The sequence below is a fragment of the Talpa occidentalis genome, unplaced genomic scaffold, assembly GCF_014898055.3.
Source record: "Talpa occidentalis isolate TD23 unplaced genomic scaffold, MPIMG_talOcc4v2.1 talOcc4.16, whole genome shotgun sequence".
Classification (NCBI taxonomy): Eukaryota; Metazoa; Chordata; class Mammalia; order Eulipotyphla; family Talpidae; genus Talpa; species Talpa occidentalis.
Window position 1 is genome coordinate 69,965,806 of NW_023601653.1, and position 69,703 is coordinate 70,035,508.

General features: G+C 49.8%; 2 protein-coding genes and 1 pseudogene across 2 annotated transcripts; 1 reads left to right on the forward strand and 2 right to left on the reverse strand.

The window, feature by feature from the left end:
• Positions 1-2,703: 2,703 nt before the first annotated feature.
• Positions 2,704-17,195, forward strand: TNFRSF1A (TNF receptor superfamily member 1A). Its single transcript, XM_037514502.2, has 10 exons — positions 2,704-3,061; positions 10,377-10,530; positions 10,772-10,900; positions 11,174-11,323; positions 11,564-11,642; positions 14,667-14,740; positions 14,867-14,980; positions 15,269-15,297; positions 15,803-16,061; positions 16,185-17,195. Exons 1-10 carry the CDS (start codon positions 3,023-3,025, stop codon positions 16,487-16,489), a joined length of 1,332 nt encoding a protein of 443 aa, XP_037370399.1. The 5' UTR covers positions 2,704-3,022; the 3' UTR covers positions 16,490-17,195.
• Positions 17,196-17,296: 101 nt separating this feature from the next.
• On the reverse strand, positions 17,297-31,775 carry PLEKHG6 (pleckstrin homology and RhoGEF domain containing G6). Its single transcript, XM_054696495.1, has 15 exons — positions 31,737-31,775; positions 30,394-30,581; positions 28,352-28,516; positions 27,917-28,012; positions 27,634-27,684; positions 27,110-27,259; positions 26,132-26,242; positions 25,842-25,991; positions 25,567-25,704; positions 25,160-25,279; positions 24,691-24,823; positions 24,461-24,576; positions 19,060-19,214; positions 17,680-18,369; positions 17,297-17,554 (listed from the first exon to the last, which is right to left on the reverse strand). Exons 2-15 carry the CDS (start codon positions 30,511-30,513, stop codon positions 17,545-17,547), a joined length of 2,205 nt encoding a protein of 734 aa, XP_054552470.1. The 5' UTR covers positions 30,514-30,581; positions 31,737-31,775; the 3' UTR covers positions 17,297-17,544.
• A 3,384-nt stretch (positions 31,776-35,159) lies between these two features.
• On the reverse strand, positions 35,160-35,253 carry LOC119248553 (U6 spliceosomal RNA; annotated as a pseudogene).
• Between the last annotated feature and the right edge of the window lie 34,450 nt (positions 35,254-69,703).

Below are 69,703 nucleotides of genomic sequence, written 5' to 3' on the forward strand. Positions count from 1 at the left end.
AAAAAAAATTGTTTAAAAAAAAATGCCTGGTCACATGAAAAATGGGACTTTGCTGTGGTTATCAATTATTAATACAAAGGATTACTTACGGAATGCTCAGTGTATGGCAAGCACTTGCTAAATACTCTGCATTTAATCATCAACGCATATGAGATGTGACTCTTCTTGCTTCTTTACATTGGAAACTGAGCAATCTGACTCTTGCTAATGATCTTGCTTCTTCATCAGCTCTGCTCTGGACCCCCAACTCTGCTCTGGCCCCCCTCATGCTGTACTCTGCCTCCCTGGGAGTTGGTGGGTGAGCTCCTTTCTCTGTGAGTCTGGCTTCAACCCTCAGGTTCTTTGGAAGCTGGAAGCTGGAGTGAAGTGAGAGGTGGGGACCATTCATGCTCCCTTCTCACCTACAGGTGCCTGTCTCATAGAGGAGAGGCCAGGAGGGGCCAGAAAGCATGGACTTCAGGGTGAGGGGTCAGCTGGAGGATCCGGGGGAGAAGTGCAGAGAAATGTAACATTCTAGGACCTTACTCTTCTCTGGTCTCCCCAAATTTCTAAGCAATCTTAGCAGCCAGAGGCTCTCAGGCTGGGAATAGGGAAGGTTATTGTGCCTGTGTCAAGGTCACTGTATGGGGTTCATTGGGGAGATATCCTGTACAAGTGGCAGTGATAAACATGCCCAAAAAATTCAGGGTGTGAGGTCTGACTCCACAGGACAGATAGGGGCCTCCATGGTGGTGCAAGGAGTTAAGTCTCAGCACTACGAAGCTTCGAAGCTTCGGTATCCACTGCAGCAAGAGTTTGATCCCCAGGCAGGGAGGAGACCCTCCTGTCTCGCCCACACTCCCCTCAGCAGTGTATTTCAGTCGATCCTCTCGTTCTGCTCCCCACTCTGTCTCTGGTGAATCCTCTCACCCCCGGCACCTCTGGCCTATACCCCAGTGCTTGTATGCATAAAATAAGTAAAATAAATCTTAAAAAACAAAAACAAGATAGATAGAAAAATGGAGTTCAAAATGGGCCCTTGGACTGAAGTTAGGAGCCCGGTGTCTTGCTGGTTCTGTCAGGAAAATGCTGTGTGTATGTATGGACCCCAGTTTTTCATCCGTAAAACAAGGCGGTTGCAGTAGATCAGCTGTGACAATTAAAGAGAATTTTGTTGAGTAAACGAGTTTATTAAAGAACCACAGTGAGGAGTCCGGGAATGCTCCAGAGGTCTCTGATTTCAGAGTCTCAGTGAAATTTGCTCAGTAAGGTTACAGTGAACTTTTCAGGAAAGATTAGGGTAGGGGCCCAGTTTATGTTTTCTGTCTGATGTTATTTATGAACTGAGGAGGACAGGCAGGGTAGCTAAAGCTACCCTATCTTTTTTTTTTTTTAAAAGAGGCATGTATTTTTATTTTATTTGTTTGTTTGTTTGTTTGTACATGCACTGGGTATAGTCAGAAGCACGGGAGGGTGAGAGAATTCACCAGAGCCAGAGTGGGGAGCAGAGCAGGCAGACTGATGAAGTACACTGCTGAGGGGAGCAGCGGGCGGCAGGAGAGGTCTGTGCGCCATGTGGGACCCTCCTTTGGTGGCCTGGAGCAGCCGGGGATCGAACTGGCACCGCAGAGGCCGCGGGCAGCTTCGCAACCCAGCGCTCAACCACTGCACCACCGGGGAGGCCTGCTACCCTATCTTTTTTAGAAAAAACATCTTCTGGGAACACTGGGGGATGTGTGAAGCCCTAAATCATGGAGTCGATATTCCTTCGACGTTCTTGATTTACTGGAGAGGTGGCATGCTTTCCCAGGGGCACCTTCTTCAAAGGGCCAGACCAGCTGTGCCTTGTCTTTCAAACTTTCCTGCCAATGGAGAATGACACTGGGGTTGTATTAACTTTGTTAGTTAACAGCTCTAGGGTCCATTGAGATTGACATACATTAGACTATTTGGGGAAGGGCTCTGGGAACACACTAGTAATATCTGATGGAGGAAGCTGTCATTTCCAAAGCGTTTTCACAGATGTGACCTCCATTATCCTCATGCCATCACTTTCCCCAGGCAGGTAGGCTGGGCACTGTTACTCTTACTTAATAGATGAGGAACTGAGGTTCTCTGAGGTCTGGGGCAAGGGAGGTTCAACTCTTGTGGGTACCCAGGCAGCAGCTGGAGGACCCAGCCAGGCAAAGACAGTGGTGGTGGCAAAGGTGATGTTATGGGGCTTCACCGACTCAGAGCAGGACACTAAGGTTAGGATTCACTCAGGTTTAGTTTGGAGGGATAATTGCCCAAGAAAATGGGAGGTTAGGGTGTCAGTTGGGAAGCATTACTAAGGAACATCTATCAGCTGTCAAGTACTTATTTGTCCCTGCTCAATAAATCCTACAGCACCCTTAGGAGGTGAGTTCTTTCCAATTGGGGAAGAGGCTTAGAGCGTTTCTCCAAGACCACCCAGCCAAAAAGTAGAGGACTCTGAACTGGGACTCAGTGACTCCCAAGCTGTGGGTCTTTCTATTGCTGTTCTTTTGGCAAAGGGGCAGGAGAAGGGGTAAGCTAAGCAGGAGGGGGGTGGTGGTGGTGCATTTTGGTTGGGAGTGTTCAGATTGGTGGGTTAGGGGCACAAGGCACTTGGATCTGGCACTCTGGTACCTGTGGCTGAGCCACTAAGAGTTAAAGAACTTTTGCCTCCCTGCCTCTTAACTCCTCCCACCTCCTCCCCCGGCTCTTCCTGTCTTGCTTGCAACACCCCAAGTGCTCTCTCCCTTCCCCTCCCACCTCCTCTCTCCTCCTCGGGTTAATTTTCTCCGAGTTCTCTGGACTCAGGCTCCAGTTCTGGCCTTCAGGGTTTGAGGTTCTGGGGACCAGGTGGTGATCTACCCCCTAGTCTCAACCCTCAATCCCCAACCTATGTCCTGGGATCCATTTGGACCCAACACATTCCAGGACTCCGGTGCCGTCTGGCCATAGGTCGCTGCTGCCTCGCCACTGCCGCCACCACCACCTGAGCCCTAATGGGGGAGTGAGAGGACAACGCTGGCCGGACATGGGCCTCCCTGCCGTGCCTGGCCTGCTGCTGCCACTGGTGAGAGGAGGGACAGAGGGGGAATGAGATGGTGGGTAAAGGACGCTGTGGGACTGGAGAGTGGGCCTAGCCATGGGAGGGCTGAGGCCTCTGCCGTCTCAGGCCTGCATGACCTAAGCCAGAAGTTGGCATTTTCCCATTCATTCACCCCAGAGTCAGGCGCCAGGGACAAGTTTGAGAGGCAGGGAGTAAAAGAAAGCCCCTGCCTGATGCTGAAGGAAGTTTGCTGGGCCTGGGGTGTCCAGGAATGTGGCGGCAGGTGATCGGACAGGGTGGGGTGGATTTGCTAGAGAAAGAAAAGGAGCAGGAGAAAGAAGGCTAGTCCACTCAGAGTCCAGATGATTCAGTGTCCAGATGTGCCTCTGGCCAGCTGGCTGGCTCCCGATGTGCTGGGCTGTGTGGATGTCTGGTGGACACCCTGCGATGTCTGAAGAAACCCTGCTAGAAGGCAGGGGTTGGATGTTGGTGAAGTGGGTAAACTGAGTCCTGGCAGGAGATGGGTCGGTGGACTAGGTTTGGGATACTGTGTGAGGGTATTGGGAGTGGAGTGGGAGCTTGGGTAAACGCAAGGCAACCAAGTGGACGTGTCCCTAGTGCACCCCTGCCCCCCAGGCCCATGTCTCTCACCTGTGGGCATTCTTTACCTCCTTCCTCTGGCTCAGCTTTCAGGCAGGTGACCTCTGTCGGACTGACCCTCTCTAGATGCCCCTGTGCCCCACCCCCACCCCTGACCTAAACAACAATCCCTTGTTTGCTTTTTCTTCATTTTGGGGAAGTCAGTAGAAAGTAGCTGTCGTCATTGGAAAATGTCCCTTTCTCTAACCTCAGGCACTCCAGTGTATCCTTGATCTCCCCCACATCCTGGAACTATTCCACAGACACCCTGTGCTCCTTGCTCCCACCCAGTTGGGGGTGTTCTTTTGAATCCCTGTCCTCTCACTGGCCCACCCAAAGCTTGTTCTACCTCTCCCAGTGGCTTATATCTTCTGCTTGGTGTCTGATTAATATTTTCTCTCCCAGTCATTCCTTTAGTTTTTTTCTGTCAGTCTCCCCAGAAATTTCCTCAGATTTCCCAGAATGTCCTTGTTGAAACCCTTCTTCTCTTTTCTTCCCTCTGCCTCTGCTCTGTTCCATGTTCCTAGACCTTAATTCCTCATCCCCACATGCAGGCATGCGCACACCTTCCATTGTCAACTCACTGCGCTGCTGCTGCTGTCTCCCACCTCCTGTCTCTCAGTCTTTGTCTTCTTTTCCCTTCTCTCAAGGTTGTCCTTCTCCCAGCCCCTTCCCTCACCACTGTTCAGCAACCCTGTTCTCTCTTTGGGGGGAGGAGGGGTGGCATAGCTTGCCTAGATTCAAATCCTGGCTCCCTCACATGCTAGCTGCCTGAACTTGAGCACGTTTCGTAACTTCTCCATAGATTACTTTCTTTGTCTTTAAAATGGACATAATAGTCACTACCCCTTAATGTTGTTTGGAAGATGAAATTGATATACATTAAGTATTTGATTTATTAAGTGCCAGCTCTGTGCTAGGCTGTTTTAGAGATTATTGTAGCAGTGAACAAAATCTCTGTGCTGTGGAGTTTGCATTCTAGTAGGGGAATAAGGTGCAGCAGATAGAAAGCTCTCTATAAATGTTGGCTTTTATGTTGTTGGAATTAGCAGCATTAACAGTAATTACTCAGTGACTACTTGGATTTGGAAAACAGGGTACAGGAGACTGCCTGGGGGCTGGGGCTGATCCAGTCCAGAAGGGGGTGTGACTACTAAGGGCCAGGAGCTCAGCCTATGTCTGGGTGGAGAAACAGGGGTCTGGAAGTTCTGGGTAAGGCTGTCAGGAGCTTTTCAGCTTCTCAGCATTCAAAGGGCAACACAGAGCATACTCTGTGTGTGTGTGTGTGTGTGTGTGTGTGTGTGTGTGTCTGTGTTGGGGGGATGGAGTTGAATACAGGACACCATGTGACAAAGCAAGCAGGATTTTGCTGCTCTTAAAGAGCTTACAGCTTAAAAGATATTAAAATAGATGTGGTATATATACACAATGGAATATTATTCAGCAATCAAAAAAGATAAACTCATACCATTCACAGCAATGTGGATGGAGCTAGAAGGAATTATGCTCAGTGAAATAAGCCAGAAGGAAAAAGAAAAATATCAGATGGTTTCACTTATAGCAGGAATATAGGGGAACCCAATAAGACATCAGTGTAAAAAAAAATAATTACAGCACAAAACACAACAAAGCAAAAACAGACAATTATAAATCAGAGACATCCTGCAGGGGAGGAGGAGGGAGAGGGATCAGAGGGAGGGAGGGAGGAGCACAGGGGACTGAGGTGATGGTGCAGGGGTGCCTTGGGGAAGGAAATTCTATGGGGACTCAATCTGAGGGGGTGGGGGGAAGCAAATATTGTCTAAAAAAATTTAGAAAATGGTAAATGTTAAAATAAAAAATAAATAAGTATGCGTTAAAAAAACAAAAGATCTTAAAATAAAAATGATTTCAGAACAATTTGGAGGAAAATACCCACAGAAGCATTGTGGTACCTGGAGCATGGATGGAGGCAGAGCCAGGGAAGGGTGTAAGCACTTGCAGTTGCCTTTTCTTGCCTAGCAGCTCTCTGCTCTAGATGATTCAGGTCATGCGCCCCCCCTCCCCCCAGTTCCTGTTCTCCGCCCAGGTCACTGAGTCTATCACTGACGGTCTCTGACCCAACTGACAGCTCTTGGAGCATGAGCTGTACGTTCATCTCTGCATCCTGGCATCCATGGGAGACCTGGCACATAGACTGTTTCTTAACTATCAAAAAAATAAAGGAACAGGGATTGGTTGGATGAGACTAGGGAGGAAAGACACCACAGGAAAGTGGATTTAGCGCTGAGATGTGAAGTCAGTTACCCCAGAAAGGGTGGCTAGATAGAAGGGAGGCAGGAGAGTCAGGAGACTGTTTTGAGGGAGACTAGAGCAATGGTGAAATGGGATTTTCAGTGGAGGTGGTGACAACAGGAAGACAAAGGCTTTAGAGTGGAAAGACCACTTCGAGGAGTTATGAGAAAGAGAAAACTGGAGGGAATGGGACAGTGGGAAAGGAAGGAAGGAAGAATCATGACTGTGATCCCAGATGGAGCAATGAATGCATTCATTCATTCAGAAACAGTTCCCTGAGGCCCACTGTGCCCAGTGGTATGTTGAGAACAGCAGTGAGGTACCTGTGCAAGAACTCATTCAGGGAAGCAACGAGGGAATGGAATTGATGTTCGAGGTCAGGCCCTGGAGAGGAAGGTTCCCACACATGAGGGTGCAAGTTGAAGCCTGAATGCAGATAAGAAAGTGTGTAGGATGCACTGGAGCAGGAAAGAGGCTGGTGGCTGGGCAATCCTTTGGGAGACTGTTACAGTAATGCATGTGTGAGGCAACCCAGGGACACGAAGAGGGCTGAGAGGTGACAGGAAGGCGTGGCCAAATGGATTGACAGATGGGATGGCAGCAGGCTTAGGGATGGGACAGGAGGAGAGAAAGGTTTGGGTATCGGTGCTGATATGTTGGTGTGACATTTGTCTAGACAGGGGATGGATGAGTTTAGTTTGGGGCACATTCAAGTTCCAGGAAACAGCAACTAACAGGCCGGAGAGAGTTTCTTAAACTCTTAACTGCCTCCAGAAGGCTTGCTTTGACACAATAGGAATCTCAAATGGAGACATTCCCCAGGAAGTGTGTGTGGGCGTGCATGTGCACATGGATGGGGAGAGGGAGGGACTGAGAAGAGTTTGAGAACTCTTCCTTTGAGATAAATATGATCCTACAGGGGGGAGGGGGCACCGACTCCCTCCTCTGTCTTTGGGAATCACTGGCTTCAACTGGAGTGGAAGACAGATTAGTCACTACACCAACCCATAAATCCATGTTTAATTTGCTCCTCCAGTTCTAGGTGCTGAGAGTTTACCCGGGAGGGTAAGACACTATCTCTGACCAAGATACTCTCTCTGATCTCTCACCTTCTAGAGTTTATGGTCTATTTGGGGAGATCGTATCTGCTTACCCCAGATAATTATGTTATGATAGGAACCCAAGGTAGATATAGTTAATTCATGTTATTAAAGTTCACAGGGGCCTGAGCCCCTAATGAGCTTGGGTGGGGGAAGCTACATTAGTAGAGGGCTGCAGGGGAGGGTGGTGGGGCCCTTCGAGGAGATGCTGACGTGGGCTCACCAAAGCTCTTGCCGTTCAGTGAACAGACACATCTTAGTTTAATGAACACGTTCTGTGGGGGAAAGGAACTGCTAAGTGGTCCCGTGAGGTCATTGGGTCAGAGTCAGACCGCAGGGGCTATCTTAGCTCCTGCTCCACTCCGCGCCCCAGCACAGGAAGTCACACTTTAAAGCCTCCCCAGGCGGAAGTTGTGGGGGAGTTGGAGGGATGCTGGGCCACCCCCTCAACTGTTTCTCTACTGCACCCCCTCCCTTCCTGCCCTTCCCTGCTTGCAGGCACTCATGCTGGGGCTTAGGTGCTTTGAGCTCACCCCCAATTCTGCTGCTAAGGACCCTGCTCACCAGGGCTCACTGGTGCCAACAAATGGTGCCCACTGATGAGAAGCTTGAGGCCTCTGGTTCTTAGGGGTCAGATGGGGCTGTCCTGGGGCACTGCTGGGGCCTAGAGCGGGGAAATAGTGCTGGCTGCATCACCTACCTTCTCACTTCCCCCCTCTGTCCTGGAAGTGGGTTTTCAGGGTTCTGAAGTTTTTCCTGTGCTGCCATTGGGCTTGAAGGAGGGGCTCTGGACACTCAGAACTGGCCTTATTTTCTCATGACTATGTGGGGACCCCAGGGAGGTCCCAAAACTGAACCCAGCTGGCCAGAACTGGCCAGGCTGTGGGAAAGCAGTGAATCCCGGGTGGGAAGGCAGCCTTGGTTTGTTTCCTTCTGGAACTGGGGAGTGTCACGGGGCCAGAGGGAGAACCTAGGGAACAGGGTTTATCTGCTGGCAACTGGTTGAACCTGGAGGAGGCGCCTGGAAGGGGCCTGGGCTGAAGGAAGGATGCTGAGGGCTGGGAAGGAGCTGAATGGCCCTCAGGGAGGGATGGGTAGTGATTTGATGGGAGGAAGCCAGGGGTCGACAGAGACTTCCTTTTGGGATTGAATGGATGAGGGAGCCATTTCCTGAAACATGTGGGCCAAATGGGACAGGGGTCCATTGCCTGGCTCTTTTGAGGAGGAGGGGGAGAAAAGGGGGGCTCTGAGTGGAGACCGAGAGAGACCAGCCCACAGGAGGAAGGGATAGATTGGGGTCTCAATCCCTGGCTGCTCCCTTCAGAATTTCTGCTGATTCATGACCCTTGAGGAGCTGGGGAAGCTGTTGGTTCCTTCTCCCCTCCCTACCTCTGGCCTGAGTCACTGGGCGGAGCTGCTGGGAAAAGATTTGCTTTTCCCGGATCTGACTTAACCCTCAATGTGCTGGAGGTAGGGACATGTGGCTGAAGAAAGCCTCTCTCCCACCCTCCTGGGAAGCTCAGCCCTCACAGGCCAGAGGTCTAGAAAAGCTCCTCTTCCCCCAGGCTGTCCCGGGACTGAAGCCCCCCAGTTCTTCCTATCTCTGTCTCTGCTGATTGGCTTTGCTCCCAAACCCGCTGGCTGGAATTCCAGTGCCAGTGACCTTACGTGCTAGGGGCTCTTCGGGGAAAGGAACCACATTTTCAGGATTGGGAAGTTGTTCTCATAACCACCCCAAACACTTGCTGTTGTCCTGAATGTCCTAGTCCATTCTCAGGGGAGATGGACTGTGCTGGAGAGGGTCAGAGAAGGAGGCTGCTTTCTGGGCTGGGGAGTGCCTCCCTGCGGGAGAGGGGCTGCTGCTGTGTTTCTGAGTGTGGCTCCTCCTGTTGTAGTTGGGGGCTGGCTGCTTCAGGGTCTCCCAGCCCTTGACCCAGGGTAGACCCGCCTACCTGCCTGTGTGGTCCAAAATGGAGAGCTGTTGAGGCAGAAGGGCTGTCCTTGGTCAGGGGTTTTTGTTATTCCACAAAGCATGTTTAACATGCTTTGAGAACATCCTCTTGTCTTTACAAAAAACGGCTCTTATAACAGCAAAAATTATCATGGCCCAGGAAAAGCCAGCAAGAAGCTGGAAGATCGAAGAGCAAAGTCTAGGGGGCCTCCCTGGTGGCCTAGGGGTTAAATCTCAGTCCTATCACCGCTGTGAGCTGTGGCCTGAGTTCAATCTTATCCAGGAGGTGACCCACAAATGGCTCAGCAGACCTCTCCTGTCTCACCTGCTGCTCCCCTTAGCAGTGTATTTCAATAAAATCTGCCTGTTCTCTTCCCCACTCTGTCTCTGGTGAATCCTCTTACACCCACCCTGCTCCTCTGGCCTACACCCAGTTCTTCCATGCAAAAAAAAAAAAAAAAAAAAAAAAAGGAAAAAAAGCAAAGTCTGGGCCCGAGCTCCACAAAGAGCTGGGCTTGCAAATCAGCTGCCATGGACTCGACCTGAGGCTGAATGACCAGACTGCCCAATGGGTAAAGGGCTGTAGGACTTTCTGACACACCTGATGGTCATTTGAGTCAGCCTCTCATTAGCTCTAGTTGCATGCAACTTACATTACAGGCCTCTGTCCACTCCTGGACCCCACTCCTCACATTCCATCCCTGACCCTGAAATTTCCCTTTTACTCTTCTCACATTTGCCCCCACCAAGCTGGGGTCTGTATGTGGATTTAGTGACGGGAAGAGATGCAACATGGAGTCCAGAGGTACACCCCAAGTGAGGTTTTGATACAATTGATGCAATTTATAAAGAAATTTTTTTCTTGCTTTTGCCTGCTGCTGAGAAATGGGCCCACAAAAACATCACTCCTCTCCACCCCAATTTGGTTGTTTCCAAAACCTTTTTATTGGTATCACACCATATAAGAAAGTGCATAGGTCTGAAAGCAGCACCCACATGCAGAAACACCACCCCAAGCTTTAGAGCTGCTTGTGGGAAGGAAGGAGGGCCATGATTGAGGTCACTGGCCAGTACCCGTCATCCAAAAACATTCCTTGGAAATCTGTCCTGCATCCAGTACTATTAGCTGTTGTGGGGATAAAAGGATAACATATAATCCGGGCCTGGGATCTACTAGCCTTGGGTTGGAAAGACAAAAATGGGCACATAGGACAATTGAGTCAATCAGAACAAACAATTAAGTTTAGAGAACATAGAGTGGGCGTGGCCTGGGAGAATGTTCCACCCAGGAAGGACTTGAGCTGGGGAGGTGAGACTTGCTTTCCTTTGCCTGTTTACCCTTCCTGATGGGTCTCCTCTGCCGATTCCTCCCCAGGTGCTCCTGGCTGTGTTGGAGGTCGTGTACCCCTCTGGTGTTACTGGACTGGTCACTCACCTCAGGGACCTGGAGAAGAGAGACAGCCTGTGTCCCCAGGGAAAATATGTCCACCCTGAGAACAATTCCATTTGCTGTACCTTTTGCCACAAAGGTGGGAGAAAGTAGTGGCAGTGAATCCCCTTGCTGTGGGGCCCTATTTTTTCCTTTGCTCTTTCAGAAATTCTAGAACCTGGGGCCCTTGGCCCCAGGGCTGCTAACGTTGTTTCCCCTCCTGGGCTTTTCTCTCTCCTTTAACCTCTTGGAGACTTCAGGGAGGTGGGGCTGCTCTGCCTGGCCTGGGGCTCTTTTCCTGAGCTCTGGGCTACAGCTTAACCCTGACACCCCAATCACAGGGACCTACCTGCGCAACCACTGTCGAGGCCCGGGGCTAGACACGGACTGTAAAGAGTGTGAAAAGGGCACCTATAGTGCTACAAAAAACTACCACCGATATTGCCACGGCTGCTCCAAGTGCCGGGAAGGTGAGTCTCAGCAGAGGGGAGGGCTTGAAACAGAATGTTCACGGTCTGGGGACATAGGTGGGTTGTTGGGAGGGGTGTGTGTGCCTGTCTCTGTGCAAGTGGAGCTTGTCAGCAGGTGCGTGAGTGAGTATGCATGGGGGTGAGCACGTGTTATAGAGGCACACACATACCATGGTTGGGGTGTCCACAAGGGAATGCAGGGGAAGAATAGAAGGGTGAATATGGAACTCCGGGGGGCAGTCAGCCTCACGCCTCATGTCCTCCCCTCACCAGAATTGCTCCAGGTGGAGATTTCCCCTTGCATGTTGGACCGGGACACTGTGTGTGGCTGCAGGAAGAACCAGTACCGGAAAAATTTGGGTGGCTCTCTTTTCCAGTGCGTGAACTGTAACCCCTGCCTCAATGGCACAGTGCATCGTCCCTGTAAGCATGGATCCTGTCCCCCTGCCCTGCCCCCTCCTTCCTTCCCAAGAAGGCCTGGTGCTTATCTCTGCCTTTCTGCCCCCAAAGACAGTTCTTCTTTAGCTTCCCACTCCCGAGGTCTGTGCGCCCCCTCGAACTCCCAAGGTCTATGGACCACCTCCACCTGCCCCTCTTCCTTGTGCTTTGCAGTCCTGGGGGTGCAGGATGGATTCTTGAGCTGTGCTGCATCTCTTCCCACAGGCCAGGAGCAAGAGGATACGTATTGCCACTGCCATGCTGGGTTCTTTTCAAGAGAGAATAAATGTGTCTCCTGTGTTCAGTGAGTATCTGTTAGCTCCTGGGCACTGGGTGGGGAGTGGCTGTGGGTAAGAGACACTAGCAGGGCAAGGGAGACACCCCAGGGTGCTCCGATTGATTGTTTGAAGGGGAGACACCTAGGTGAAGACACTAGACAGTCCCATCTCTCCCTCCTGGCTTGTTCCTAATATTTTTTCCTGTTTTTTTGAAAAGCATTTGTAGCTTTTAAATATGAACCTCTAGGCTTTAAGCTACCAGGACACACAGGACACAGTCCCTGTCCCTCTCTGCTCTCCCCCAGTCTTCTCAGCTCTTCCTTGAAGAATTTGGCCTTTACCAGCACAGACTGCTTTGTGAACTTTCTCTTCCCCAGGACTTTGGAGTAGCCTGATCGCACCATGTTAGTGATAGAAGCAGCTCTAGTCCTGTTTTTTGCAGCATTTATCAGAGTTTTCTCACTGATCAAGGTCCACAGTTTATCAAGTTGGGCAGATGCTCTGAATCCTCTTTAAGGGTGATGCTTCACCCTAACTTTCCCAGACTGACCCAGGTGACATCTGTCAAAGCTGATCCCGTGGTGACCAGGGCCTCCTGAGTGCTTATGATGCTGGCTGCTGTGGCTGTGGCTCACATGGGCCCAAAGTTTCTGGATGGCATAAAAGAGTTTGTTCCCAAATCTTAAGAAATCTTTGGGGATCTAACCCTAGGACTTGCAATTCTTTTTAGGCATTCAGGTTCATGGATCCCGGGGCATGCATTTTTACATCTGAAATAAGATAGCATCTTATAACAACTGATGCTGTGTCCTGGTTGAGCGGCAGCTTGGGGTGTGCGTAGCATAAAAACAATGTGCTTGATGGCATCTTGGGTTTGATACAATCTGGCATTTCCTCCCCAATTCCTTTGACCAGGCTCCTCACTCTTGGTTTCTTGCTTGCCAAGGAGAAACTCTGAGCCTTCTAAAGTTGAACTGACCTGGGTGTCCACCTCAGCCTTGCCAGGTACTGGCTGTGTGACCTCGGACAAAGTCTTCATTTCCTTACCTTTATAGTAAGGATAATGACACCCACTTGGCGAAGTTGTAAAAGCCACGAAAATTAACTACCAAGCATCTGGCGCAAAACTACTTTTTCCACTAAGTTTTATCTTTTCTCCCTGAAAGAACTTTCCCACCCATTCCATGTGATTCTCACCGTGAGCTCATGAGGTGGACAGAAGTGCTGCTTCTGCTTTCAGATTCCTGCTGAGAACTCACCTTGTCAAGTTCCGTTTAGGCTGTTCCCCCACCCCGTCCCCTTCCCCACCACTCATCACTCCCACTCTAGTGACAGATCCCAACATGGGAAGATTTTCTTGGGCTGCCCCTAGTCATGTGTATATCTAAGTTTTTCATGGGCATGTTTGACCACTTTTCAAGGTCACGTACTGTCACTAGCAGGGGTATCTCCAGAAAAAGCTATTGAGCCTTGGGCCTCCCCGGTGGCACAGCGGTTGAGCTCTGGGTTGCGAAGCTGCCCGCAGCCCCTGCAGAGCCGGTTCGATCCCCGGCTGCTCCCCGGCCACCGGAGGAGGGTCCCACATGGCGCGCAGACCTCCCCTGCCACCCGCTGCTCCCCTCAGCAGTGTCTTCGGTCCTTCTGCCTGCTCTGCTCCCCGCTCTGGCTCTGGTGAATTCTCTTACCCTCCCGCGCTTCTGACTGTACCCAGTGCTTGTATGTATGTATGTATAAATCAATCAATCAATCAATCACTAAATCGTAAAAAAAAAAAAACTTAAAAAAAATTTAAAAAAAAAGCTATTGAGCCTCTCCTTGCCACAGCGTTCTTTTTTTTTTTTTAAGATTTATTTATTTATGCATATAAGAACTGGGGTAGAGGTGTGAGAGGATTCACCAGAGACAGAGTGGGGAACAGAACAGGCAGATTGACTGAAATACACTGCTGAGGGGAGCAGCGGGAGAGTCAGGAGAGGTCTGCTGCGCCATGTGGGTTGCTCCCTGGCTGGTGAGGGATAGAACTTGTGCTGTAGAGGCTGCGGACAGCTTCATAGGTTGCATCTTAATCCCTTGCGCCACCAGGGAGGCCCCCATCGACAGGATTCTTAACAGTAAAACAATGGGGCCTCCCTGGTGGCGCAAGGGGTTAAGACGCAACCTATGAAGCTATTCGCAGCCACTGCAGCACGAGTTCGATCCCTCACCAGCCAGGGAGCTACCCACATGGCGCAGCAGACTTCTGACTCACCTGCTGCTCCCCTCAGCAGTGTATTTCAGTCATTTTGCCTGTTCTGTACTCCACTCTGTCCCTGTTGAATCCTCTCACACCTCTACCCCAGTTCTTGTATGCATAAATAAATCTTAAAAAAACAAGTAAACAGTGATTTAAAAAAACAAACAATTCAGGGGCCTCCGTGGTGACCTAAGGGTTAAGTCTCAGCACTATAACTGCTATGGCCTGAATTCGATCCCTGGCCAGGGAGCTAACACACATATCATGTAGCAGACTTCTCCTGTCTTCCCACTGTTCCCCTCAGCATTGTATTTCAGTAAATCTGCCTGTTTTGCTCCCTACTCTGTCTCTGCTGAATCCTCTCACCCTCTGCACTATGGCTTTCACCCCAGTTTTCTACACAAAAATAAATATTAAAAAAAGAAAAAAAGTATGCCTTAAAAAATATTCAATGGCTGCTACAATAGGAGCCCCGTTTTATTACTGGGGAGAATGGAAGCCTAAGGGTTAAATAAATGAGTTGCTTAGAGTTGCACTGTAACCAGTGAATGGACTAGAATTTACACCTTGACCCTGAGTGCTTTTAATGTTTAATACACAGTCTCTTCAAGATCAATTTCAGTTCTAACATTAAATATTTCTGTGATTAACTTGTGTTTCATCCCTTGGCATCAGTTCCTAATAATGGGTTTAATTTCCATTCTGTCAAGAGATAGCTAAAATATTTGTAAAGCAAAGAATTTCCAACAACCTGGGTCTTGTCTTCTTTTTCCTTGTTCCTTCTTTTTCACCCAGTGCTATCTCTTTTTTTTTTTAGCTGTAAGAATGCAGACTGTGAGAAGTCGTGTAAGCCCTTCTCAACAGAACCATCTCAGCACCCTAATGACCCAGGTGAGAAATAACCAGGTGCCCACACTCACCTGCCCTCCTAAACCTTGACCCTCAGCCCATTTTGCTACCCACCCCTCCTGTCTCCTGCTGCCCCTTCCTCTGACCACAATCTGCTTTGTCCTCCAGGCACTGCGGTACTGTTGCCCATGGTGATCTTTCTGGGCGTTTGCCTTTTGTCCCTCCTCTTTGTTGGCATAGGATGCCGCTACCAACGGTGGAAACCCAAGCTCTACTCCATTGGTGAGTGGGGCCTTTGCCAGGGAAGGGTGCTGGTGGGGGTATGGGAGGTTGAGTGGGTAAGATGGACAAGTGTGGAGAGAACCAAGGGGTGCCCCCTTAGCTTGCTGCCAAGCACTCTGTTGGCAGGAGTGGCCATGGTGACAGGTGGTACTGCACGGGTGGTTCTCTAGTCCCTGGGGAGATGTGGGCCCTGAAGCTTGTCACCGCAAGTCCCATCTGACAGCCCTAGTATGAGCCCAGGCGTAAGAGGGGAAGTGAGCTTATGACTCTTTGTTTCTTTTTTCTCAGTTTGTGGGAAATCGACACTTGTAAAAGAGGTAAGAGGAAAGTAGGCACCTACCCTCAATCTTCCCGGCCTTTCTATTATAATTCTGTAATTCCCAATTCATCTGGGATCACCCTTTTGCCCTGGGGTTCCCCTAATTCCCTCTAGCTCCAACTCCCATGTAGAATAACAAGGACTGGGCTGTTGGGCCTCCCCTGGTGGCGCAGGCAGTTGAGCACAGCGCTGTGAAGCTGTCCGCGCTCTCTGCAGCGCTGGTTCGATCCCGGCCAGCCGGCAGGGGTCCCACATGCTTCAGCAGACCTCTCCTGTTGCGTACCCGCTGCTCCCCTCAGCAGTGTATTTCGTCAGTCTGCCTGTTCTGTTCCCTGCTCTGTCTCTGGTGAATTCTCTCACCCACCTGCGCATCTGGCCTGTACCCGGGTTCCTGTATAAATAAATAAATAAACAAACAAACAAATAAATAAATCTTAAAAAAAAAAAAAAGGACTGGGCTGTTTTCTCCCTCCTGCATTCATGCTATGCCTCCTCTCTTGCAGGGCGAGCCTGAGGCCCTGGCCCCGGCGCCAGGCTTCATTTCCACCCCGGGCTTCAGTCCCATCCCCACCTTCAACCCCAGCCCCATCTTCAGCCCTGGCGACTGGCCCAACTTCAGGACTGGACCACCCCATACGGAGATGGCCCCACCCCACCTAGGGGCAGCCCCCTTTCCTCTCTCACCTGCAGTCCCTACCCTCAGCCACAACCCTGCTCCTCTTCCGAAGGGGATGGACAGTGTCCACCCGCAGCGCCCAGACGGTGAGTTTCTCCCAGGGGATGGGGATGGAGGGCGGGTGGGCCGGGATCCCCGAGGGCCCCTGTGCGGGGTAGCAGAGCCGGGCAGGGATCTCCAGGCTCACTGCCCGCTGCGCTGCTGCCCAGATCCGGCGACCCTGTATGCGGTGGTGGACGGCGTGCCCCCGTCGCGCTGGAGGGAGTTCGTGCGGCGGCTGGGGCTGAGCGAGCACGAGATCGAGCGGCTGGAGATGCAGAACGGGCGCTGCCTGCGCGAGGCGCAGTACAGCATGCTGGAGGCCTGGCGCCGGCGCACGCCCCGCCGCGAGGCCACGCTGGACCTGCTGGGCAGCGTGCTCCGCGACATGGACCTGCTAGGCTGCCTGGAGGACATTGAGGAGGCCCTGCGGGGCTCCGCCTTCCCGTCCACCAAGTCCTGCCTTCCCCGGTGAGGCCGCGCCTCGCCCCCTCCTGGGCGGAGCCTGCTCCCAGGACACTTGCTTTCTGCCTTGGGGCACCCTGGAAGGACCTGCAAGGTGCACTCTGGACCCCCTTTTTTGTGGAGAGGAAGGGTCTTGGAGGGGCATGCACCAGCTCGCAGCCACTTGGTACTACTCCCTCAGTGTACATAGCTTTTCAACTGCCTGAGCGCTGCTGGGGGGGGGGGTCACTGTGTGTGTGTGTGTGTGTGTGTGTGTGTGTGTGTGTGTGTGTGTGAGAGAGAGAGAGAGAGAGAGAGAGAGAGAGAGAGAGAGAGAGAGAGAGGAGGGAGAGGGAGAGAGAGGGGAGATGTACCCTTGAGCTCCCGAGAGACGCTGAATGTGCCAGGAGCCCAAGTGGGGTGCACGAGGGACTTCATGCCTCATTGCCCATATGGGCTTTGGAGAGCGCAGCCAGGCTGCTTAGGGGCCCTCTAAGCCTTTTTCACAGTACTCAAGCAATGTTTGTATCAGTTATATTACACTAATAGAAACTTGGCATGCCTTCGCCCCTGCGGGGACAAGCACAGCATCAGCTGACTTGTGGGGGGCAGGGGCAGGGGCAGAACAGCAGGGTGTCCAGCTGGGGTTGTGGACTTTTGTAAATACACTAAAACTCTGGATATTAAAGCTCTGCCTCTGGAGGGAGTGGCTTTTTGAGTGCTGGGTGTGGGGTCTGGGACCGAGAGTGAGCCCCTGAGAGATGGGGTGGGGCCAGATACACCCCCACCATGACGCCAGCTGACAGGAATAGCCTGTGCCTCGTGACAGCCCAGCCCCCGTGCTCCTCACACCATCTAGCACCGACCAAGCCGTCATTTCTATGCACAACTTTATGGGGGTGTCTGTTGTGTGGACGGCACATAAATGTACAGCTCTTGATCCCCTAAATCCTTGAGCAAGAAGCATGGGGGGCCTGGACCAGGCATCTTCGTGGGGAGTGTGGTCCTTGAGGTAGAGTCCAGGGGTGGGGGGGTGACCAGCACTCTCGGGGAGGAGTTTCTAATGCTCGACGTCCTTAGTGTTCCTCACGCCTCCCTGAAAATGAAGGAAGTTGGAGTTAGGTAAAGTCAGGGCGCTAAGGGCCCTTCCCCGCCGTCTGTGCCCTCCCCAAATTCTGGTGCCCCCTCCCCCCACGCGCTGGCCTTCCCGTCAGCACTCACGATGTGGTTAGGGTGCTGTCCAGCTGTATGACATGGTTCCCCCGCATCCTGAGCAGCTGGGCCTGGGTCAGCTTCTGAGGCTTGCAGTCCCTGGGCTCCGGGATGCCCTCGATCCTTTGGCAGGCCAGATCCTCCCGGATCTCTCGGAGCCTGTCCTCTCTGAGCCTGTCCTCGGCCCGAAGGTGGTGGAAGAAGAAGGACGGCTCTTCTTCCTCATCCCCTGACGACTCCCGGGGGCTTTCCCCAGCAGAGTCAGTGTGGGCTGGGGAGAGGGGGACCTGCCCCCGAAGTCGGGCCCTGTGCAAGCTTTCCACCACCACATTCTCGCCCCCCAGAGTTCTCTCTTCTTCCCCAGACCAGGCGGCGGGGGGGCCCCTGGGAAGAGTGCCGCCTTGTCGGATTCCTTCCTCTGGCAGTTCTGGGGCACTTCGTCGTTGGAGGGCTTGGGGGTCAGGAGGCTGGGGGCGCAAAGAAACATCTCGGAGGTCCAGGGTGGAACGGATGAGGCGAGGGTCCCGCCGAAGGGCTCGAGGGCGTGCACGGCTCAGGGGGGAGCGGAACCCCCTGGAGGAGTTTGAGACCAGCGTGCCGTAGCCGGAGTCTGAGGTATCCTCCTGGCCTGAGGGAGCCTCTTCCTCTGTGTCTTCCGTCACCACAAGTCGGGGGTTGACGGCGGAGAACTCAGAAGTCCTACAGGGAAGGATGGATGGGCAGTCAGAAGCTGAGGGGCAGTTAAAGTCCAGTTAAAGTCCAGGAAGTTTTCTGCCATCACACCACCGAGATGTGGCCCTTCCTCCAAACCGACTTCTCTGACACCGTTACTCTGCACTGGCTGTTTTTCTCAACTTGCTGACTGGGCTGGGAGCTCCCTGAGCGGCCTCGAAGGCATTTTAGCCAAGAACTGGGTCTAGGACCTGTATCAAGAATTTCCTGTGTGCTTCTAGGTCCCTGAGGTTCTCCCTCAGGGATGGATTCTCTTTTTCCTCCTCAAGCAGGCTGCGGAACATCTTGTTATTCTGCTCGGTCACTCACTTTTTTGGAGATCTGGACTAGCCAGGTCCTTGCAGCTTCCACACCCTACAAATCCAGTCTGTCCTTCACTCCCCATTCCTGGCGGGAAAGCCTGTTCCTCTCAGGGAGCTCATGCCCCTCATGACTGTTTGCTTTCCCTGTGCCAACCCTAGGCTGGCTCTCCTCAGGCTGTCCATGAAGCCTTTCCAAAGGCTGGTACCAACCTGCTCTTTGATCTGGGCTCCTCAATTCCCTCCTCTCCCTAAAGCTGCAAGGCTATTGTGCACCCTTGTGGGTTCCCCTTTTCTCCCTCCCTGCCTGGGTTGCCCCCACTTCATTTTGGGTGATCTCAGGATCTATGGGTCTTACCTCTCCTCCGTGCTGCTCTGAGAGCTCTCCAGGGAGACTGTGGAGGGTGTGGAGGGCCTGGTGCCTGGGGACTCTTGCTTCTGGTCCCGGTAGAGGGCCAGGAGATCCCTCCTCTGTTGGGTGTACTCTTCTATCTTTAGCTTTTGCAGGGTGCTCTGGGGTGGGGATATTGTCGTTAGAGCTCTCATTTATTGAGCACTTGCTGTATGCCAAACAACTCGGCAAGTGTTTTATGTGCATTATCTTGTTTAATCTCCACCACAACAGATATCAGGCAGCTATAATTTTTGACTCCTATTTTACTACTGAGAAATGGAAACTCTGAGGTTAAGTAACAGTCAAGATCATGCAATAAGAAAGTCGATGGAGCCAGGGTTTGAACTCTACAGCTGGTTCTGGATGTAGGTGGCAGGAACAGAAGGCCCATTTTCCTACCTCTACTGTTCTTCCCGCTTCTCCTTTTCTCTTGGCTGGCAAGCCCTCTATCCGGCCTTTCTCCTCCTTCAGGAAGCCCTCCATGAATGATGATGGTGATGGTATAAATGCTCTGAATGGTGCTGGGCCCTCAAATTACTCTTTCTTACCACCAAGGTAAACAGGGACAGGCTCTGTCCTGGACTTTGGACTCTGCTGTCCCTCAGGGAGGAAAGCAAGACCATTCCAAGGGGAATGGAGAGAGGACACATTACATTTTCAGTCTTTTCTTCCTCAACATTTTCATATAGGTACCATCAGAATAAAGTAATCACAATGAGAAGTACAAGGCACTTCCACATGAACACCATCATTTGAACCACACCATCACCCTGCAGGGTGGAAAGCAGGGATATTGGCCCATTTACAGATGAGAAAACAAACAGAGATGAAGGGACTTGCTTAAGGTTGCATAGGCAGTGAGGCATACTGGGACTGGGCCTTTTTCTTTGAGTCCTACTTCTGCAACTGCATTGTTTTCAAGGGCAGCCTGAAAGGTAAATCATTATTAAATGTCAATGTTTATTTGGGGGAGGAGCAAGTGGGGGAGGTAGCAGAGCCCAAGGTGTGATTGGAGGAGGAAGCTTGGCCAATGGGGAGGTAGTGCTGGCTGCTGTGGGCAGGCCTAGTATCAGGACTCACTGGTATGGCTATATCATTGTCAAAATGTTGGAGAACTTCCAAGCTGGTAGCAAAGGACTGCTATCTGAACTTTCCACCCCTCCCACCTTCCCCCCAAGATCCAGAAACTAGAGGGATAACGTCTCACACAGCAGGGGACCTCTAGGAGCAAATGCTCCACTCTGTCCATGCCCTTGCCATACTGGTTGTTAGAGATTCTGAATTTTTCCCTAGATTTAGGTACATGAACCAACAACTCTTGGACACCTGGACCTTTCCAGAGTGTCTCCAGAATAAGAGACACATCAGAGAAATGGATGAACAGGGAGAGGAAAATGATATCAGGTGTATGTTTCCAGCTTTCCTTTTCCTGGTCCTAGCCACTCAGTCTCCTGAGACAAAGCAGTGCAAGGATTCTTAGCTATCTTAAAAGACTTGGTCTGTTGGCAGAGCAAGGGATGACGGTGCCTGGGGGGCAGGGAACAAGCACACCAGGGTCAACCCTATAGTCTCCTCCCCTACCCCCAGACCTCAGGTGCCATCTGGCTGGAGTATGGGGCAGAAGGGCTGAGGTTGTCTATTTCTCCTGCTGGAAGCTGTGCGCTTTGGCCCCACGTGACTCAGTGCAAATTTGTTTGGAATGTCCAGGCCAGATTTGGTGTGTGGAGTTAAAGAACTGAAGGAAGAGGGCGGTTCCCAATATCTGAACCGCCACTAAACTTGCCCTTGGCAAGAAGCAGGGAAGTTGGGGTTAAATCAATACTGTGGGATAGAGCTATAAGTATCCCCAGCCACCCAAAGCCTCTCTAGCAGTCCTGGGAGGGCTTTCTCAGTTTGGGTAAGAAGAGAGACATGTGGCAGCGTGGGAAAGGAAGAGGAAATTGGTGTCTGTGCCGGAAGGTGACCCTGTCACAAAGCCTGGAAGAGGGATCCCCCCACCCCCGCACAATTCTTCTTCCCTTCTTCCGGTGCCCAGCTGGAGAATGAGAGCCCTGATAGGAAAGACCTCCTCTCCCTGCTGCCTTGCCAGTGTCCTCCCAGGGTCCCCCAACAAGGACTGGCACCCATCTCTTGAAGGTGCCCATAGACTAGTCAGCTTTGGCCCTGCCCAGGCAACACCACTACCCCTTTGTCTTAATGATGACAATAACAAGCATTTCTGGAGTGCCAACTAAATGCTACGCTTCCTGCCAAGCAGCTTTCAAACACAATCCCCCACCACCACCACCCCCAAGTCCTGCAGTGTGCTTCCACAATCAGTGCAAGTCCCTGCACCTGGACCAGCTTACAGAGGAGCAGCAACAGGTGACGAGCAAGAGCTGGGCTCACACAGCCGCCCTCCTTCATTCTTTGGCCTTCCTCTTTGACAGCTCTTTCTGTTCCCATCACTAGTTCCTTCCCTCTTCCAGCCCCTAAATATGGGTATTTTGCAAGTTCAGTCTCTTCTCCTTGGAAAGGCACATTTTCTCTAAATGCTTAATCTGCCACAGCCAGATCCACGAGGAATAAATCTCCATCTACGTTTCCGTAAGGAGCATAAACAGTCTGTCCTCTTGCTCGGAGGCTGCTCTACTGCCCTCTTCTGTTTACAAACGAAAGACGTGGACCGCAGCACCCCGAACAATCTGATAGGAGACAATGGCAGGAAAAACTAACTTCCAAGGTCCGGGGCTCTTTGTTCTGCTGAGCGAGGCCGAGAACTCTGTGTACTGGAGTCAGAAGCTACCTCCTCTCCTCTATTAGTCAAAAATGAAACTGCTGGGAGGGAGTTGCTTTTGCAATAATCACATCCCAGCAATTTGAAGGGGTTCCCTGAGGATTAAGGGCACAAGGTGAGGGCCGGGGCCTGGGAACCGAAAGAAGAGAAAGTTGTGATGCTTAGGGGTGGTTTAAAAAAAAAAAGGAGGTTGCCATCTAGTAAGGGTCCCCCTACCTGTGGTCCTGGGGAACCCTGAGGCTTGTTTCTGGTTCAGTTCTCTGCTTCCCTCAGACCCAGCCTTCAGCGAGACTTGATGAAGCGCTGAGACTAACCGCATCCCCCCTTGTGGACACTGGGCTGGGACTGGGGGCGAGGGTGGTGTAGAGTGAAGACCCCTGCCACCCACAAACAGGGGCCTAAAAGGGCAAATGGGGGACCACACTCACCACAAAAACCACCTTTACCCTGTCCCTACCTCTGGCTTCCTGGGCTTGTCACCATCTTGTTTAAGTGTAAGGAAGTGGGCCAGCGGACACAGAGCTTAGGTTCCATCTTTCATTCTTTCTTTCTTTCTTTTTTTTTTTAAGATTTATTTACTGGTGCATTCAAGAGCTGGGGTGTAGGCCAGAGGTGTGGGAGGATTCACCAGAGGTGTGAGAAGATTCACCAGAGACAGAGTGGGGAGCAGAACAGGCAGACTGACTGAAATACACTGCTGAGGGGAGCAGCGGGTGAGACAGGAGAGGTCTGCTGCGCCATGTGGGTCCTGGGAGCCCAGTTCCTTGGCTGGGGATTGAACTTGTGCTGAGACTTAACCCTGTGCACCACCAGGGAGGTCCTTTCATCCCTATTTCTCACCCAAACTCTGGGACTGTGTCCCAACCCCCCTAAGATATCTCCACTTGGCTATCTCCCACTAGCTCCATTTCAAAGTGCTTCTGTTTAAAACTAGATATTACTGCCCTCCCCCATCCCTCCCCAGGAAGGCACAACTAAACAAACAGGTTTCCCTTTTCTAAGGATTCCACTCCTGCCAGGGAGACCACTAGCCAAGCAGTCTTTCCAGTGGGAACCTTGGTGGCAAATCCTCCTTTGTCCTGGTGAATTGCGCTGCTGAGCATTTCCAGAGCAGGCACCATGCCACCTGCTCAATCTCAATGCCTTCTTTGAATCTTCCCTAGAGGCAGGGGCTGTTATCATTTATATCTATTTCAGGTAAAGCAAGAAGAGCTCACATAATTCACCCCAATCACACAGCTTGTAAAAGTAAGATTGGTGTCAGAAACTAGATTTTCATGCATTCCTCAAGGCATATCCAGCCTTTCTTTAGCTTCTTTCTTCCTCTCCTGCCCTTGCTTTTTGCAGTGTGTCCCTAAGGCCATGGCAGTAAATGTCAGTGTTACACACCTAAACTACTACATTAAATCTCCTCTACCAGCCCACCTACCGCACTGCCACCAGACAATTCAAGACAAGACACTGATTTTTGCCATGGCATTCCCCTGCTTGAGATTTACAGTGGCTCTCCCTTGTCCAAGCCCAGAAATTCAGGTCATCCAGTCCACACTCGGCTGCAGCTCTTGGGGTCCTGCAGAACCTGGCCTCTTATCACCTGCTCACACACAAACCCTTTGATCCAGAATCAGACAGACATAGGTCACCGGCCCCGAAATAAATCCGGCCTAACAGCTCCCTTGAGTCTTCTACTTGTGGTTTTTACCTACTTTTAAAAATCATCTCAAATCTTTACCCAGCTTTGGCTACTCTGCTCCTGAAGTGGGTTGAATAGTGGCCCCCAGAAAGATACTTCTTTCTAAATTGCAGAAGCTGTGAACGGGACCCAATCTGGAAAAAGAGTCCCTGTAGATGTGAAAAGATCCTAAGCCAAGGATCTCAGGATTTAGGGTGGGCTCTGGGCCTGATGTCTTTCTAAGAGACACAGGGATTTAGACAGAGAGACATACAGAAAGGCTGGTCATGTAAGACGGAGGCAGAGGTTAGAGGTACTACACAACCATGTCATTATTTCCAATTCTTGCACGTTTTACTTAAACATTTGGTTTAAGTAATTAAACTTAACATTAAGAAATTAAACTTAAACATTTGGTTTAACTTAAATGGTCCTTCCCACTCACCCTTGTGCCTCTGACATATTCCTAGATATGCCCCCAAAAGGTGCTCAGACAGTAGCTGCTGTGTAAAGGCATCTCAGTTTACCTGTATTCCCTTCCCAAGCAACCCACAAGACACAGTGAACTATTTCTTCTTGGCCCTAGCGCCATCCCCTACACATGGCAGTAGTTGCTCCATTATTGTCTTTGAACTGAATGAAGTTTGGAAGGGAATGTTTTAGGGTGTTGAAACCCTTCGAGGATGCTCTCTTGGCTCTTCCTGCGGGCTGGCAAAGCAGCTGACTAAAGGCTTTTTCCCAGCTCCTCTAGATCCAGGCGCATCTCCCTCTTGAGGGCACCCCTGAGGAACCAAAGGTCCCATCTGAACCTGCATCCACCCCGGCCTTTCTCCTCCTCCTGTGTTCTTGTCTCCTGAGCTCCCGGGGTGTCCCTCCCATTCCTCCCAACCCCCTCCCTCCCTGCAGCCTTCACATACCTGGGCCTGCTGGGTCTTCTCCAGCCACCGGGCTCGGTCTGCAGGGCTGGGACAATGCACAATGAGGGCGCTGGAGGCGCATTGGAACTCCGTGAGGTGGATCATGAGGAAGATGTCTGGAAGGAGGAGAAGGTCTGCTTCAACGGCAGGACCTTATTTGATCCCCATCCCAAGTCCTCCTTCCCCTCACTGCAGAAGGGGAGCAGGAGAGGCCCGCAGGAGAGACATACTAGGCTCTCGGAGTGGTTGGCACACAAGCTTATCCAGCATGAGCGGGGCGCGGATGACCTTGACCTGGTCTGTTCTGCGCTGGGGCTTGGTCACCAGGAGCACGTCAGAGAAGAGCAACAGGTACACGTCCAGCTGGGGCGCGGGTAGGAGAAAGGCAGGGGTCAGCTGGAGCGGGGAAGGGCGGCCCAAGTGTGGGGGTGCTCATAGGCACAGGGAACTGGGCAGGCCTCGGAATGCTGGAGCCGGCAGGAGGGTTTGCCTGGTCCCATGGCGCACTTTCTAGGCAGGCTCACTCAGACGGCCAGAGCTCGGCTAGAGCCACGACCTCTCCCTGGTACACACCCTGCTCTCCGATCTCCAGCTTTCAGGCTCTTATGCTGCCTCCCCTCACCCTCCCTTCTTTCTCGTCTGCCATTTTCTCCTCAACCAACACCTGTCTTCTCTGCTCCCCTCTTCCCTCTGTCTCACCTTCGCTTCCCGGCCCTCCTTCACTCTGGCGGGTCCCTCATGCAGCAGCTGCCTGGTGTGCTCGGAGGCCACCCCCGTTATGGGGCCCAGCAGGTTCAGGGAGGAGAACGGACGCAGTCTCTGCGCGACACAGAGGGGAGAGGATCAGGGGGCCGGCTGCCTCCCAGCCAAGGCGGCTCTCGTTCTGTCACCAGTGTCCAGTGTCGTCTCTTTCTGACCTTTCCAACTCGGAGGAAGAAGCATCTGGTGCCTTCTTTTCACTCTTTTGAACTTCACCCCTTGACCCCTGACCCTCCCTCCCCCCAGGACTGGTGGGCACGCCCTACCCCCAGGCTCCTCTGCCCCTTTCTTCTTGGGTATCTGCTTCAGGCACTGGCTTGGCCCTCCCTTCCTCTGCCCTCTCTCACCTTCTCCACCTCCTCGTTGGATGGCTCCAGCACCTCATAGCGTCCAATGCGTTTGGTGGCAGCCTCCAAGCTCTTCTGCTCCTCACTCTGGCGGACTTTCTTATTGATGTCCCGCAGGAATGACACCACGGCTCCAATCTACATGGGGTGGGGTTGCAGGGAGGCACAGCCACACTGTGACGTGCACACGAGGAAAGAGACCCTCAAGAGTTCCTGGAGATCAGTGTGTATCCGCAGCCCCCAACTCCCGGGTCCTGACCAGCGAGGCGGCCTACCATGGCTGTCAGGGCCTCCTGGGCCCGGGCCTCCGGGCTCCTCTTGAGCACAGCCTGGAGCAGCAGTGGGTACTTGGTGATGCGCTGGTGGGGCTTGATGAGCAGGTCCCCCAGCTGCTGTCTCCCTGAGCACTTGTGTTTCTCACACCACTGCCAGAGAAGGTAGGCAGGAGCTCAGGAGTCTGCAAGCTCCCTGCTGCCCCCTCTGCTCCAGTAACCCAGCTGGAGATGGAGTGGCCTGGTATCTAGGATCCACCCCATGCCCTGTCCCCACACAACCCCTTTCCCACCTGCACGAAGACATGGAAGAGATGGTTACTGTCTTGCAGCTCCCGGGCATGAGCCATGGTCTGCCTCACTTGTGTGCAGTACTTGACATAGGGATGGAACCGCTCCTTGAACTGGACAGAGCAGGCAGGCAGAAGGGTATGAGATACAGGCTCTGGCCACAGAATGTGGGGAGCAGCATGGGGAGAGAGCCCTCATGGAGCGTTAGTCGGCTCTTGTGATGGCTCTCTCCCATGACTGCCAGAGCCCCTGTCTCTGGATTCCATGTGGGAGCTGAGATCCCAAGAGAGGTGCACCCGGTGCTGTTGTATGAACCCCCAACTGGGCCTACCATACCCTGCGGCCTGGCACCTATTCCCCACCCTCAATAATTCAGCTGGAATGTTTTCAAGACACTGAAGGTCCCATTTCACCTGGGGTGGGGTAGGGTGAGGACCCGAGGCTTGCCCAGACCTTGCTCCTGTGGAAGTGGCCTCTAAGGCCACTTAGAGGTGTCACCCCTCCCCGCCAACCTTTCTACTCTCTTCCCAGGGCCCACATTTTCTTGGATGGGTAAAACTGTGGAAGAAAGTCTCATCCTAGGCCTCTTGCTTTTTCTTATCACTCTTCTCCAGTGCCCTGTGCCCTTTTATACCTCCACCCCCATGCCCTGGGGGACACCTCCCTTAGGCCCCATTCTAGCTCCCAGCTGTGTGTCAATGGCCCTCTAAGCACAAATTAATATTTTGTAGTTGACAAGAGCTTAGGCTTAACCCTTCTCTGAGGTAGCTGCCTTTTTAATTCATAAGGTTTCCAGAAGATCTTATGTACTTGAGGAACTAAAGGGCAGAAGTTAAGGTGACATTTTGGGGTAGGGGCTGTACCCTCAGGCCCCCCAAATCATGAAAGGATTTGCGTCATGTGAGAATGCCCTACAGACAAGACCCCTCTCGGCATCTGCAGTCCCCTGGACCTGAAGGTAGCCCTTCCCCACGCCTCACCTTCAGGAAGCCATTTTGCAGACTGACTGGGTCCAGAGGCTGGCCTGAGGCTCGAGTCTCCTGCAGGGTGGGCCCCAGCACCTCCTCCCAAAAGCTCTGGTGGGCTCGAATCAAGCTGGGGACACTTCCAAAAAGGGGCTCAGCTGACACCTGGAGGAGGAAGTAGGACTCTGCAACATGCTTTAGCAGGTCACCGCCAGGCAGCACTGACTGTGCACGGGCCAGACTGCTAAGGGTGGCAGGGGTGCAGGGGGAGAGATGAACTTGACAGCGAGCCTGAAAGAGCTAAGGGAGTCCAGTCTTCCCTTGCACTTGGGCCTCATGGGGCTAAGGGCTGAGTACAGGAAAGGAGCAGAGGCTGGAGGTCTCTAGCCTGCTTGGGGTCTAGAGCAAGAAAGAGAGTAAGGAGGACAGGCAGTGGAATTCAGACTGGACAGCCAGAGGGCTCTCTGCAACCTCACACCCCCCACTCCCCAGGCTCAGAGCTTGGGAGGTGTCAGCTGCCCTCCTGAACGCCCACTCACTTCTGTTAGCAGTCCCACACGGTGCAAGTTCAGCAAACTGTTGACGATGAGCTAGATGCAAGGAGAGAGGGAGTCTCAGTGCCTGACCCCTTCCCCATAGGACACAGCCCCTCAATGCACGCTGCACCCAATGTCACCAGTGTCACCTGTTCTCCCAAGATCCCAGGCTCAACTCAGGGGAAACCCTTGCCCTCCTGTCCTTCTCTCCCAGTGCCCCTGCCCCTGCTGGCCTGGAGGATAGGATGATGCAAGAGAGATGGCGGGGGCGCTGAGGGAGGCTCACGTCGGTCATAATCTTGAGCTTCTGCACGTAGATCAGCTCAGTGGTCAGTAGCTCCCAGAGTGCTTCCTGCTGGTGGCAGAGATCCCGGCTCATCTCCTGGGGTGGGCACAAGCTGGTTCAGTGGAGAAGACCAGAAGAGCAGCTACCATTTGCTAAATGCTACCGGATCTACTTCACAGATGACCTTCTAATCCCCCAGTGTGGAGGTGGTGTTATCCCCATTTTATAGATGAAGCAACTGAGGCTCAGAGAGGTTTGCTGTCTGGACCAAGATCTCACTAGTAAATGGCAGAACTGGGATTTGAACCCAGAGCAAGATGCTGTCAAATGTTTTCCCCACAAGACCCTAGACCCTGAGCTCTTACCCTCCTCCAGGATAGAGGGGAGATGTGTGGGTGTGTAATCCCACGGGGACAGACACTGTTTCAGGCCCACCTTGTGCCCTGGCACCAGCTCCTTCCAAGACGTCTCAGTGGCCAGGCTGCCCCAATTGCCTTCTCCGATCTCCCAGTGCTGCTGGTCCTCGGGAGGCAGCCGGGGTATCCCATACATGCTGAATTCATGCAGCTTTGTCTCCAGCTCATGAGTGTTGGGAAACTCCTGGGGGAGCACACAAGGGGGTCAGCCCTGGGTGTCCAGCCTACCTGGCCCAGGAGGGAATTGCACGTGAAAGCATACATGCGTGTGCATGTGTGCATGGGAATGGGAGGTGGTGAGCAGCAGTGAATGTGAGTGAGGCCTGCGGGACAGGGATGACCTGGGACCAGGATTACAGGGGACAGGGCATTGCTGGAACATGGGTGGAGGGGCACCCGGGTCTGCAGAAAGGCCCCTGGATGAAAGTTGGGCTCCCTCACCAGAAATATTCCTTCAGGAGGTCTGAGACAGAACCCTTCAGGGGAAACTTCGGGTAGAGACAGGACTTAGGGAACCAGCAGTCTGAAGGCAACATTTTAACATCTGCCCAGAAAGCGGACATTTTAATGAGGCAGCATAACTTGGAGACAGATCCCTGAGGGGTCTCTAGACAGAGCCGAATCCCATTATTGGGGGGCTGCCTGTGCACTCAGCTCTGATGTCTGTGGAGGACATCACGGCACGGGCTGTGAGTGGTGGGGGGACCCCTTACCTTGACTTTGGGGGAATGAGGTGGGCCATGCCGCTTCTCAGACTATGGCTCCCAAAACCCCAGTGGAGATAGGGCTCGGGAATGGCCAGAACTCTTAGTCAAATTCTGCATGTGCAGGCGACTGGGATCCCCCAGAAGAATCCTGGGGGCTGCCTCCTTTGCCCCAGCAGCATCAGGCTTGGCTCCAGAGCGTGGCACGTACGCTTGCTGGCTTACCTTCCCCCCAGACCAGTTTGCTGTGAGCCACTCCTGCCCTGAGTCACAGTGGCTGCTGCCAGGGAGGAGTCGGGCAGGGACATGCCAACCTGGCTCCCCAGTGGACCCAGGGCAGAATTAGGGACCTGCTCAGGTGTAGGAGCACAAGCGTGCACATGCCTGGGCTCTGGTGTGTGTGTCCCCCAGTGCCCGCCCCCTCCCACGCCTGCTCTCTGTGCCCAGGCTTGTGGCAATGTATGGGCAGTGCACAGGACACCCTGTCTTCTGGGTGCCTCACAGCCTCCCTGGTCTATGACCAGACCCCTGAGCACATGGGGATGAGGGCCCACACACACGTTTGGCCTCCTGCCCAGGGGCGCACGCAGCCTGGTCCCGTCCACTTGGGAGCGGCTGCCCTTCCATCCCTTCCATGCAGGAGGTTGAGGTCATGGCCACGAGTCTCCTCCCCATCAGGCCCAGTCACATTCTTTGATCTGCCTGTGGCCTGATTTACCCCACGTAATTCCTAGTCTCCCTGCCCACCCTCATCCTGGGAGAGTCCCCGGCTGTCCTCCAGTGAGACCAGGTATACCCCGAGCCGGAAATAGAACAGTTTTCTAGGTGGAGGGAAACCTGGAGGGAAAGACCATGGCTCCCACACCCCTTTTGTTGGTCAGCACTGGAGGTGGGCCAGAAGGGTGGGGTAGGTGGAGTTGTGACAGGTCCCCACACCCCCTGCACTAGTAGAGTAGGGACACCCTGAACCTTTGCTCTTCCTCCAGCCCTGACTCAGAGGGAGGCAGATGTCAGTAACCCACAGACTCCTCCTAAGTAGAGGCACTAGTGTGGGAGGTGCCAATCTCAGGGCTTGGTGGACTTCCTCCCAGCTCTGGGCCTAAGACCTGTCTAGCAGCACCTCCTCTGAGGGCCTGGCTACTCCTGGCTTGCTCCCTTGCCTGCCCCAGCTGTCTGGAACGGGTGTGGCCTCCTGGGAGCCTGGCCCAGCACTGCCCTCCTCTCCCTCATAACCCAGGAGAGAAGGCAGGTACGAAGAGGGCAGCAGGTGAACCTGCAAGGGGACAGAGACTTGCAAGCCCCAGAATCCTCCCTCCTGCCCCACCCAGGTCACCTGCAGTGCAGAGTCCGAACTTACCAGCTTAGAGACTCCTCTGGGATGGAGACTGTTAGTCTGGGATTTGCCCCCATAGGTCTCAATGCGGGAGGCAACCAGGCCGTGGGTAACACCCCAATCTGGAGAATCAACAGCCCTCATCCCTTCTCTCCTGGGTCACCTCCAAAGGGTCATTGTCCCAACGTCCAGGAGAAAGGGGTCTCCTGAGCCTGCAAAGAGAAAACAAGGAATGGAAAGTCCAGTCTTGAACACTGGGTGTCACCAGTAGGGAGGGAAAGACAGTGGAGTGGGAGTAGGGGGGTGCTAAGGGCCTGCATGACTGCCCCATGGGCGGTGTGAGTATGTGGAGATAGACCTACCCGTTCACATGAGGGCACACTTGGGGTACAAGCACCCACTCTATCCTGAAGGGATGTCGTAGCCCTAAGCTGAGAGCAAGTGTCAGACAGGAACTTGGCTTCACAGATGTTGCCAGAGGGATTCCCCTTTCATCCAGCTACACCCTCCTCTTCCCATACAGAGGCGGGGGAAATCTGCAGGGACATGGGGGTGGGGGTGGGGAGTTGGAGAATGCCTGACCTGTCATCTGTTTTTGTGCCCATTTAAATAATAGGGAAACAAAACAAATGAAGAATAAGATTCCAAACACATGAAAATTGTATGAATCATATGAAATTCAAATGTCAGTGTCCATCAAGTTTTACTGGACACGGCCAAATTCACGGACTTGCCAATTGTCTGACTGCTTTCCTGCCACTTGCCGCAGAGACCTTATAGGCTTCAAAGTCTGAAATATTTACTATCTGGCCCTTTCCTGAAAAGCGTGCCCACCCCCTGCTTGGACCCAGTGCCCACAGGCAAGGAGGCGAGTGAATTAAGGAGGCGATCAGGCCCCGATCAGCCAAGTGCAAGCAGTTCTCCCTGGACCTGGGCTGTGTTTGGTCTTCCCCAGCCTCTGGGAACACCTCCAGGGACTGGGAGCCAAGCGCGGGGCTCCATGCCTTCCCCCTAAACCTGAATAAAGGCCCCATTCCTCTGCGGGGCAAAGCCTAGGGAGGAGAGGCCTCTGGGCAGGTGCAGGTCTCCCTCCAGGGCCCTGAGGTCCCTGCCCCACCCCCCTTACCTTTCCGCTGATTTGTGGACAGGGGAGGAAATCGTTTGATGTCTCCGAGACACCCAGCCCCCCTCCTGCTGCCCCCCCTTCGCCCCCCCCCCCAATAATCCTTCCTCCAAGGATTCGGCTCTTCCTTCTTCTTCCTGCTCTAAGTTCCCTTTTAGCGTTGTCCGCGGCGTCCCATCCTCTGCAGCCGCCGTGCTCGGGCCCTGCGCCCCGCCCCTGCCTGTCCAGCCTTGCAGGCGCTCACCTGTACGGGCAGGTGTCCCGGGTTCCGCAGCCAGCGCGGCCGGTCCCCGCCCGCGGGGCTCCCGGTGACCCACGGCTCCCCCAGCGATGCCCGCCGCACCGCCCGGCCTGGGTCTGGGACCAAGCGGCCCGCGGGACCGGGGCCGCGCTGAGCTGGGCCGGGAGGGACCGTGGCGGGAGAGGGGCGGGGACCGGGGCGGGGACCGGGGCGGGCCCCGCCCCCCACCGCGCGCTCCGGTCCAGCCGCGCAGCTGGGCGCCCGCGGGGCCCTGGGGACTGCGGCCTCTTGCCCAGGACGCCACCGGCCAGGGGCGCTCAGTCCGCTGCGCCCCGCAGTGTCCCCTCTTTCCTTCTCATCGGAACCGACCACCCGCCGGCCTGGACGGAAGGCTTAGAACCGTGCGTCCCTCGTGCGTCCTGCACCCTTGACCAGACCCTTGCGTGTGGCCAGAGCGCTGAGGCGTCCGCGCCCTGCCGGGCGCGCTGGGGGAGGCGCGGCGAGGGTGATGGCCGAGCGATCATCCGTGGCAGGCGCCCTCCTCGCGGTCTGCGCAGCGCCGCTCGCCACGCCCTCCCGGACCTCGGCTTCCCTCTCCCGCCAGGCTGGGGACCTGGACTGTCAGCAGAAGGGGCAGAGTGGGCCCCGGGGACCCAGAGGCGTGCGTGCCATCCTAGTGGCCGTGGAGTCCAAAGTATGGCCCTTATCTCTCACTGGCCTGCCCTGGTCATCGGATGGAGGCTATCTCCGGACTTGGACCTTGCTTCAGGGATGGTACCTGGTGCCACGTTGAGGCTTGGCCCCACACTGGACACTGAGGCTGGGGTGGCCAGTGTCGGAAGGGGGCACCCGCACGCTCCGCTGGCAAGCAACGGTACTCCAGGCCCAGGCGTGCCACGGCTCGCCCCAGCACCTCCCGCGGTTGCGAGGCTGTTTAGGAAGGCTACCTGCTGGACACGCCATGAAAGGGCCTCATTTTCCCATCTGCAAGTCAGGGCATCTCCTCCGACAGAGGCGCTGCATGTTGGAAACCAGACGGGTTTGCAGCGAAGCCAAGACCCTGCAGTGGGGTCAGGGCGGAGCTGAGCGCCCCCACCCCTCTGGGGTCTTCCTCCTGCGCATCCCCACAGCAGGGATGGCCACAACTCCGTGTATCTGCAGAGGCGCTGAAGTTTAAGGAGCACTTTCAAAAGGGAAATCTCTGTATCATGGCGGAAAGGGAGCCATTCTCCTTCCCTTTCCAGCGTGACACACAAATGATCAGAGGTGGTTTAGTCCTCGCTCCTACGCTAGTCACTCTGTTTTATTCAGGAGAGGAATCTTCATCATTTGAGGGTTTCTAATTTTGTCTGCCCTCCTGGTTTTCTTCCCATGTTCTCTTTTTCTGAGCTTGCTGCTATGTGACGGCTGCGTTGATTCAGAAGAGTTATTTGTGCCTGCAGCTCTCAATCCAATCAGCCCCTTCCTGCCTCCAGTTGACGGGGCTCAATATTATGTTCCTAAACCTTCCCTCTCCCTAGTCACAGCGTGGGAGAAACAGGGAGAGGGAGAAAGCAGAGATCCAGGGGTGACAAGAGTAGCCTGCAGGCAAAGAGAGCTCACAAACGGGAGGTGGTGATTACTGGCAGCATTCAATGACACCCCAGAGAGAGCTGGTGCCAAGGCCCCTAGCTGCTTCTCCCTGAGTCTCCCAGAGGAGGTGGAAGGCGGGGGAGAAAAGAAGGAAATTGAAATTGAGAGAACACAGACAAGCCTGAACTTAGAGCGCCTTGGGGTGAGCAGGATCGACTGGCCCAGCGGACCTGGGGAGAGTTAACCCTTTCACGTCCCTCAAGGCAGAGATCCAGTCTCCACCCTCCACTGCCCTAGGGCGTCTTCAGCCTTTTGGGAGGAGAGGTTCCCAGGGAAAGTTGGAGTCTAAAAGCTGGAGGTGTGACTGCAGTCTGTGGGCAGGGAGGTGGGGACTCCTGTGCTCTATTTGTTCCCTTCTGGCCTAGATACAGTTCCCCATCCCCCCATTTTTCCCTAGCCCCTCTTTGTCATGGAGAGAAGGTGCCTGCAACAAGCAGGCCTGGAGGAGAAGCCAGTTCTGGGAGCTGAGTGATGCCTCAGGACTTGGGAGTGTGGAGACTGGGGTCTGCGTGGCCCTGGGGAACTCCTGGTCCTGTCGGAGAGCATCTGACCCTCAGCCCAGAGAGAGGCACCTGGTCACTTGTCTTTCTTCCTGACTGGCTCAGAGTTTCATTATATCTCTAGCTCGAGCCCTATCCCTCTTGCATGCTTCAGTTTCTCCTCTAGTGCCAATGCTCCCCAGCTCCACCCACAGCTAAAGAAAGTGTCTGTCCAAGATCGGAGCTCTGCATCCAAAGTCTGAATGATAAAGCATGAGGGTAACTTTCTGGAATTGGCATTTGGCACCTCAAGTCCCTTCTTTCCTCCCTCACCAGACAGGTGGGCCAGGGAAACTCATGGCGCCCTGAGCACAGGCAGCCATCCCCTCCAGGGCAGAGGTGGGGCCATCTGGGTTAATGAGGTCTAGCAAGTACTAGCAACAGGAGGCAACTAATGTGAGGTGTGTCCTTATTGCCCCAGAGTGGGGGAGAGGGCGGGAGGCTGAGGGTTGGAGCTGGGAGGTGCAGGTCACATGAGGCAGAGAAAATCATGCCAGGAGACCAGGTCACTGGGCACGGCTGCCAGTGCCTTAGACCAGAACTCACACCCTCCTCTCTTTCCTTTCTTCCTCTTGACTCTATCCCTCTTCCCCCACTTATTGGCAATCAGTGTTCATCGGTGCCAGGTACTGGAGTAGATAGAATAGACATATTCCTCATGTGAGGAACGGTCCTATTCCTAGGGTGAGTCCTGGCCTTCTGGACATTGCAGGCTGGTGGTGAACAGAACACCAATCTAAAATTTATGCATAGAAAGAATGAAGAAGGCCTCCCTGGTGGCGCAAGGGGTTAAGCACAGCATGATGAAGCTGTCTGCAGCCTCTACAGCACAAGTTCGATCCCTCACCAGCCAGGGAGCTACCCACATGGCGCAGCAGACCTCTCCTGACTCTCCCGCTGCTCCCCTCAGCAGTGTATTTCAGTCAGTCTGCCTGTTCTGCTCCCCACTCTGTCTCTGGTGAATCCTCTTACCCTCCTGCACTTCTGGCCTGTACCCCCCCGTTCTTGTATGCATAAATAATATGCATAAATAAATCTTAAAAAAAAAAAAAAGAATGAAGCAACCCCATGGGAGTGTTTTGGAGGGACTAATAACTACACCAGTGATCCGAGGAAGGCTTCTAGAGGAGGCGAGCTTTGTGCTGGGATTTTAAGGATGGGTAGGAATTTGCAGACAGAGGAGGAAGGAAGGATATTTCAGAGGAGGGAAGAGCAGGAACAAAGATAGAGATATGTGTTTATTTATTTTTTTTGCAAAAATATGGAATGCCTCATGTCATCCTTGCACAGGTGCCATACTAATCTTTGTATCGTTCCAATTTTAGTATATGTGCTGCCACAGCAAGCACACAGAAATGTATTTAGAAAGTAAGTAGGAAAGGATAGGCTTTACCAAAGTCCTCTGAGAGCCTGTCCTGATGGCCACTTAGGGACTTTCCCCTGTGCAGCAGCCAGTCTCTGCTGGGTAGCTTAGGAGGACAAACCCTCTTTCTGACATGCATGTTAGGAGTTCTACAATATCACCCCTGAGACACTCCTACTTCCCTCCATGGACCTGTCCCCATTCTCTGACTCTGACTCAGCTTCCTGAATCCATGCCTGTGCACAAGCTCTGCCCCCTGAGCTGGCATAACTACCTTGACCCCTTGTCTTCCCATCACCACTTCTGCCCCGTTCAAGGCCCTTCCCACAGGTTGCTTCCTTCAGAAAACTTTTCTGATCATTTCCCAACCTGGGTGATCACTTTCCTCCCTGCTTCCAGCTACCAGCTTCCAGTTCTTTAAATGAGAACAAGGCACCACTTTTATTCTGCCTAGTATTGCTATTCACATATATGTCCACATCCTCACTAGGCTCCAAACTCCTCAAGGGCAAATGGCCGGGACCTGATGGAGGACTGGTTCCAGTGTTTATGGAATTGAGCTGCATGGACTTGCTGGAGAACCGAGCTAAAATCACCTTGCAGGGAGGCATACCTACTCACTCTGTCATCGCTCTGCCCCTGACCCAGTGAAACACCTTTGCCTTTTAGATATCTGGAATTCCTTTCTAACTGCAGTTTGGCATTCCTGGCTCATTATGGTCGTGTCAGCAGTTTCCCCAGTGTTCCTTCTAAAGGTCCCTGACCCCTTAGGACAAACACATCAGGAAATTTTTTACTTTGCAAGCCAGTTCTGGTGGGTTATCAGTGGTTTCCCTAGACCACTATGTCGAGAAGAATGCTGTGAATGTTGGGAGTTCAGAAGAAAGAGATGTCTGAGCAACGCCTGCATGGCGGGGGTGGGGTGGGGGGGTGGGGGTGGGATGCAGGGCTCCTGCTGTCTTTGTGTAAAGAGTCTAGCTTAGGCCTCCCTGGTGGTGCAGAGATTAAAAACAGCACTATCAAGCTATCACCAGCCACTGCAGCATCAGTTTGATCCCCCACCAGCCAGGAAGCTGACCCACATGTTGCAGCAGACCTCTCCTGTGTCCCTGCTGCTCCCCTCAGCAGCGTATTTCAGTAGATCTGCCTGTTCTTCTCCCCACTCTGTCTCTGGTGAATCCTCTCACCCCCCCGCACCTCTGGCTTACGTCCCAGTTCTTGTATGCATACATAAATTAATCTTTAAAAAAAAGTCTAGCTTATCGCATTCTTTTTTAAAACATTAAATCAATATCAGAGCACTGTGAGAATGTGGGACTTTTGCCTCTGGTGGAAGCAGAAGGGGGGAAGTGATAGAAGAGGATCTGGGGGCTCCAAAGGTAGATTTACCTTCTTAGGAGTTCTCAAGGGGATCCTCCAGTCAGAGGTCTTATGTCCAGATCTGTGCTCTGACTGTGCCCCGACCTGCTCTTGACATGTGGGAATTGTGGGACCGGCAGACTCTCCGATCCCCTGGGGCTTCCTGGCTCAGGATCCTCAGGGGTTCCTTAACTGGTGAGGCCAAGGGATGACTCTGAGTCTTCCACCTGTGGGAATGTTTCCCTCTGTTCTTGCCTCCCAAGCAACTCAGACCTTCAAGAATAACAAGAACACATCAAAAATGAATAATCTCTAGAGGACTATCATACCTTTAATACCTCATGACTTTCTACCTTTGCTCCATTGCACCTGGAAGCAGCGGTCTCCCCTGGTGGCAACTCCTGGAAATGCAACTAGATTTGACTGGGTTTGTGTGGTCAGGAGTGGAGAGGCCCCCAAGCTTTGGCCTCTCCCAGAAGGGGCCTTGCAACCCAACACTCCTCCCCATGCAGGATAGTGGCCAATGTCCTTGACAGAAGTCCTTGTCTCTGCCTGATCAACTGTTCCTAGAATCTGCCTTTGTACAAGTGGCTCTAATCAGAGCCAGTGTAACCACTTCTTTTATGCCCCTTCTTCTGAGCAGTGATTTGATTTTGTCTTTTATGTCTGTTCTGACACTGGATCTCCACCTCAGTTCATCTCAAGAGCAGGTGTAATTAAGAAGTATAAGGTTCTGGGACAGTCTTTGCAAAGGTTTTCTTTTAAAAAAGATTTTATTTATTTTTGCATGGAAGAACTGGGGTGTAGGGCAGAGGTGCTGGGGCAGGGCGTGGGGTGTGAAAGGATTCACCAGAGACAGAATGGGAAGCAGAACAGGCGGATTGACTGAAATACACTGCTGAGGGGAGCAGTGGGAGAGACAGGAGAGGTCTGCTGTGCCATGTGGGTAGCTCCCTGGCTGGGGATGTAATTCATGCAGCAGTGCTGGAGATAGATTGATAGCTCTGAGACTTTAACCCCTGCATCACCAGGGATGCCCCCTTGCAAAGGTTTTCAATGCTAGAACAACTCTTTCCCCAAACCATAGTAAATTTCTCTTAGCTCTGTGGTCCTGGACACTTAACCCAGGGTCACAGTCAACTCTTGCTGGTGGCACATGAATTTTCAGGCTCATTTGCTTGAGGAGGGGGGATGAGATGGCCTCAGCCCATCTCACTATGCCATGTCTTACCTAGCCCAAGAAGATGAGCAGACACTTTACTCTTAGAGTAGATACTAGCATAACTACCCGAAACCATTATTTCTGATTTTATTTGACAACCAACTTTAGGAACTTCTTACTCACCTCTGACCCAAATACCTCCCATTCAAGCTTACAGTCACTTCCTCATCCTCTGGGGAACATCCTTCTCTGTATCATAAATTCCTCCTTGGAAAAGTGAACCATAATTTGGGCCATTTTGGCAGGATAGAGTCCTGGATCCTTTCCCCAACATTCTCAGTTTGGGTTTTCAAGGGCAGGAACTAAGTCTGAGGATCCACCCTGTGTGCAGGGTCCTGTGCTGGGTGCTCAATAAAGACTAATCAACTTTCTCCTGACTAAACCCAACGAAGCAGCAGCTAGTGGTATTATCTTGTTTGGTAAACACAGACTGAGCCTCAGAAGTCAAGTAGGTTGGCCAAGGTCAAGTAGGAGGACAAGGCCTCCCTCGTGGCTCAAAGGGTTAAGACACAACACTATGAAGCTATCTGCAGCCTCTGCAGCACAAGTTCGATCCCCAGCCAGGTGCAGCAGACCTCTCCTGACTCGCCTGCTGTTCCCCTCAGCAGTGTATTTCAGTTGATCTGCCTGTTCTGTTTCCCACTCTGTCTCTGGTGAATGCTATCACCACCCCACACCTCTAGCCTGTACCCCAGTTCTTATGTGCATAAATAAATAAATATTAAAAAAAAAAGCCAGCATGTGGAATGGCTGGGATTCCACCTAGTAAGACCTTGGATTAAGCATTTGGGCCAACCACCAACCTCCAGACAGGAGACCACCGTGAGCATTGGCTCATGGCTTCCTCTGCTCCCCTTTCCAGTTTGCGCTGGTCTCCTCAGCAAAGGACCCAATGTACAGCTCTCAGTGGTCCGAAGCCATCTCTTGGTTCCACGTCAGTGTCTTCGCTCGCAAACAAATCCTTTACAAATGCTTTTGGGGCAGGGCAGACTTGGCTTTTCAAAGTTTCCATCTTTATATGTAAAATGAAGGCAATAATACTAAATCTTTGGATCATTATAATAATCTTTTTAATAAAGCAATTATGATGCACAAGCATAATGAAGCAGCTGACATGTTTTATTTCATTTAATCCCCTCAAAATCCCAATGAGGTAGCTATTATCCTCCTGTCACAGAGGAGGAAACAAGCTGAGAGAGGTTACATAACATGCTCAACAAGACGACGTAAGCAAGAAGAAAAGGCAGGACTTGAACCCAAATGTCTCACTCTACACCTGCACTTTCTACCACAATCCTTTAGGGAGAGGTAGGTTGCTGTGTACGAGTCTGCCATGTGGCCAGAAACCAAAGCAGACTGAATGCTTTGTTTCAAACTGAAGGGTCACCTCAGCATTCAAAGAAATTTCTAAGTCTTCAGAGGTGATGTTGGTCTTTTCTAAAGGCTGTTGACCTGGACCACCAAGGTCTACTGCTCACCTCACAGTGTTTCCTCAAAAAAATAAAATTGTCAGGCCTCCCTGGTGGCGCAAGGGGTTAAGACGCAACCTATGAAGCTGTCCACAGCCACTACAGCACAAGTTCTATCCCTCACCAGCCAGGGAGCTACCCACATGGTGCAGCAGACCTCTCTTGACTCACCCATTGCTCCCCTCAGCAGTGTATTTCAGTCAATCTGCCTGTTCTGTTCCCCACTCTGTCTCTGGTGAATCCTCTCAACCCCTGCACCTCTGGCCTGTACCCCAGTTCTCGTATGCATAAATAAATAAATCTTTAAAAAAATTGTCTTCACTATTGCTCCCTGTGCCCCAAATAGCACTCCCGAGACATAGGTTCCAAAGCCCTACACTCTTCTTTTTTCTTCCAACCTCTCTTCCTGCTCCTCCTAGAGCTCTGCCCCTTTTCCTACAGTCATCTACAAAGGTCCCTTTGGCAGCTCTGACTACTTTCCGCTCAGTAAAAACCAAAGACATTTCTGCAACCCAGCATGCCCGAAAGGGAAGTGGTAAACTCCTCCACTGGGTGTGATTGTTGTTGGCTTGTTGGGAGTGCCACGCTTGTCCAAGGTGGATAGAAACCCTGAAGGGCTGAGGAGACAGCTAAGAGGGGATTTAGAAGACTATTCCTCATGGTTCTTGCATCCCTTCCTCCATTGTGGAGTCCAATTTCCTGGAACTAACCTGTGAGTCAGGATGCAAGTGACGACGTGGCAGATTCTGGCCGATGGCATGAAAGCAGGACTATCCCATGGAGCGTTCCTGAAATGTTCCTGAGCATTGTGGTCTTCAAAAAATTCTGGAAAATTATATCCATCCTTGCATATTTTTTAGATCTAAAAATTTTCTTTATAGTTTAAAAAATAACTTTTAGTATATTATCAATATTAATATTTGAAATAAAAAGAATCACATTCATTTTAACTTAAAAATTTATAAAGAAAGTTGCAAAATAATGTGACTGTTTATATACTTTTTTCCTACATTTGCCCAATGAATTGGACAGCACATCCCCCTGAGAAGCCTAATCCCGCCCCGCAATCCAGAGACAAGCAGTTTAGCAGTTCTTTAGCTCAAGCAGCCTGGATGTCCTTGGTTCTGCCACGTTTTTTTCAGCTGTGTGGCCTTGGGCAAGTTACTTAATCTCTCTGTCACTCACAATCTTCATAATAAAAGTATCTATTTCAGAAGGTTGCCTTGAACCAAATGAGTTAAATAAATAAAATCCGGAGAACATTACCTGATGTGCTTGTAAGCCCAACTTATATTTATGATATAATTAGAATACATCTGCAGATAAATATTTATTGTTAAAAAATTAGGGTTCAGAGCAAATTAACAAGAAGAGAAGATAATATATTAGGTGTAAATTGGGGGATTACAAAAGATGTATGAATGATTGTTAAATGCATTATTTATAGGAGAATCACATCACTGTGTTAATGAGAACAAGGAAGGAATAAACAAGTAAACTGAGACGGTATTGACAGTCCCAAATGACTGATAAGCCCCCCCCCAAAAAAAAACCCACCCAACTTTCTGTTATGTAATAATTTGGGGGCAAACATAATTGAAAACATATTTCCTCTATGTGTCTGAATAAATGTTTGCAAAAGTTTGAAACACCAAAGTATCTCTGCTGTAAGTTCTGTTTATTTAAAGATGTCATGCTCATCTATTGAAAGGAAATGTGAAACTTTTCACTTCCTTCTTGAAGTCATGCAAATATGCAGAGGAGACCAGACCCAGGCAGGGCGTGCTGGCCCAGCTCTTTCTTACCCCGGCCCCCCCCCGCCCCCCCCAACCAAGAATCCAGCAAGGGTGGGGGTGTTCTCCTAGCCTTCAGCAATCGGTGTTTTTTAAGACTCATGAATATTTTAAAAATAGACAGGCATGGAGCTGTGCTGGGAGTCTGTCACCTGCCTAGTAGGAGGTACCATCGCCTTCAGTATTTCAAGGGTTTTATGCTCAAGGGATTCTCCTTCAGGAATCAGGCATTCTTGGACATTTGGAACACATGGAAATTTTTTTGGAAAGATTTATTTATTTATACATACAAGAACTGGGGTACAGGCCAGAGGTGTGGGGGGTTGAGAGGATTCACCAGAGACAGAGTGGGGAGCAGAACAGGCAGATCTACTAAAACACACTGCTGAGGGGAGTGTGGGAGAGACAGGAGAGGTCTGCTGTGCCATGTCGTAGCTCCCTGGCCAGGGATCGAATTCGTGGAGCACGTGGAAATTAATATCGTCATCACTACCACTGCTCTACTCTGTGATCTATTTCAATCCAACATGGGTCAAGACAGATGCTTTTTTTTTTTTAAGATTTATTTTTAATTTATTTATGCATACAATTACTGGAGTGTAGGCAAGAGGTGAGGGGAGCGGTGTGTGAGACCTGAGCATATTCATCAGAGACAGTGGAGAACAGAACAGGTAGATGTACTGAAATACTACACTGGTGAGGGAAGCAGTGGGCAAGGCAGGAGAGGTCTGCTGCACCATGTGCGTTATTCCCTAGCAGGGGATCAAACTCATGCTGCAGTGGCTGGTGATAGCTTGATAGCGCTGAGATTAACCCCTGCTCCTCCAGGGAGCCCCAAGACAGCTTTTTAAGTTCACACTGTGTCCCTAATAAATATATGTATATATGTATTTCATATATATGTCTATATATGATAGAGAAGCCATGAAGACTTATCACAGGGGATTTGATCAAAAGACAAGTTACCAACACCTAGATTTTGGTGTCTATTTGTTGGGGGGCCACTAAACTTTTACATTCCAAGCATTAAATCTTAAAACTCAGGAGAGATGAGAGCCTGTGGCACACCTATGTATTTGACAATGGTGGCGATTATTTTTTAACATGTCCCTCCTCCATTAGACAAAATTATTGTTAGCATAATAAAGAAATGGAATAATCACATTTCATGTTTGCCCTTAATAGATATAGCATTATAGCTTGTTAATTTGCCTTCTGTTTCTCTGTTTGAAATTTTAAACACTAATAATAAGTTCAAGTAAAGAAAAGTAAAATAAGTCAAGTTATTTATTTGTGCTCCTAGCACATCAGCAATGGGTGCTTTTTTTTTTTAAGATTTATTTATTAATTTATACATAAACCAGGGTACAGGCCAGATGCTAAAGAGGGTGAGAGGATTCACCAGAGACAGAGTGGGGAACAGAACAGGCAGACTGATGAAGTACACTGCTGAGGGGAGCAGTGGGCAAGACAGGAGAGGTCTGCCACGCCATGTGGGATTCTCACCCGCCGGTCTGGATAGAACTGGCGCTGCAGAGGCTGCGGACAGCTTCACAGCGTGGTGCTCAACCACCTGCACCAGGGGAGGCCCAAGCAATGGGTGCTTTTTAAGAACCGTGAATATTTTAAAAATAGAGAAGGCGTGGAGCTCTGCTGAGTCTGTCACTGTGTCACTCAGTCACTGCACTGTCCTCGTCTCCTTTGAATCTTCTATTTATGTGCAGAGATAATCCAGTTGCTCTGGGAAGGGTAACAGGTGGCTGGGGGGTAGGGGATGGGTGTTGTATTCCTGGAGTTTCCCAAGGAAATTCTAAGGAGAATATAAAGTGTTCTAAAGAACAAATTATAGGGCCTCCCTGGTGGCGCAGCGGTTGAGCGCTGGGTTGTGAAGTTGCCCTCAGCCTCTGCAGCGCCGGTTCGATTCCCAGCCACCGGGTGAGTGTCCCACGTGGCGCACAGACCTCTTCTGCCGCCCGCTGCTCCCCTCAGCAGTGTACTTCGTCAGTCTGCCTGCTCTGTTCCCGCTCTGGTTCTGGTGAATCCTCTCACCCTCCCGCGCTTCTGACTGTACCCAGTGCTTGTATAAATAAATAAACAAACAAACAAACAAATAAATAAATCTTTAAAAAAAAACAAATTATAAAAATATGCTCATTTGACATTTATATCTCCGTTATTAAAAACCAAGAGTAACTATTGCATTTGTTTAGATCCAGAACTTAGATGAAGAAAACGTATATTTTTTTTCAAGGAGTAATATTTTATCATCATTGTTTTTTAGAATTGCTGGCCTAGGGGATAATAGTGAGTAACTGACTCTTGGTTGATTGCTGTTTTAAAATTCTCTGCAGATAATGCACCTTTATTACCTGCCCTTGGTGGGCTGGTGGTGAGGGACAGTTCCCACTACCCTGATGTTGCACACCCTTGATAAGAGGCTTATTTTTCTTTCATAAAGTGGCAGAGTGGAGGCTCATGTCAATAGGAAGGTGGGACATGGTAGATACTTTCACTGGTATTTTTTTTTAAGATTTATTTATTTATGCATACAAGAACTGGGTGCAGGCCAGAGGTGCAGGAGTGAGAGGGTTCACCAAAGACAAAGTGGGGACAGAACAGGCAAATTGACTGAAATACACTGCTGAGGGGAGCAGTGGGCGAGGCAGGAGAGGTCTGCTGTGCCATGTGTTTATCTCCCTGGCTGCCCAGGATCGAACCTGTGCTGCAGAGGCTGTGGACAGCTTCACATTGCTGCACTCAACCGCCTGTGCCACCAGGGAGCCCCTCACTGGTATTTTTAAGAGGTATATTCACAAGTCTATTTTAAGAAAGTGGGGATAGGGAATTTGAGTAGTGGAAAGAGATCGCCTTTAAACTGTATACTATGTACTCCTTGGCAGGTTTAAAGACCTGTTTCAACCCCAGGACCCTCTTCTATTTGTTCCTGACTCCATCCTTCTGCCTGGGATGCAGATACCCCACCCTGAGTTGTGAGGCCGACTGCCTCGCTGTAAGGCTGGCAGAGCAGGAAGGCTCCCGGGACCGTGGATACTCCAGAGAGGATGCCCTGTATCTCTAGACACTTCCAGGGGCCAGAAACAGTCCTGACATTTAAAGGGTCAGAGATCTAAATGAAGAGTGTTTTCTGAGGGCCTCCCCTGGTGGTGCAGGTGGTTGAGCGCCGCACTGTGAAACTGTTCGCAGCCTCTGCAGTGCCAGTTCGATCCTGGCTGGCCTGCGAGGGTCCCACATGGCACGGCAGACCTCTCCTGCCACGCCCGCTGCTCCCCTCAGCAGTGCATTTCGTCAGTCTGCCTGTTCTGTTCCCTGCTCTGGCTCTGGTGAATTCTCTCACCCTCCTGTGCTTCTGACTGTACCTAGTGTTTGTATAAATAAATAAATTTTTTAAAAAAGAAAAAAAGAGTGTTTTCTGAGTAAACAGAAGAAGGAAGAGAATTTTAGGGAGTTGGAAGCTCAGGTAAAAGAAAAAGCCATAGTTAAGAGATGGTGTGGTGAATTTGAGGAATGGAAAGGGGCTCAGGATGGAAAAACTCAAGAGTTAAAGGGCATTTGGGGGTGTTTGAGAAGGAATGCCCAAAGAATAACAATTGATTTATTTGTGTTTTTGCCGTAACTTACTATCAAGGTCTAGGAACTCAGCGGGTTCTAGGAGGTTCTCAGAGACAAAGCCCAGGGCCCTACCCTTCCAGGGTTGCCTTAGGCAACTTCTGTTAGTAAAGAATGCTATTTATTACCTGCTGACTCACAGTCACCTGTGGTTTCTACAGTCCCCACCAACAAGGAAGCATAAATCCATCTTTAGAAGGTGGCGTGGGCAGGGTAGGGCTGGTTTCTTCCTTTTCTGGCTGAGAACTCTGCAGAATTCCCTAGTCATAGTAGAGGTGATGGGCAGGATGACTTTGTCAATGAACTTGCAGGTGTGGGTTTCCTTGGGAGGCATTGAGAGAGAGGTTGGTGCAAGTTGCTAAGTGGGATTCCAGGACAATCCCTGCAGCTGGGCCTGGGGGTATATGAGGGCAGAGAGAAAAACTACAGCCAGGCTCATCAGAAACCCCACTCCCTCCAAATAATTATGAGAAGATTCCCGGAGACAGAGACAGAGAAACAGAGACCCTGGGGCAGATTAGAGTAAGAGCGGGATTTGGGAGACTTGGCCACTTTCTTTACTAGGATTAAGTAGGGTTTGTTCTCCAAGATGGTGTTTGGGTGATAAAGCAGAGTTAGAAATGCAAAGTCATGGGAGACAGGTTGCTTGGTAACTCATGAGGATGTACACAAAGGATCCCAAACTAGGGAAGCCAAAGTGGCAGGGACTTTAAAGAAGTGGCCTCATGTCACACGTCTGCATGCCTTGCAGGTGGAGAGCAATGTGCGTCACTTTCCTCATTTGCTTTTCACAGAAGCCCTGTGAGGAAGCCAGAGCAGGAAATTCCAATCTAATCTAGAATGGGGAGACTGAAGTTGATAGACATTAACACATAACCAAGGTCAAAAACAGGGCTAGAATCTAGACCTCCTGGCCTCCTGTGTTTTTCCGACTAAAACAGAGTTTCTCAAATGTTGGTACCAACGGACATAATTTATTTATTTATTTATTTTAAAGATTTATTTATTTAGGCACACAAGAGCTGGTGTACAGGCCAGTGATATGGGGGGTGAGAGGATTCACCAGAGACAGAGTGGGGAACAGAACAGGCAGATCTACTGAAATACACTGCTGAGGGGAGCAGCAGGTGAGACAGGAGAGGTCTGTCTCACCATGTGGGTTGCTCCCTGGCTGGCAGGGGATCGAACTTGTGCTGCAGAGGCTGTGAATTGCTTCACAGTGCGGCGCTTAACCCCTTGCACCACCAGGGAGGCCCCCATCAGACATTTTTAATGATTGACTATCCGGTATATGCAAAGTACCAAAATTTGGGGGAAATTTGAAAAATGTTCACAAATTTTAAAGTAATGTAATAAAATATTTAAGACCAGCCACGGCATTGTTGTAGATCACTAAGATTTTATTTGTAATCTTTAATGTGATATTGGATACTTGGAGCCATAGCTCAGGTTCTGTATCCAGTCAGGTTTTCCCCTCTGCCCCCCGTATTTCTGAATTCGGGAACCTTAAGGAGTGACATTAGGTGCCTCATCAGATAGTCCTGGGTTCGTAGACAAAACGTGGACTCAGAACTCGGCAGTGTTCTCAGTGAGGATGGTTTGTGAACTACCAGAATCTAAGTTTTCAAGCACATCATGTTCAAAAGTTGGAAGTCTAGTTTAACCTGGGAAGATATAAGGATATCTTTATCTTTAGTTCATTCAGTTTTGGAAAGTACTTTTTGCTCTAATGTAGGATTTCAAGTGCTTAAAAAAATTGTGGTAAATATACATAACATAAAATTTACTATTTTATCAAAGCGTTTTTAAAATATACCCAACAATATCTTTTATCTTTCTCAAATAAATCAAATGTTGGGGAATTGCAAAGCTTTCATGATGCAACTGTGTCAGAGTTCTAGTTTTAAGAAATCCTGAAATTTTATTCCCAACATTAAAATTGTGAAATTTGGTCCTGGGTGACCAATAGGTTCTGATATATCACTAAGGAACACTACGTGGAAAACACTAAGAAGTCATTTGCAATAAAAGAAATGTTCTTCATTGACATTATCAATGTCACAAAGTGTCCCCTTGCATTTCAAATTCTCATGTAATTGTGAAAATATCTTTATTTTACAGATGTCATGATACTAGACATAGCAAATCTTAAAAAATTAAACAAAACACTGATTAGAGCCAATAAATTCACCAAAATTTCAGCATACATGATCAATATTAAAAAATGGCTTGCATATCTATCCACTAGCACTGAACAGTCTGAAAGTAAAATAAGAAAGCATTCCATTTACAATAGCATCAAAAAGAATAAAACCCTTAGGGATAAATTTAGCTAAGGGAGTACAAGACTTATACACTGTGAAACACTGTTGAAAGAAATAAAAAGAAAGTCTAAATAAATCTAGGGATGATCTGTATTCATTGCCTGGAAAATTTAGTATTGTCAAGATGGCAATACTTACCAACTTGATTTACAGATTCAGCGTAATCCCTATCAAAACTTTTTTTTCAAGAATTGGAAAAACTGATCCTGAATTTCATACGGAATCACAAGGGACCAAGAATAGCCAAAACAATCTTGAAAAAAAAGGAACAAAGTTAGACTTGTTCTTCCTAATTTCAAAACTTACCACAAAGTGACAGTAGTTAAGACAGTAGTACTGGCATAGGATAGACACATAGGTCAAAGGAATAGAGTTTAGGGAAAAAAAAAAAATGTATATTTATTGTCAATTGAATTTTGACATTGGTGCTAAGGTCATTCAATTGGGAAGAATAACTTCCAAGAAACAATGCTGGGATGGCTGGATATCTAAATGCAAAAGAATGAATTTAGACTTTGTCGCATACTGTGTACAAATCTTAATTCAAAATAGGTCAAAGGCCTATATATAAAAGAGCTAAAAGTATAAAATTTTTAGAAGGAAACACAGGTGAAAATCTGTGTGATAACACATGGTTTCTTAGATGTGACCCCCAAAAAAGAAAGAAGTTGGATTTCACCAAAATTAAAAACTTTTGTGGGTCAAAGGGTACTAAATAGAAATTGAAAAGACAACCCATGGAGTGAGAGAAAATGTCTGCAAATTATATATCTGATAAGGACCTGGTATCCAGAATAAAGAACTCTTACAACTTAACAATAAACACAGTTAAATACTGACAATAAGCACAGGGGACTGTGGTGAGGGTGCACAGGTGCCTTGGGGAAGGAAATTCTATGGGGACTCAACCTGAGGGGGTGGGGTGAGCAAATATTGTTTTTTTTTAAATAAATAAATATATGTTTTAAAAAACCTTCCATTTAACAAAAAATTAAGTGTCAAAACTTAGAACAGCATCATTTGGTTAACACTGGTATATATCAGGGTCCACTGGACCATATCTTAGTATTTAGGATTATTTTTTGAGTAATTATAACTCTTTGTAGAAATTTCTGTTTCACTTTTATTCTTTCTTATATGTCCTCCAAAGAACAAGAAATATTCATTCATTATTCTCAACTAGGCTAAAAAATTAAAAACTAAAATTAAAAGAAAATTGGCAAATGATGGAATTTCCAAGTAAGAATGAAATAATACTGTATTGTATTTTTGAACGTTGCTAAGAGAAGAGATTTTAAAATTTCTCATCACAAGGGAAAATGTAACTGGTTACATATTAAATAGATCTGTTGTGGTGATCAACTCCGAATGTATGTTGAATCATTAGATTTTGCATCTGAAACTCACATTATATGTCAATTATATCAATAAAAATGTCATTTATTAGAAAATTAAAAAAAAAAATACTGACAACAGGGCCTCCCTGGTGGCGCAAGTGTTAAGCACAGCACTGTAAATCTATCCCCAGCCTCTGCAACATGTGTTTGATCATGGCAGGCCAGCCAGGGAGCTACCCACATGGCGCAGCAGACCTCTTCTGACTCGCCCGCTGCTCCCTTCAGCTGTGTATTTCAGTAGATCCACCTGTTCTGCTCCTCACTCTGTCTTTGGTGAATTCTCTCATCACCTTGTACCTCTGGCTTGTACCCCAGATGTTGTATGCCTAAATAAATCTTAAAAAAAAGAAAAACTCACAATAAGGGGCCTCCCTGGTGATGCAAGGGGCTAAGCTCAATACTATGAAGCAATCTGCAGCCACCCTGGCCAGGGAGCTAACCCACATAGTGCAGCAGACCTCTCCTGTCTCACCCGCTGCTCCCCTCAGCAGTGGGTTTCAGTAGATCCTCCTGTTCTGCTACCCGCTCTGTCTCTGGTGAATCCTCTCACCCACCCCCCCACCTCTGGCCTGCACCCCAGCTCTTGTATGCATAAATAAATAAATCTTTAAAAAAAAATAAAAATTGACAATAAAAACCCAATTAGAGGACCTCCCCTGGTGGTGCAGAGGTTGAGCGCTGGGCTGCGAGGCTGCCTGCAGCCTCTGCAGCACCGGTTTGTTCCCCGGCCGCAGGCAAGGGTCCCACAAAAAAAACAAAAACAAAAACAAAAACAAAAAAACCCAAATAGAAATAGGCAAATAGTTTGAATAGACATTTTCCCAAAGAAGATATACAAATGGCCAATTAACACATGAAAAGGTGCTCAGCATCAGCCTTCAGAGACATGCAAATCAAATCCACAATGGACTATCACTTCACATCCTCTTGGACAGTTATAATTAAAAACTTGTAATTAAAAAAAAGGGGAAAACAACAAGTGTTGGTGAGAATACAGAGAAACCGGATTTCTACTAGGAATGTTCTTCAAAAGGAACTTCGAGGAAAGTTCTTCAAAAGGTTAAGTACAGAATTACCACGTGACGTAGCAATTCCATTCAGTGTATATACCATGAATGTTTGTGACAGCCCTATGTATGATAGCCAGAAGGTAAACCAAATGTCCATTCATCAAGAGATGAATGGATAGACACAATGTGATATAGCCACACAATGGAATACTACTCAGCCATAAACAGGAGTCCAGTACTGATATCTGCAAAATGGATGAACCTCGAAAACATGCTAAGTGAAAAAAGCCAACCACAAAAGGTTTCATATTATGATTCCTCTGATTCAAAATGTCCTGAATACGTAAATCCACAGAGATAGAGATTAGCAACTGCCAGGAGGCGAGGAGGAAGGAATATGAACTAACTGTTAGAAGGTATGGGGTTTCTTTTGGGGTGACAGAAAATGTTTTGGAGTTCAATAGTGGCGGTGGTTGTGGAACAGAGTGAATATACTAAAAGTCATTGAAGTTACCCTTTAAAATGGTGAGTTTAATGTTACATGAATTATATCTTAATAACAATGTTAAAACAAAACCAAAATCCCATGAATACCTTTGCCCTTCAGAGTGGATGCGTGTCATAGGGCTGCGGGAGGAAGTAGTTTCTCGTACTTGCTGCCTGTTGGTACACGAACACGTTGAGAAGAATGTCTCCTCAGTGACTGCAATGTATTTTTTTAAAGATTTATTTTATTGGACCTCCCCTGGTGGCGCGGGCAATTGAGCTCAGTGCTCTGAAGCTGTTTGCAGCCTCTGCAGCACAGGTTCAAGCCTGGCCAGCCAGTGAGATACCCACATGGTGCGGCAGACCTCTCCTGTCTCACATGCTGCTCCCCTCAACAGTGTATTCCAGTCAGTCTGCCTGTTCTGTTCCCCGCTCTGTCTTTGGTGAATCCTCTCACCCTCCCGCACCTCTGGCCTGTACCCAGGTATTCATGCATAAATAAATCTTTAAAAAAAGATTATTGTATTTATTTATACATACTAGAGCTTGGGTGTAGCGGCCAGGGTGTGTGTGTGGGGGGGGGAAGTGGGGGTGAGAGGATTCACCAGAGACAGAGTGGGTAACAGAACAGCAGACTGACTGAAATACACTGCTAAGGGGAGCAGAGGCGAGTCAGGAGAGGTCTGCTGTGCCATGTGGGTCAGTTCCTTGGCCAGGGATCAAACTCATGCTGCAGAGGCTGTGGATAGCTTCATAGTGCTGAGACTTAACCCCTTGTGCCACCAGGGAGGCCCCAGTGACTGCCATTTGAAGCATGTTCAACATCTTCCTGTTTCCTTCAATATGGACTCGGGTTCCAGAGGCACATGGAGGAAGGTCAGTGGTTCTCTGTGTTCAAATGGGCATTGTGTGATGGGATTAATACTAACTTTCACTGAACACTTTCTATCTGCCAGCATTGTCCTTAGTGTGATCCATGTATTTCCTCTCTCCTCTTTATCACAGGTATCTGAATTAGGCATCATCATCATTCCCAGTTATCAGAGGGAAAAACTCAAGCACAGTGAGGCAGCATTTCTTTTATGAGGATTTCAGCTCACTTCCAAAACTAGCACTCCATCTGTGCTGATTCTAGGATGTCTCTTTCATTCATGAAATAACCTAATAAGAACATATATATATATATATATATGTATTGAAATTTAGAAATAAGCAGAACAATTCATCAGCTACTTTGCCATCATAAATGTTTTCCCTCTTCTAAAAGCAATTTTCATCCACAGAGCTGGATTTTAGCTAGAGACAGAAATATATGTCACTTCATAGTGCTGATGCTTAACTCCTTGTGTCACCAGGGAGGCCCCAGTCTCCCTAAGTCTTTACATCCCTAACCTCCCAGCTGGTGTGTGCAGCATCTCTGTAGCTGGGTGTCTTTTACCTGTGTTTACTCTGTGGAGTGAGAGCGACTTCGAGATACTCACCATATTCTTTACATTCTTGCTGCCTTTCTCTATCTTTAGCACAAAATCAAATTTTGATTCTGGGAAATGTTATTTTGGGCTTATTCTGCAAAGTAGGTTGTGACTGATGCAAAAGCTTTGAGGACTTTGAGCTGTGATTTGACATTTCACAGAAGATAATGCTTTGGGGACAGGGGTGAGTAGTCAATAAAACCCAGTTTCCAGATCGTCTTTGTGGTTTTTCCTATTTGCAGCCTCTTTTTTTGCTTATCATGCAAAATAACCACTCTTGCATTTTCCCTCCACGCCAGCACATTTAGACATATTGTTATAGGGCAGCCCCGATATTGAACGGGTTCCTGGCTGTGGGTCCTCACCCGCGTGCTTAAAAGGGACTTATGAATACTCCACTACAGGCACACACAAAAGGTTAATAAAATGTTTATTTACAAGGGAAAAGGAAATAAGGAAAATGTACAACTCAGGGGGAAAATAGGGAAATAAAGTCTTTAATGTGTCCTACCCGATCCGCCGACCTGGAAACCCAAAGTCACTCTCCGAGCTGGCCGGACGCTGCGAGAGCCGAGAGCCCAAAAATGGAGAGCCCCCCAAAGCCCACGTGTCTGCCTTTTCTATCAACCTGGCTGCTTAACCCCACCCTCAGGTCCCAGCCACCTTCCCTTTGGGGGTGATGGGATTTGGAGTTCCGAGTGTCTTTGGCTTTGGCCTGGGGTGGGGGTGGAGTCCACAAAGCCTGTACGGGATTAGCTTTAGGACATCCTTTCCCCCCTAACAATATTGCAGCTACTGTGTATGGATGACATTGTTCTGAGTTGTCATATCTAAATGACTTTCTTCCTCGCTATTTTTAATGAGTCAGTGAGGTGCTTTTGAGCCATTAAAGACTTTTTGTAATTTGGAGATATAGCATAGCGTGACAGTGTGAACACATAGAACATTGTTTAAGTACACAAGCAAAAACTTGTGCATGGCCGGAAATGGAGATTAGCCGAGGTCACCGCCTTTCTTAATGAAAAGGTCATGAAACTTTAGGTTGTGAACTTTATTAGAGACCTCTTTGACAGACTTCTGTGACAGCCATGGTCAATGCCATATCTCAGATTTGTGGACGGTAGGGAAGAAAATCATTTATCACTCCCCCCCACCCCAACTACCATTCTACCTGAGGATACATTGATAAAACTGTCCTTCTGTTATAGGACAGGGAGAGGGGCAGCCCAAACCCCGCAAACCTGCCTATTCTAAATGGGTTCTGCCATCCGCCGCATCAGCACAAAACATACGAGACTTTAATGGGAAGGAACTTTAATAAAACTAGGAAACAATATAGGTAAGGCAAAGAGTCTAGTTTCTAAATGAAGCACCCAAAGTTACCCGTCCCCTCGTGGGTAAAACTCCATCCATATGGGATTGGCCCAGAGCAAGGCCCCAAAGCCTGCTAAAAGTCTAAAGCATCTTCCAATGGGGACCCACAGAAAAGGGTCAGAAACAACCAGACAAGCCCGGAAGGAAAAGAGCAAAATCAACATCAAGATAAAAGCTGCCATGGTCACCTCCCCACGGGTCTCACCCACATCTGTGTCACCCAGTCCACGACCAAAAGACAAGTGCAGTTTCTTTACGTGTCTCTAGGCTCCATGCGCCTCCTCCAGGTCTCCTGGCTCCATCCTGCTTTTTTCCTCAATCTTTTCTGCAGCTTCTCCTCTCCCTGCTCAGCTCCACCCTCCCTTGGGTGGGGCAGGGAACCTCCCCCTTTCCTGGGGACCACTCTGTTACACTTCCACCTCACTCTGAGAAGCATTTCACGGCTCCAGGAGCTTTTCAGTTCCTAGGAGATGGAGCGAAGGAAGATGATTGAAGGACAGACAGGTGGGCAGAAGCCTTCTGAGTTATTGAGGTGAACTCAGAGAAAGGCCCTGGAACACATTCCTCCCCTGACCTGGGAAACCTACAGATGATAATTACATCCTGCCACCAGAGGGCGCTGTAGAACTAGCCATGGGGTATTGATCAGTTGGGCCTATTTGGAATCTAGTCACCGCCTCCAGTCTTTCTAGAAAGCTACTCCATCCTCACCTCTTTAACCATTAATTTTGTTTTTATCCCTTATATTCGGGGTTCTTAGCTTGGCGACTATGGTCAGGTTTCTGATGTCTGTGAACATCTAGAATGTATACGCTAAGTATGTGTACCAGTGATTACTTGTATTTTTCTATGGGGGGGGTGGAGTATACTTATTTTTTTTTTATGATTTATTTATGCACACAAGAGCTGGGGTACAGGCCAGAGATGGGGGGGTGAGAGGATTCAGAGACAGAATGGGAAACTGAACAGGCAGACTGGCTGAAATACACTGCTGGAGGAGAGCAGCAGGTGAGTCAGGCGAGGTCTGATGTGCCATGTGGGTTGCTCCCTGGCTGGCCGGGGATTGAACTCAAGCTGCAGAGGCTGCGGATTCCTTCAAAGTGCTGTGCGTAACCCCTTGCGCCACCAGGGAAGCCCTGGAGTATAGTTTTAATCAGACTCTTAGAGGAATTTGTGAACTCCCCACCCCAACATAGCTCCCCTGAAGGTGTCCTATATAATGCATCCCCTTGATGACATACAAGACAATGATGTTAGGTACTAATCTGTTGACATCGACTATGACAGCACTTGACACACGTTACAGAACACAATGGCCAGAGCTATCCACATTGCACAGATAAAGAACATGCAGTTCCAAGAAGGGAAAGAGCTTTGCCCTGGGTCATGCAGCTAATGAGTAGCAAGGATTGAATTCCAGGGATGGTTTCCGATGCAGTTGCTACTCAGAGAAAAAAGTGAGAGACTCACTCATTCATCGGTGAAGGTGTGGAAGGTCCTGCATGTGTGGGGGGCTGGATACAGGGGTGGGGGGTGAGGAGCAACACTCCTGCCTCCCTGGTGTTTAGCATCTGGAGGTGGTGGTGGCGGAGCTGGTGATGTTAGTGGGAAACAGACAGTAAGCAAATCAACATGTCATCAAGAAAAAGAGCATGCAATTGAGGAAAAACTGAGAAAAGAGCTCTAAAAAAATAAATAAGAGGCAGCAACATAGAAAAATAGAAATAGAAAATGAGGAAATCTACAAATGGGTTGACCAGGGAAGGGCTGTTTGAGGAAATAACATGGTAGGTAGCTTAGCCTGCAGGGTGGAAGAGGTCGCTGTGGGAGGAGGTGGAGACAGAGGCTGGGGCACATACATCCGTGTGGTAACATGCAAGGCTGAGCAGGGGACCAGGACCAGAGGCAAGGGTGGCGGGAAGCAGAAGTCTTCAGGGCTTTCTAGGCTGGGTAAGGAATTTAGGTTTTATTTTCACAGAAATGGAAGACATCACAGGGCTTAAAGCAAGGGAAAATCACTAATTTATATTTTCCTTACTCTATTTCTTTTTTTTTTTAAGATTTATTTATTTATTTATGCATACAAGATCTGGGGTACAGGCCAGAGGTGTTGGGGGGTGGTGAGAGGATTCACCAGAGACAGAGTGGGGAGCAGAACAGGCAGACTGACTGAAACACACTGCTGAGGGGAGTAGCGGGCGAGACAGGAGAGGTCTGCTGTGCCATGTGGGTCAGCTCCTGGCCGGGGATCGAACTTGTGCTGCAGTAGTTATGGATTGCTTCAGAGTGCTGATGCTTAGCACTTTGCGCTACTAGGGAGGCCCCTTACTCTATTTCTAATTGTAAAAATAAATTTATAACACAAAATTTACCATTGTAACCATTTTTAAAAGGTTACTCTTCAATACTGTTCAGGACATTCATATTACTGAGCAGTTTCCAGAAGTCTTCATTGTGGAAAGCTGAAAATTTCTATGCCCATTAAACGATTCACTATCTCATCTACTCCCTCCCTCTAGCACCCTGCATTCACTCTTCTTTCTGTCTCTATGAACTCGATTACTCCTGGAACCTCATGTATGTGGAATCAGATAGTATTTTGTTGTTGTTGCAATGTCTTCAAAGGTCATCCACGTCAATGAAGCCTTCCTTTTTAAGGCTGAGTAATATTCCATTGTGAATAGACACCACCTTTTGCTTTTCCATTCGTATGTCAGTGGGTACTTGAGTTGCTTCCACCTTTTTGGCTATAGTGAATTATGCGGTTGTGAGCCAGTGTGCACCTATCTTTTCAAGGCCCTAAACTTAATTTTTTTTTAAATGAATGTTTTTTAAAATTTTAAAAAATTTTATTTATACTAGAATCGGGGTACAGGCCAGATGCGCGGGAGGGTGAAAGGATTCACCAGAGTCAGAGTGGGGAGCAGAACAGGCAGACGTAATGAAATACACTGCTGAGGGGAGCAGTGGGCGAGACAGGAGAGGTCTGCCTCGCCATGTGGGTATCTCCCTAGCTGGCCGGGATTGAACCCGTGCGAGGATGCGGACAGCTTCAGAGCGCTGCACTCAACTTCCTGTGCCACCAGGGAGGCCCTAACTGAATGTTTTTGAAGCTATGATACAGGAGTTTGGTAAACATTTCAAAAGATATAAAGGTACTCCGACTGGAGGAGAAAAGAGATGGGGACAATGAAAAGAGCAAGGGTGTTACCTGGTCCCAATCAGAGGTGGGGTGACTTTAGAAGTCGCTGTGATATAGATGGTATCTAAGATCACAGGAATGGCTGAGATGGTCAAGGCACAGTGTCATGAAGAAAAGGAGGGCTTGGAACCAGACCCTGATGGTAGAGTTAGAAGCCAGAGAGCAGGCAGAGATGTGGAAGGAGAAGAAAGAAACATGGTACCCAGGAGTTGAGAGAGATGAAGTGGCTAGTAGTGGACACTCATGGGAGAGGCCTAGTGCCCCCTGGGCTGGTGACTTGGACAAGAACTGTTCCAGCCTTGAGGTAGGGGCAGAGGTCGGCAGAGAGGGAATGGAGGGGTGGGGGTGCAGACAGCTCCATCAGGAAGGGGGTGCTGAAGGATGGTTGAGCTGTAGGGCAGTCCTGAGTGAGGAGAATATGGGGAAAGAGAGGAATTTTTGGTGATTTTGGACTTTAATTTTTTTAATTTATTTCTAATTTTTTAAAAGATTTATTTATCTATGCATACAAGAACTGGGGTACAGATCAGAGGTGTGGGGGATGAGAGGATTCACCAGAGACAGAGTGGGGAACAGAACAGTCAGAGCGACTGAAACACACTGCTGAGGGGAGCAGCGGGCGAGACAGGAGAGGTCTGCTGCACCATGTGGGTAGCTCCCTGGCCGGGGATTGAACTCGTGCTGCAGAGGCTGAGGATTGCTTCATAGTGCAGTGCTTAACCCCTTGCGCCACCAGGGAGACCCCGATTTTGGACTTTTAAAGGGATTTGGTACAAGACCAGCCGACGCTGAGGGGATGATGTGAAGAAGAGAAGGCAGTCAGCAGAGTGAGGCAGCTGAGGGGAAGTGAGAGGTCAGATGCCCCATGGACTGCTGGCCGGTGGGATGAGGAAGCCCTTTTTCTGTGGTACCGCAGAGTAAAGGGAATTTGGTCACAGGAATTTGAGGAAGCTCCTGAGTGATGGCTCTACGTTCTGGTAAAGTGAGAAGAAAGCTGTGAGTTCTGGGGGGAGCAATGGCCCCCTCTGAGGCGCAAGGAGAATGTGAGAGCAGCCACTTCGAAAACCTCTTAGGCTGAGCCTCCCTGGTGGTGCAAGGGGTTAAGCACAGCACTGTGAAGCTGTCTGCAGCCACTGCAACACGAGTTTGATCCCTGGCCAGGGAGCTAACCACATGGCGCAGCAGACCTCTCCTGACTTGCCTGCTGCTCCCCTCAGCAGTGCATTTCAGTCAGTCTCTCTGTTCTGCTCCCCACTGTCTCTGGTGAATCCTCTCATCCCCCACATCTCTGGCCTGTACCTCAGTTCTTGTGTGCATAAATAAATACATCTTTGAAAAATAATGCTTGTAAACATGCATCTTTGAAAACAAAAACCTCTTAGGGTTGTTGGGTGCTGTGAAGGCCACTGGAGAGTGCTGAGCAAGAAATCACACTGCTTTGCGTGTGTTTCCTCCAGCAATGCTTGGCTCTGCTGGTGCAGCCAGGACAGTTCTGGGGCTGAGGTTTTGTTATATGAGAACATATTGTGGGGATCCCTTGGGCCCCTGCCTGGGTCTAGCAGACAAGAGCACAAAGCCATACACATAGGCTTAGAGTCAGAACAGGTTCTGTTCTGTGCAGAATCTGATGCCTGCGGGTAAATCAATCTTTCATCCACCACTAATGACCAAGGAGACAGCTAAAGGAGATTTTAACAGCAGGGACCCAGCCTTTCTGTCTCTACAATGCTTTCTTTAGAAAATTGGGAAAATTACCAACCCCAGCATTTAGCATCGACAGTTTTTAGGTCAAGATGACTTAGGAAATCGAAAGGTCCAAATTTATAAAGGAAAATCAGAAGCCCCTGTCAAAAATATTTAGACTTCTTTTTTACAATCAGTGATTCATATTCTTCTACACCTATGCTGTTCTGTAACAAAGTCTATAAATGGAACTAAAATTTGTGAGTGGGGGGCCTTCTTGGTGGTGCAGGGGTTAAAGACAGCTCTATCAAGCTATTGCCAACTATTTGATCCCCGGCCGGCCAGGGAGAAACCCACATGGCACAACAGACCTCTCTTTTGCCTCGCCTGCTACTCCCTTCAGCAGTGTATTTCAGTAGATCTGCCTGTTCTGCTCCCCACTCTCTCTGGTGAATCCTCTCACTGCCTCCACCCCGCACTTCTGGCTTACACCCAGTTCTTGCATGCATGCATAAATAAATCTTTTAAAAAAAATTTGTGATGGGTGGAGCTGTTCTTATAGTGTAAAATCTGCATGACCGTTTCCTGGGTTTGAAACTTCACTTGGATTATGCAATAAACTCTTCATCTATCAATGTTTTTTTCTCCCCAATTAATAGGGTATTATTGGGGATGAGGAGGCACAGGGAAGAAGATTGGGGACTTTTTCAAGGCAGCAAATTAAATGAGGATCAATTGACTCTTGGGTGGTGGGAGAGAAGTCAGAGCAGGGCCAACCGGTTGGCAGTTTCTGGAAGAACAGGTGCAAAAAAGCATCCTTGAACAGCATGATGTATGGATGCCCGGGGAGGCGAGGCAGTTTCAAGTAGATAAGTCCCCAGGTGTGACCTGGAGTGGGTGGCGGAGATGGAAGAAGTGAACATCGTCAGAAAGAGAACCAGGAACGGGAGGCCTCAGTGACGGATGGGCCTCCCACGTGGATGCTGAGGCTGCCGGGAAGTAAGAGAGGAGAGGGACAGAGGGCAAGAGGTGAGCCAGGAGGGGAGACTTTAGGGAAGGAGGGGGTGTGGCCAGGAGGCAGGAAGATGACAGTAGGAAGGTCAGCGTGTTAAAGCTGGACACCCAGATTCTTTAGCATACTGCTAAGGTGTTCTGGGGATGACCCCTCCCTGCTCTAGGTGACAAGACAGCAAAGCCAGCTGCATAGACTTGTCTGTGAAATGGCTGTGCAGATCTGCTGCCCGCAGGTAAAGTCAGTCTCTTCAACCCCTCTAATGACCAAGGAGCGGATAAAGAAGTTTTAAACAATGCCATTCCCTGCGTTTGCTTTTCATAGTGGATTTAAAAAAAAATTTTTTTAAAGGACAGGTTTATTAGGTATAGGAGAAAGAGACATCTGCGTAGACACAGGCGGGCGGGAGAGCTGCCTGTAATTAATTGTTTAGAAAGGAAGAGATTAAATCCCAGCATTGCCTTCCTCTGAGCATAGAGATCATCCATTGTAGGTCAAAATAACCTGGAACCGGGGCCTCCCAGGTGGTGCAGCGGGTTGAGTGCTGTCCGCAGCCTCTGCAGTGCAAGTTCGATTCCCGGCCCGCCAGGGAAAAACCCACATGGCGTGGCAGAACTCCATCTGCCTGTTCTGCTCCTGGCTCTGTCTCTGGTGAATTCTCTCACCCTCCCACGCCTCTGACTGTACCCCAGTTCTTGTATAAATAAATAAATCTTTAAAAAATAATAGCATAGAACCACCCCCCCACTAAAGAATAATTACATTTTTAATGTCACCGACTCAGTGTTCCCACCTATATACACTAAATCCAAACTTGTGATGGTTGGAACAGTTCTCACAGTGTAAAAATCTGTGGGTTCAAATCCTCACTTTGATTATCTAATAAACTCTTTTTCTAACTATCCTTAAGAATTTTATTCCAGTTAACATTAAGGAGGTTTATAATGGGGGGGGGGGTCACGGGAGTAATGGTGGTGGTGGTGGTGTGTAACTTCCGGAAGCTATCCTGAGCACCCAGGAAGATGCCACTTCCTGCCCCAAAAGAATATGGAGATATGAGAATAAGGTTAAGGCTAGATTTGAGGAGGAATTTCTTTTCTTTTCTTTTCTTTTTTTAAATTCTAACCTCCCCCCTTTTTTTTTTTAAGATTTATTTATTTATACAAGAACTGGGGTACAGGCCAGAGTTGCAGGAGAGTGAGATAATTCACCAGAGAGAGTGGGGAACAGGACAGGCAGAGAGACGGAAGACACTGCTGAAGGAGCAGTGGGCAAGGCAGTAGAGGTCTGCCCCACCATGTGGGCCTCTCCCGGGCTGGCCAGGAATCGAACCCATGCCACAGAGACTGCAGACAGCTTCACAGCACAGCACTCAACCTGCTGTGCCACCAGGGAGGCCCTAGAGAAGGAATTTCTGACCTTGGCTGGTGATGAAGCATGAAGGCTGGCAGTGAAAGGAGCCCTCAGAGGTATCTTTCCTTCGTGGGGAAGTGTAGGAGCAGAACTGACCTCTGGTCCATTGCAGGGGAGGAAAAAGTAATGTTCCCTCTACCCTCTGGTATCTTGGCTGAGATACTGCTTGTAATAATAATAATAATAATAATAATAATAATAAAATAGAGTAATGGGATTAAAAACAAATAAAATTTGCTAACAAGTATTACTCTTACGTACCTGGGAGAGACCCATCCAGCAATGGCCAGGCCACTTTCTTAAGTAACATCTTCAGCCAAAGACAAAGGTTGTTGGCTGGGAAGGGAAGGCCAGTTTTGGGAGACTACCAGGAAAGACACCTTGAACAAAGGTATGATTGTTATGCAGATTAAAATTGCTAGCCTCCCCCATGGATAAAAGATCAAGAGATGTGGGCCTCCTCCTCCTCTTCCTGGCACAGAGTGGGAGACATACTCACAAATAAAGATTTTATACCCCCACACACAATCTTACCAATGTATAGCTTCTCAGAACTTTTTCTGTATCTGGTGTTTTTTAAAAATAACCAGCTCAGGACCTCCCTGGTGGTGCAGGGGTTAAAGACACAGAGCTATGAAGCTATCGCCAGCCACTGCAGCACGAGTTCTATCCCCAGCTGGACAGGGAGCAACATACATGGCGCAGTAGACCTCGTCTGCCTTGCCCACTGTTCCCCTCAGCAGTGTATTTCAGTAGATCTGCCTATTCTGCTCCCCACTCTGTCTGGTGAATCCTCTCACCCACCGCACCTCTGGCTTACAACCCAGTTCTTGTATGCATAAATAAATAAATCTTAAAAAAAAAAAAAAGAACCAGCTCAGAACAATCCTATGCCAAAGATCTATTTCAGGGTGCCAAATTGCTCCTCTACATCACAATTCTTCATTCCCCTACCTTTCTCTGATCTTTTTTGCTGTTGAGGTTTTATTCATTTGACACAAATCTATTGCGCCACAACAGATGTAGACATGTTTGTTGTAGGCACTGGGAAGAGACAGCTGCAAACCAAACAGAAAATGGAGCTCCCGCTGCCAGGAGCTGGCTCACTAGCCCAGGAATTTGTTTAGGTGTGTTTTTGATGCAAAAGTCACCGGCAGGGTGAGTTACTCAGGGCACAGCAATCTGGAAGAGTGAGTCACTCCCGAGGCTCATGGGGGTGGGGAGGAGCCGGGTGGGGTAGGGGAGGCTCTGGAAGCAAATCCGAAGAACTCCAGGACTCCGGGCAGCTGTGCCACCTGAACTAACCACTGGCTTTTCCTGAGACTTCCTGTTACCTGATCTGTAAAGGGCAATGATTATTCATTCCCCAAACTGGTGCAGAGGGGATTAAAAGTGTGCCTAAATAATTAAATGATTTGCTAAGTGCCACGGTGCCATTATTAAGTCTTTGCTTCCTTCTCTGAGGGTGGACAGAGAACTGCACCTTCCTCCCTTGGGGCATATAAAATCAAGTAATAGCCATAAAGGCTTAGCAAGTGTCTGGCATATGGCACCTGGGGTGCCAGCCACTCTCACTGGCACCTCATTCCTCTCCAGGGTACACTGGGAGGAATACTCAGGACCAAGCTGCGCCAGGAAGGGGACATAATGGGTAACTGTGCCAGCCTGGGGGTTGTGGTCGGGGTGCTGCGGTCCAGGCCTGCCGTCTGTCTGGGCCTGTCTGGGTGAGCAGGCCTCCCTCTTAGTGCCTCAGCTCCCTGGGGGTGAAGAAGGAGGAAGTCTCCCCGGATGAAAAGTCCAAAAATGAGCTCAAAATAATCTTCTGCTAAGGAGACATATTTTGGGGAGGCAAATTTTGCTCCCTACGAGAGCGCGCTCCTCTCCTCCAACTTTGTTTTTGAAAATGTTCGTATCTACAAGGAAATGGAGAAGAATGCAGGCAAGGCCGTGTCTTCCTTCAGATCACACTGTCTGGCCCCAGCTGGCCGGGCTGGCGCGGGGGCGCGGGCGAGGGCGCCCGGGCCGCGCGGGGCCTGTGGCCGCGAGGGGGCGCCGTCAGCACGGCGGGAGCGGACAGAACCCGCTTTGTGGGGCGCGTCCGGGGTGACTCACTGCGGGGGTGGGAGGATGAGTCAGCCCCGCTCGGCTTCCTGCCCTCCGTCCCTCGGCCCGCCCGCCCCCCCGCCTCCGCGCCCCGGCCGCCCCCGCCAGGCTGACCCCTGGGGTAGGGCTGGGCCGCGGGACCCGCCCTGTCCCTCTCGGCCGGCTGTCCTCGGCCCTGCCCTCTTGGGCTGCATTTTTGGCCCAGTGGGGAACCCCAGGCCTGCCCCCTCTCCTGCATTCCTCTGACCCTGCTGAGCTCCCTCACTTTCCCCCCAGCCCTCCCTGCTGCCCCTCCGGGTGTGCTGGTCTCCGGCTTGCATCGTCTCTGGGGTCAGGGCTTCAGGGAGAGCCTTTGTGTTTTGGGGACCCTTGCTGCTCCCCAGGGATTTCCGAACTGCTGCTCCCCCCGCTTCCCCGGGGCGGGGGTTCCTTTTCCGCCATGAAGCAGACGTCCCTTCAAGGGCCGGTGCGGCCAGTCCACAGGGAACCGCCGGGAACACAGGCCCTGCCTGCCCCTGGTAGGGGAAGGGGGTTGGGCCCGTTGGCATTTCCTGCGGGGAGGGACTGCTGGGCGTCCCTCACTGTCCCGCTGGGAATTGCTTCTCTCAAGAACTGGGTTCAGGGTCCGCACCTTGGCCTGGAGTGGGGCCCGTGGCACCCCTCTGTGCCGGGGCTGGGTTGTGGGTGGTAAGCCCAGGGAAGCATGCCCCCTGCCCAAGACCCCGGGCAGAGAGCCTGGTCTGTTCCTTGGGTGTTCCCGGAACACCGCCTCTTTGCAGAGAGAGTCAGAAGCCCTGGGCCCTAGCTGTGGGTTGAAGAAGGTGCCCAAGAGAGTGTCTGGCCCAGAGCCTCGGGGTGTTACAACTCGGACAGGCCTTGCAGAGCTTGGGCTGTGGCCTCACTCTGGAAGGGAATTAGCTTGTCCCAAAGCCTCAGAGAGTGAGCCCAGAGCTCCCGGGTCTGAGCCTGCACTCTCAAAGTGCATCGGAAGGGCCTAACATAAAGGTTGGAACATGGCCATCATTATTTTATAGCTATATGTTATATATACATACATACGTATATTGTGTATATGTAACATATATATGGCAGGTTTAACGTACCTATGTAAACTAATACCACCTGTATTATAAATATAATTATTGTGTGTGTTTATTTAATAAATATGTATTTATTATAGATTCATTGTATAAAATACACAGTACAGTATTATTATATCTAATAATTAATCTTTATAGGGCACTTTCTGTGTGCCAAATATTTTCCCAAGTGCCCCATGCATTAATTATCTCACTTGATTCTCACAACTCTGCTAAGACATAACTGCTATTCTGATCTCCATATGGTGACTGAGGATACAGAAGCTCAGAGAAGTTAGGTAACTTGGAAGAGATCACACAGCGAGGAACTTAAATCCAGAGACCCTGACTTGAAAGGCTGTGTGTGTGATGGGCCTCCATGGGGGTTCCAGGGTTTAAGTCTCAGCACCACGAAGCTATGGCAAGCCGCTTCAGCACAAGTTCCAACTGTTATGGGGCAACCCCGATATAAAACAGGTTGCCTGGTTGTGGGTCCTCACCCACGTGCTTAAAAGGGACTTATTAATACTCCACTACAGGCACACACAAAAGGTTAATAAAAGGTTTATTTACAAGGGAAAGGGAATTAAGGAAATGTACAACTCAGGGAGAAAATAGGGAAATAAAGTCTTTAATGCGTCCTACCCGATCCGCCGACCTGGAAATCCAAAGGCACTCTCAGAGCTGGCCGAAAGCTGCGAGCTGGCGGAGAGCCAAAATGGGGGATCCCCTCCAAAGCCCATGTATCTGGCTTTTATACCAAACCTGGCTGCTTAACCCCACCCTCAGGTCCCAGTCACCTTCCCTTTGGTGGTGATGGGATTTGGAGTTCCCAGTGTCTTTTGGCTTTGGTCTGGGGTGGGGGTGGAGTCCACAAAGCCTGTATGGAATCAGCTTTAGGACAACCTTTTCCCCCCAGCACATCCCTGGCCAGGGAGCAACCCACATGGCGCAGCAGACCTCTCCTGCCTCACCCTGTGCTCCCCTCAGCAGTGTGTTTCAGTAGATCTGCCTGTCCTGCTCCCCACTCTGCCTCTGCTGAATCCTCTCATTCTCCCTGCCCCCTGTACCCCACACCTCTGGCCTGCACCCCAGCCCTTGTGTGCATAAGTAAATAAAATAAATCTTTAAAAAAAATAAAGGCAGTGTGCATGAGACTGACTTGAGGTATTGGTGGAGTCTAGTGCAGTACTGGAAATGGTGTTAAGCTCAATGCCTGGGGAGAAGGCCTTGTCAGCTCCATCCCTTCTGCCAGTGAGAGGTCCAGAATCTGTAGTTCTCCCAGGTGCTCTGGGATGGAAGAGTCACTGAGTGTCCCTGTTGTCAGTTATCCCTGTTGCCCCAGACCTAGTCCTTGGCCCCCACCACTCCTGTAGGCCACACTTGCTGCTTTGGGAAGGTTGCCTTTAGCAGGGTTCCCATATACAACAGACTGTGGTGGATTTGGGGTTCATCAGAATCATTTGGGGAGCATGGTAAACATAGCTGGGGGTCTAAGGACCTGCGTTCTGGACTGTGTGTCTTATGCAGTGTCACTTAACTTCTCTGACCCTTAATTTCCTCATCTTTTATTTTTTTAAAAGATTTATTTATTGGGGCCTCCCCGGTGGCGCAGCGGTTGAGCGCTGGGTTGCGAATCTGCCTGCTCTGCTCCCTGCTCTGGCTCTGGTGAATTCTCTCACCCTCCCGCGCTTCTGACTGTACCCAGTGCATGTATAAACGAACAAGCAAACAAACAAACAAATAAATAAATAAAACATGCCTCTATTAAAAAAAAAAAAAAGATTTATTTATTTATGCATACAAGAACCAGGGTACAGACCAGAGGTGCGGGGTGTGTGTGTGTGTGTGCATGTGTGTGTGTGTGTGTGAGAGAGAGAGAGAGAGAGAGAGAGAGAGAGAGAGAGAGGAGTCACCAGAGTCAGAGTGGGGAACAGAACAGGCAGATCAACCAAAGTACACTGCTGAGGGGAACAGCTGGCAAGTCAGGAGAGGTCTGCTGAGCCATGTGGGTAGCTCCCTGGCCAGGGATCGAACTCATGTTGCTGTGGCTGCAGATAGCTTCATAGGTTGTGTCTTAACCTCTTGCGCTACCAGGGAGGCCCAATTTCCTCATCTTTTAGATTGGCTTATGTGTGGTTCAAATAAGGTAGTCTGGGGCCTCTGTCTCTGGTGAATCCTCTCACCTGCCAAGACTCTGGCCTGTACCCCAGTTCTTGTATGCATAAATAAATAAATCTAAAAAAAAATATTTTTTAAGGTAGTCTGCTGCCATGCTCTGGTGCCTGGATATCTTGACACCAGTATGTCAGTCAGTTGCATTTCATTGAATTGGACAAACCTGAAAGGTACGGTGCGGTAAAGAAAAGGAGAGCCAGGCTACATTTCTCAAAGGGAGGGAAAGTTTATTGCGCCCCGGGCGGACCTCACGCACCCAAGGTGGGGGTCAGTGAAGGCACGCGCGTTGTTAGGGGGATGCAGGGTTTTATAGGGCGAGGAGAGGTCAGGTGGGTAGTTGGGCTCGTATGGCGGGAAAAGTTTGTAGGGCAGGGCCTCCCCGGTGGTGCAGCGGTTGAGCGCTGGGTTGCGAAGCTGCCCGCGGCCTCTGCCGTGCCAGTTCGATCCCCGGCTGCTCCCCGGCCGCCGGAGGAGGGTCCCACATGGCGCGCAGACCTCTCCTGCCGCCCGCTGCTCCCCTCAGCAGTGTCCTTCGGTCCTTCTGCCTGCTCTGCTCCCCGCTCTGGCTCTGGTGAATTCTCTCACCCTCCCGCGCTTCTGACTGTACCCAGTGCATGTATAAACATAAATAAATAAACAAACAAACAAACAAATAAATAAAACATGCCTCTATTAAAAAAAAAAAAGTTTGTAGGGCAGGTAGAGGTTCTTTGTCTGAGACGAGACTGGTAGGGGGAGGGGGGAGGCTCATTGCCTGAATCCTCCAGGCAGGTATCCGCATTCCTGCCCCCCAGGTGGGCTTCTGGGTAGGCTTTTGCATTGCGGCCTGCTGCATGGACCTTTCAAAACCAAGCTTTCTTCTAGTTGGCAGAGGGAGGGTTGATTTGCCATTTCTCAAGGAACATCCAAATTATCAGCAGCTGGTGGTTAAAGTCCCCCCAAATGGTAGATTCTAGAGTCTCCCTTCCTTTCTCCATTGAATCAGAATGGACTCATGGAGAGCCAGCTGTGTGTGCCCAGCAGGCCGTTAAGCGCCTGAGAATTCTGATTGTTTGCTGGGAGTAAAGCCATCTACATAGAAAAAGTAGTAGGTAATGTTGGATGAGAACAGAGAATCACAAGGCCTGAAAGCTTTGGAATTTCAGAGGCAGAGTGTAACTTAATTGGCCAGAGCATAAATATTTCATGCTGAGGAGGAACTGGAACCAGACAAGCCCAGAGGATAGGTGGGAATTTGGTGGAGGGAGTAGAATGTGGGCAAAGGTGCCGGAGAGAGGATGCAGAGGGACTGGAATGAGGGGGAGACGGTGGGCTTGGCTGGCCACTCTCACCCGGCAGCTTTCCTTAGTAATACTGTTATAGAGCAACCCCGATATTAAACGGGTTCTGGCTGTGGGTCCTCACCCGCGCGCTTTAAAGGGACTTATGAATACTCCACTACAGACACACGCAAAAGGGTTAATAAAAGGTTTATTTACAAGAGAAAAGGAAATAAGGAAAATGTACAACTCAGGGAGAAAATAGGGAAATAAAGTCTTTAATGCGTCCTACCCGATCCGACGACCTGGAAACCCAAAGTCACTCTCCGAGCTGGCCGGACGCTGCGAGCTGGCGGGGAGCCCAAAAATGGAGAGCCCCCCAAAGCCCACGTGTCTGCCTTTTCTATCCACCTGGCTGCTTAACCCCACCCTCAGGTCCCAGCCACCTTCCCTTTGGTGGTGATGGGATTTGGAGTTCCCAGTGTCTTTGGCTTTGACCTGGGGTGGGGGTGGAGTCCACAAAGCCTATATGGAATTAGCTTTGGGACATCCTTTTCCTCCTAACAATTCCCCCCTTTCACTTGTTGCCACCATTTCCATGATGATGAAGATCAAATATATGGAGGTTGGGATGCAGTCTCAGATGAACATTTTGTCAGGTTCCAGTGTGAAAGAAAACCAGTCTCTCCAGGTATTTGTCCATTGTGGAAAGCAAAAGTCCTCCACTCCAGGAAAAATAGTTCATCAGTTTAAGCCAAAAAAAAAATCTGGAGGCGTTAGCCAAAACAAGACAGCAGATATGTAAAAATTACAGAAAAAAAAATCTTAAAATGGTTCAACTGATGTAAAAACACAAATTTTTCTCAACCTTGATACCAACACAGCATACAAATAGTGGTAGTAATTTTTGCTACTTATTTCAGAGTCTGTTTTTGCATAACTTCCATAGGGATTTTGTCTGTTTTAACAAAAAATTGGACATGAGTTTGATTGTGTGGCTTTGTGTGGAGTTCTTCCAGAAAGTTGAAAAATTGCTGAACCAAGAAGAGGAGAACCTGTTTGCCTTGTTTGTAGGGTTCCAGAGACCTCCAAAGAAGGTGAGGAAGCTTGCCTCCATGGGCAGGACTGGACAACCCGGCCAACGAAAATGCCCTGGTGTTAGGGGGAAAAGGCTGTCCCAAAGCAAATTCCATACAGGCTTTGTGGACTCCACCCCCACCCCAGGTCAAAGCCAAAGACACTGGGAACTCCAAATCCCATCACCACCAAAGGGAAGGTGGCTGGGACCTGAGGGTGGGGTTAAGCAGCCAGGTGGATAGAAAAGGCAGACACGTGGGCTTTGAGGGGCTCTCCATTTTTGGGCTCCCCGCCAGCTCGCAGCGTCCGGCCAGCTCGGAGAGTGACTTTGGGTTTCCAGGTCGTCGGATCGGGTAGGACGCATTAAAGACTTTATTTCCCTATTTTCTCCCTGAGTTGTACATTTTCCTTATTTCTTTTTCTCTTGTAAATAAACCTTTTATTAACCCTTTTGTGTGTGTCTGTAGTAGAGTATTCATAAGTCCCTTTAAAGCGCGCGGGTGAGGACCCACAGCCAGGAACCCGTTTAATATCGGGGTTGCTCTATAACACTGGTACCCTTGAGAAGAGGAAAGCCCAGGTGGAGTCTGATGAGACCAACTTTGTACCTGAAGCATACATCGACCGGATGCCACCGGTTCGCTCTAATCCTGTGTGGAGTATTTCAACAAAGCCAGCTAAAAATTGCTGTTAGTTATTTTCTGCCCTGTGATTTTATGCAAAAATAGGAAAAATGGTTTAAAAGTAGATTTAATTTACAAACTTTTGCTATGTTGTTAAAGTTTGGGATCAAGGTTGAGAAAATTCGTTTTTACGTCAGTTGAACCATTTTAAGATTTTTTCCCCTGTGATTTTGATATATTTGCTATCTTGTTTTAGCTAATGCTCCAAATTTTTTTCTTTTGGCTTGGATAATGGACTATTTTTAAGTAATGAAACTGTCATACTGGACATTCATGGACAATGCTGCTGACTAATTGTTGCTTCTCTTACACACATTGTAACCCTGAAAAAAAGACTGTCTCCTAAAATTACACCATTACATCTGTGCCACCATAGATATGGTGGAATAAAAATTAAAAGGGGAGATTGCAACAGGGTGGTCCCCAGGAAAGGGGGAGGTTCCCTGCCCCACCCAAGGGAGGGTGGAGCTGAGCAGGAAGAGGAGAAGCTGGAGAAGAGACTGAGGAAGGAAGCAGGATGGAGCCAGAAGGAGACCTGGAGGAGGCGCGTGGAGCCTAGAGACACGTGAAGAAACTGTGCTTGTCTTTTGGTCGTGGACTGGGTGACACAGATGTGGGTGAGACCCGTGGGGAGGTGACCATGGCAGCTTTTATCTTGATGTTGATTTTGCTCTTTTCCTTCCGGGCTTGTCCGGTTGTTTGTGACCCTTTTCTGTGGGTCCCCACTGGAAGATGCTTTAGACTTGTGGCAGGCTTTGGGGCTTTGCTCTGGGCCAATCCCATTTGGATGGACTTTTACCCACGAGGGGACGGGTAACTTTGGGTGCTTGATTTAGAAACTAGACTCTTTGCCTTACCTATATTGTTTCCTAGTTTTATTAAAGTTCCTTCCCATTAAAGTCTCCTATGTTTTGTGTTGATGCGGCGGATGGCAGAACCCATTTAGAATAGGCAGGTTTGCGGGGTTTGGGCTGCCCCTCTCCCTGTCCTATAACAATACAGGCTCATCAAGACTGACCCAGGCATGGAAGCCTCTTGGGCACCAGCATCAAAAAATCGTGTCATAAAGCAGTCACTTGCCTTTCCTTTGCTTTTCTAAATGATAAGACACCCTTCTTCCGGAGTTGCTTCCAAAGGCTGTCCTGGTGCCCTGACCTTCTGGAATCTGCTGCATGCCATTTTTGGTCCATTTACAAGGAAGGCCAAGCACCAGT

Excerpts from the sequence above, each read along its gene's own strand:
- TNFRSF1A (XM_037514502.2), top strand. The coding sequence starts at position 3,023 with ATGGGCCTCCCTGCCGTGCCTGGCCTGCTGCTGCCACTG. Across the intron at positions 10,901-11,173 it reads CTGCTCCAAGTGCCGGGAAG|AATTGCTCCAGGTGGAGATT; the intron begins GTGAGTCTCAGC and ends TCCCCTCACCAG. Across the intron at positions 15,298-15,802 it reads AATCGACACTTGTAAAAGAG|GGCGAGCCTGAGGCCCTGGC; the intron begins GTAAGAGGAAAG and ends CCTCTCTTGCAG.
- PLEKHG6 (XM_054696495.1), bottom strand. The coding sequence starts at position 30,513 with ATGAGGGCTGTTGATTCTCCAGATTGGGGTGTTACCCACGGCCTGGTT. Across the intron at positions 26,243-27,109 it reads TGCAAAATGGCTTCCTGAAG|TTCAAGGAGCGGTTCCATCC; the intron begins GTGAGGCGTGGG and ends TGCTCTGTCCAG. Across the intron at positions 25,992-26,131 it reads TCTTCCATGTCTTCGTGCAG|TGGTGTGAGAAACACAAGTG; the intron begins GTGGGAAAGGGG and ends CTTCTCTGGCAG.